The 61,316-nt window shown below is 33.7% G+C and overlaps 1 pseudogene; it reads left to right on the top strand.

The window, feature by feature from the left end:
- The first annotated feature begins 29,860 nt into the window (after nt 1–29,860).
- LOC111369051 lies at nt 29,861–59,986 on the top strand (annotated as a pseudogene).
- The last annotated feature ends 1,330 nt before the right edge of the window (nt 59,987–61,316 follow it).

The following is a 61,316-nucleotide window of genomic DNA, read 5'->3' on the forward strand; positions in this document are numbered from 1 at the left end:
ACTCCTTTGCTTTTCTTGATCTCAAACAATTACGATTTGCAATCCATAACTGTCCAATTGTCAAGCATTCAATGGAAATTCACACAATGAATAAGATTGGAAGAACTAAGGTTTTTATTGTGCTAACAAGAATATTAATTGTATTCTCTAATAATTTTTCCAACCCTAACAACATATTAATATAAGTTCAAGTGGACTTGACCCTTTTATTAACTTAATACAGTCTAATATTTAATTAATTCAATTAATTAAATTTGGTCCATGAATTAATTATTTAATAGACACCCAAAATAATTAATTGTCCAACACTTGTCAATTAATTAATTGATGACTCATGTTTTTCTAGTTTTCTTTTTATGTGTGATTTATTAGGTTCCCAATTACGATACTTAATAATATGAATTATTATTTTGATTAGATCAAAATGAATAAATTAAAAATACCCCCTTTTTCTTTATCATCAATTTACATTATCGTTCAAGATTGATATCTAGCAATGTATTAGGATAATGCATGTAACGAAACAATATCACGTAGTATGACAAAATCAAACTTGTTTGTTTACCATGAAATTATAATCCTTTCATCAATATGATCCGACCAATTATGAGATAATGGATATGTATCAATCTCAATTATCGATCATATTTTTCATTCTAATGTTAAGTCAATATAAGTCAAAAACTCATTTTTGACCTATGAGTACACCTTGGCTAAAGATTTCATTGTCTACTTAATTGAATGAAATGTAGATCATAATTCTTACTATCTAAGAGTGACTAATCCTCTATTGATCATTCACAACATTCTTATTCTTGACGTACCCGTATGATGACGTATTAGTGGCCCTTCGCAGAATAACATCCAACATCACCAAAGTATGTCTTTCCTCATATAAAACACTATGATGACCTCAAGTCAAATGATCAACTTCACTTCGAGCATTACAGATTAACCAATGATACTAAGATAGTTCTTCATGTAAAATCTCCTAGCGAGTCTCCAAAATTTTGTTCTATACCAAAACATTCACTTGTCCATTTAAGTATTACCACACTTTAACTCGTGAAATTAGCTTCTTACGTCACATGTAAGAAATGCCACAAGTAAATGTCTATTCGTAATAATGATATCCGTACCTCGTTATTACTTACGACCATGGATGATTTAAGATTCATTCATAAGTAATTTGTATCTCACAATCGCAACTCTTTATGATTAACAAATTACTAGGATTTAAATCTACAAACTCTATTATTTAATTTGATTGATTACTAAATAAAAAAATGGATTTGTCATAAAATTGCATTAATTAAATATTAAAAGTGTTTATGTCCAAAGTTGATTGGATCTAGGGCATAACACTTACAACTCCCACTTACACTACATCCAATCATTTGTGTATCTAATATTTTGAGAGTTTATATGGCAATCATGTTTATACTAGGACAACACATTCTCAATGGATCTGCAATATTTTAAACTATTGGAATTTAATCTTTCTTTAAGCCTTTTGTCATACCCTATTCACATAGGTAACCATATATAACCATACATTAACTTGTATGGGAATGAAATTGATTACTCGACCTAGACATAGAATTTCACATATACATTTTTTTTTGTTTCCCACTTGATAAAATGAAATAAGCATATTCACAAATGTGTCCCTGTTTCTTAACTCCAAATTACATGTGATGATCATACAATGTATCGAAATTAAAGATTATGAAACCATAATCCGACACATATATTCTAAAGTTATAAACATATCTACAGGACATTTCAAAAGGTATACAATGTAGATCCCAAAATATAATACAATAGACTACAAGCTCAAAACAATAGCCTACAAAATAACCCTACAGGTCATCATCCATATACATCAAACTCTGGAATCCCGTGAGAGCTCTACAACTAGCCATGATCTCTACATAGTTTCATACTCACCTGCAATGCAAGAACTACATAAGCTAATGCTTCGTAAGTGAAAATCATGCATGTCATGAGTATGAGTAATAATGATATATGATACCATGTCATTCATTTTAAACATTATGCTAAAGATGCATCATATTCCAATATTTATCAAAGTCAACTCGAAATCATTTCATTTGAAATCTTCATTTCATTGGGCTCTTGACCCACCTACTATGCATCGGATAAAACTTTGCATAATATCAATATCAATAATCAATAATCAAATGGCCAATATGAAATCAATGCTGACAAGTGGACCATCCTCTCGTTACCACTGGAGGCCCATCCCCCAACTACCTCTATGATCACCTAAGAATAATCCCACTCGGCAGCGCTAATAATCATAATATCACAAAGGCACAGTCAAGTGATCCATCCTTCAGTGATCACCCAAGGCCCAAAATCTGTCTACTTTTGTAATCACCCAGGATGTATCACCCATGATGCCAAAACATACCACATAAGCATGCGTCGGTGCCCTAATAGTGGTCGTTAAAACATTTATGAGGAAAACGCAATTTGAAATCATGTTTCGCATGTAAAATTTTCAACCATATGATCATATGTCATGCATACTGATGAAAATGCTCATGAATGGCATGCTTAATGAAAGTCGATGTTAATGGGTTTCGTAATCGCTTACTCAATAATCATAACTATCATATGATGTGCAACGAGCATCTTATCAAAGTTATGTAAATATTCCAGCATTACTATACCACAAATGCTAGGTTCTTGTATCATAGTTGCAAATAGATTTTTACTTACCCTTCGCCTTTATGTGTGTGCTATGGAGTGTATGTCAATTTTTGTTTTTGCTCAAAGTCGAAAAATCACATATATTACCATCTAATATTAAAGACAATCCTCCATTTTATTATCGTAACACACACAATCTCAAAATACATCCATTCATGCCAAAACAATTTAGATGAAATTATAATTTTAAGTTACCGAAGTCACTACAAACTAGCCACATAAATCTCACTATGTCTCGAGTCCAATTATGAACGTCAACGTTATCCAATTGTTGTCAACAACCTAGTACTCGTTAGAATCTATTTTCTAAGTCCAAGAGGTAATTAACAGACATTTAAAGGTTGAAACTACATCAAACACGTAAATGGACAGAATCTATTTTTATTTTTTTTAGGTTTCCATCATAGTCCAACTATTTTTCCAATTCTTTTTCACTCCCTTAACGACATCCAATGACTCCCAAATTTTTACCACACTTCTATAATATGTATGTGATGGTAATTATGTCATAAAGTTGTGATAAGTGAAGGGTTTTCAATCTCAAAAATAGTCCATTTTCCACAAAATCAAATTAGTCAGTTTTCATTGTGACAGTTTTTCGATTTTCTTTCAATGACCCTACCACCTAATCACAAGTCAGTTCAGACATTCAAGAGATTATAAACCCCTCAAAAATAATGGATAAGAACCTCGAAATAGTGAAGTAATTTAGCTGTCTAGAATTCCAGCTTCTTGTTTTTTCTATTTCTCTGTGCTTCCCTTGATCTCTCTTTCATTTGGGGTCACTTGAGAATAACTTTGGAGGGTTAAATGTCCTATTTAAGCGATATATATGCATTCTTTAAGACTGGGGTCATGAGTGATACTTAAGGGTGAAGAAAAATGTGGGCGAAGGACAAGTATCCTCAATCATGAGCTGTCCAAACAGGTTATAGCTTCTTTGTTGCAATAATTGACTTTTCTACCATTATATTTGGATCCATTTATAACTTATAAGATATATATCCTTCTCATATTAAATAGTTAGGAAGTAGGACACGAGATTGATCCCTTAATGTTAAAGAAATTGGGTGTTAAATCGACAAATATCCCAACCATGAGATGGTCACTTGTAGTAAAAAATCTAATTTTATATCTATCCTTGCGGGTACAAATCAAGTACCCTTGGCTTATTTTGATATGTTTACAATCCATTTCATGTACCCTAAGTTCCCAAAATATTTTATAGAGCTAGTTCCTCAACTGTTCATGTAATTACTTACCCGATTACACCAGAATCTATATCGAATTCAACAATTTGCACCTCAATATTTATAAAGTTATATGAGACATATATTATTATGTCATGATTATGTCACTTCATGCCTTATGTCCCAAGTATGTCAATTACCTATTTAGGGTTAAGGAGACCTTGATCAACCGAATGGAAAGCATGAACCTTTATCAATACTAAGTCCAACCTTTTCGATATTCCTATTACTTACCAAGGAAATCTCCAATATTTAGTTAACCTAATTTTCTATCATAGCTCAATGTAAAATTCACCACCTAGGTCGAAGAGTCAAAGACTATCACCATATAAGGATCTTAAAGCCTCAATAATTGAATGCACCATTTTAAGAGAAAGCAATTAGGAAATTGATGCAAATGACAAATGTAATTAGCATGACATACATGAATCATATTGGCCAAATGTGTAACGTGAAGTATGGGGTATTACAACAATGGAATATTGGGTCTCAATCTTTAGGTAAAAATCTAGAATATAACTTGCATGATTGAAAATTAATTTGTAAAAATATTTTGATCAGATTTTATTTCTTTTTTACTTCTTAATACATCCAATTCACTCATAGAAATCTTCAATTATCATTTTGTGGTCTGAATCAACTATTAGATATTTGTAATTTGATCATTGAACTTTGGACTTTGCCCTTTTCGTCATTTTTCGCTCATTTATTCTAATTTCATGTCCAGTCATCGTCTTTCTCCTAATAAATGAAATATACACAGGATTAGCCTATAATTTATCAAAATAACAGCAAAATGTCAATATTTTAAAAGCCCAAATAAATAATGCACATTGGCCTCGAGAAATAATTATTTCAAATAAGTTATATCCATATTATTGAGGTTGAAAGATTTGCCTAAATTTATAATTAGTTATGTTATTATTAATTTTAAAATCTTTCAATCCCACGTGAGCCTTTTTTTTTTTTGGAAAAAGAGAGATGTATTTCTTAATTGGTCATGATTTGATGGAGAGATAAAATAGCATTCCTTTTAGAATGAAATGGCTTATTATATACAAGCTAGGGGCAATTTTCTTGGCATAGTATAGGAGTAGGTTATGGTAGATAAGAGTTGTCAATAAATTTTAATATTTAATATTTGGCTTGGTATTTGAAATCTTGTCTACCATACTATATAACAGTAACATTGAATAGCATAAAGATATTTTAGTAGGACTAATTTAAGGATTTAAATAATTTAATGTTATATAAAATTTTGGTTATTATTAATTAGTTAAAATTATAGTAATTAGACGTCATTAGCCTAGAATAAAGATTTCCCATGTATGCACTTTGCAAATTGCGATTATTTAAATTGATTGCTTGCATTTATATAAGCATGATTATCTTAAATTTGAAAAAGGTTTAATCACATTCAAATAATTAGATTTTGATAAATACGGATGAAGTACATCGATATTGGATTCATTTTGAAGCTTGTAATTGATTAAAACTCTTCGACTCGAGAAAAAGTTAATTTGAATAAGTCAAGCCTATGATATTAACATTTAAAGAAATTTCTATTTAATAGTTTTTTTATTGGCTTTTCTTGCAATCGAGCCATCCACGTGTTTTCTTGATAAATACATCCATATTTTCCTTTTCTTTTATTGTTGAATAGACAAAGTTTCATCATTAGTTGTTGGATAGAGATAAATTCTAATCTTATTTTAAAAACTCTACTTCATTTCCAACTGTGTATTCCTTGGCAAGTGGAACTAAATGTATCCAGTGAAGAAAATGTTAATTGTTATCATATTTTATTTTGATAAGTTTAAATCCTATTTTGATTATAATAAATATTGATTGTTAGTTATAATCCTAAATTGATTAGGATAAATGCTAATGGTTAATGATAATCTGATATAGTTTTAACTCCTATTACAATTAGCTAATTAGAATCCTAGTCAATTCACCAACTTCTATGCTAGATGTACGAGAGGGAAGGAGTAAATATTGTGAACTTTTTTTCCAAGATTCTTTCTATCTCATCAATTGTATGCCATGTTTTGTCCTACTCCTTCCACCTCATTAATTGTTTGTACTCAGGACTCTTTTTCCAACTCATCAGGATTGAGATAAAAATTTATATGTATCATCCTATCCAACTCATTTGCTTGTGGGATACGATTTTCAATCCTAGGAATGCTAGAATTCTATATACTAATTTGTCCTATATATACCCCTATGAAGTCAAAGTTATTCGTCGCAGAAAACAAGAAAGAAAAAAAAAGAGGGGTAGAGAGAGAGAGAGAGATCATAAGCAGTTTCATATAAATATTACACACAAGACAAAGAGAGAGATACTTTTGGAGGAAGAAAGCAAGCTGGTTTTTCAGTCAAGAAATAATGGATTAATTATATGAATTCAAAATCTTAGTAATCATCTTAAATAATTTTATAAAAATCTATATAAATTTGCTCAAAGTAATAATTATTTAATTTGTTAATTTAGAAAAAATTCTTCAACAAAAATTTGCTATTTCATTAAGGTTGAAATTAATTGATTATTAATTAATTACATAGTCCTCTTGGGAATGATATTTTACTTATTACTTTATTTCTTGTTCACTATCCCGTACACTTGTGAAAATCAAACAATCAATTTATTTTTTCCTTGTTGACGAATATTGTATTTAATTAGTTTTAATTTATTTTAGATTTATTTGACCTTTTATTGATTTATTGGTTTAACCTTACATTGAAAAAAAAATTATAGTATTTCTTCTCTTTCTCTTTAAGGATTTTGTATGCGAAGTTCGAGGCACTACTATCTTGCTTAGTTTGATTCGAAATCGAACATTTAGGTTGAGACGAAAAGAACAGATGAAGCACAACAAAAAAGCAGGCAGATCTAATAGCAGAAAATATATAAAATCAAATTACTGTTGGGATGAATGAAATTGCATACATCCGATTGTAGGGGTAGGAGACGAATGAGAGTCTGATTTAGGAATACATTGTTTCACTAGTAGAAAGCAGATCTAGTATAGCTTACCATATATTTGGGTAAGCTAATTTTCACTGGAAGATAGACTTAATCAATATGTTCCATAAAGTATTGCAATTCTTTGAGAGATCTACTGAAAATCTAAGTGCTCATATCTCGAGGTTTCTAGACATTTATGCAACACTTGAAGATCCCAAAATTTTCATTGATGCAACATGGTTGAGACTCTTTCCTTACATTGAGAGGTTCAGCTGGAGAATGGTTGGACACATTCCCACTTCATAGTACATCCATTTGGAACAATTAGAGTCAGAAATCCTTAAGAAAATAGTTCTACCAAAAATGATTGCCAAGTTGAGGGACGAAATCACCACATCCTCTTAAGTGTATTTAAAATGCTATTTAGAGGCTTGGGAGCAACATGGTATGTAAAAATGACTTCAAGCTCAGAAGTTCTACATTGGGCTAAATCTGGCAAGCAGAGCTAACGTTAACTGTGCCTATATTACAAAAAGGACTAAGGACTAAGGACTAAGTTTATCAAATCATGAAGGACCTACTATTCACTAATGCACTTTTGCCAATAAAGAGATAAGATAGAAAGAAAGTTCCTAGAATACACGAAGTTGACATATTGATAGTTACTTCAGCACAGCTAGCAACACTTGTTAACAAGCTAGATAGTTGGAAACCAATCAAATAGTAAATGCAATTTAAGCAGCTGTGTCAACATGCAAACATTGCGATAGAAATCATGAAAGTTGGATTGCAATGTGGGAAGTACATTTGTTAAATCAAATGAAGAGGTAACTAATAATTATATTTTATACACCTATCCAGGTCATAAAATGAGACAGTAACAAATTTTGATGACTAATGACTTAATCAGATGTCAATTCTATTTGTCAGGTGAAACTCGAGATAAATTGTTGGAATTGGAAAAAAAGAATGAAACACGAGCGAAAATGAAAGAAATACAAAGTTCGAGGAACAAAGTGTAAAATCCAATAGTTGGATCGAAACATTAAAAAGATGATTGAAGATCACATATGATCCATTGGATGTAATTTGAAGTCAAATGAGTGAAATATAATCAAAGTATTCTCACAAATCAATTTATAGCCAAAAAGGTTATGCTCCGAATTTTAACCTCGAATTGAGATCCATATTTTGGATGGAAAATGTTTTGAATGGAAAAAATTGTACAAACAAAATCATAGCTCTTTGAGTTCTCTTTTCTGTGTACTCTGAATTACCTGAATTGGATAACAAGAGAGAAAGTTATAATCAAAATACCAAAGGTTATTTAGTGACAACCAAGGCAAATAGTGGCACGCATGTACTACATTATTTCCATGAACTGAGAGCCATTTGTCTCAACCGCTCACGTGCAGTAATTATGTTGGTGCATGTACACAAGCTATTTTCTGTATAAATTAGCAATTCTCTTTCGTGATTCAAATTCTTTTCAAATCCAAATTAGACATTATTTTGACCTATTTTCTGGCTCTTATAAATACAAAACAAAAGCTATACATTGAAAAACTCTCTATTGTCTTTTCTTACACAGTAATATCATAAAATTCATCAAGAACAAATGGCAATTGCTATATTTTTTGGAGACAAGATCAACCCTAACAAGGAATTGAAGCCAATTACATTAAGAAATTGAAGATTTCAACCTTGGATGAGATGAACCGATTGTGCGTCTTTTTTTTTTTTTTTTTTTTTTTATTCAAGACTAGTAGTTTAGATTAATTGTGTTACTTTTTGATTAATTTTATGTACTCATTGCATTGTTTAATTGATTGGCCATCAATTAGAGAATTAGTTGTTTGTTGTAGTGTTGAGAGACTTACAATAAGTTTAGAACACGAAAAAATTAACACATTTACAATAGATGCTAGGAATAATATTTATCACTTATGCGCATATAGATAATCTGAAATTTAATGCATGTTAACCATTAGAATTTAGGCTAGGAATAGATTCGGGCGGTGGTTAGAAAAGAAATAATTTCTCCTATACGTCAGGTTTATCGAATGTCGAGAATGCATAAATGGAACTAGATTACAAATGAAGAATTAAAATAGATAACAATAAGTGGATTCTAAATCTAATACAATCATCAATAATTTGATAAAAAAATACTTTTTACCACTTCTTTTGATAATTTAGTATAAAATCAAATCAAAATCTCTCTTTTGTATTACATATTTCGAATTCCGTACATAACTAAATTCCATATGCAACCAGCAAACTTGAATTTATATTTATTCTCTGTGGGACGATAACTCTTAACACACTTAATCTATTACTAATCAATGATCAGGTTTGCTTGCGAATTTTGCATGAACAAGTTTTCGGTACCGCTGTCCAGGAATAAGTTATTTAATTTAAATTTATTACTCTATATAGAATTTGGATTCTTTCATTTTGCTTTAGGCTATTAACTACACATAATCTCTCTCATTTGTCTTTTTTGGCAATTTATACTAGATTCTAGTGAAACTCGAGCTCTTACCATTTGATCTCAAATTCACAAGAACTCTCAGACTATAAAGAGGAGAATAGAAGAAGGAAGAAAAATGGTAGAAGATCAAATCAAAATCAAATTTAGTTACCACCAGATCAGCTAAAACAACAAGATTCATCAAGAGCAGTTGCCAAGAATGGAGACGCTTTTAGGCGCTTTTAGAGAAACTACAAGGAGCCTTGCTAAGTGACATTGAGATAAATCCCTAGCAATGAGTAATAACAGTGAGTGTTATGGAAAGAAATAATTGTAAATTCACTTGTGAAAACTCCGTTTTAGGCAATTACTAGGTGGAGCGGGGTTCAACCTCTAGAAACTACAGTTAAGAAACAAGTGGTAGCAAATGAAAAGATACCTTCCAAAGATGAGGGACAAGCGGATAATTCTGAGCAGTCAGCAAAAATAATTTTGGATTAGAAGTCGGATGATCCAAAGGTTAAGGTAGCCATTCCTATTAAGACTTATGTACCTCATGTCCCATTTCCTCAGAAATTGTAGAAAAGAAAGCTTGATGAGCAATTTGAGATGTTTTTGGACATGCTTAGAAAAGCTCCACATCAACATATGAAGTTAGCAAAGTTCCTAAAAGGCATTATTTCAAAGAAAAGAATGATTCTAGCTTTGAAGGAGTGGCATTAATTGAAGAGTGCAGTGCTAGGTTGCAAAATAAATTGCTTCACAGACTCAAGGATAGTGAGAGTTTCACTTTATCTATTTCACTAGGCAAAAAATATTTTTTAACGATTTATGGGATATAGGTGCAATTGTTAATTTAATGCCTTTATCTATCTAATATAAATTAGGGCTTGTAGAGGTAAAGGAAAACAATGGTGTCATTACAACTACCCAATAGAAACATCAAATATTCAAGAGGCAAAATTGAGGATGTACTCATTAAAGCTGGAAATTTAATATGCTTGACGGACTTCCTTGTTCTTGACGTAGAAGAAGATCAAAATATTCCAATAGTCTTGAGTTGACCCTTCCTAGCAAATGGTTTTACCTTGATTGACATCGAGAAAAGTGAGTTGATCTTTAAGGGTAGAGGATGAACAAGAAGTTTTTAAATTATACGATCCATGCAAGCAACCATCATACCTCAATAAATGTAAGTGTAATGATGAAGATGATTTACAAAACTCCCAGAAGAGAAAATCTAACGTTAATGGAATTTTTCGTCGAGATGAGAATAGGGAGTTTAAGGTGTAAAGAGCAAAAAGAGGATGCAAGTTGGAAACTACAAGGAATGCAATACTTAAACCACCATGATAATCTCCTTTTCAGAGTCTAGCTAATCAAGCACTTATGAGGAAAGTGTGCATTGCATGTAATTTATTAGGATGATTAGTTTTATGCTACTTTTGTTTATTTAAAAAGGTCATTGTGTCTATATTAAGCCTAGTAAAAAAAATTAAATATTTGAGTAAAAAAAACATCAAAAAATTTTGGGGATACCTTTTTCCTTTTTCGTTGCCCCTTTATGTGCTATATTAGACTTTAAGACATTGATTACAAATATCTAATTAAAGTTTGAGGGTGGAGAAACATAGAGTTTTTAGTTTGAGAATGATGATTATATTTGAAATTATTTACTAATATATAAAGTGTAGATAGGTTACATGCTTAGATTAATTGATTTTTATCCATGTAAAACTTGATATTATGTGTACATGAATTAAGTTTAACATTATAAACTAATGAGTCGATTCATATGTTTGATAGGTTGAAATAGTAGGAGTTAGATGCTAAACCCAAAAATTATTACATTATACATTCTTAGACCAAATTTAAAATACTTTGGGATGATTGAACTGCTGTAAGAAGATATTACTATGAACGGGGATTCCACACGTGTAAATTCTTATGTGGTTTATCTAAGGTTTATAAGATGAAAATTAGGCAAAAAATTTAAGTTAGAGGTCAATTTTTTAGAATGGATTTTTAATGAGGGGCATTGTACTAATAATGGCAAAAAAAAAAAAAAGAGTTGCCTCATTGTGAAACCTCTCTTTGTTACATTTATGACTCGAGTAATTAAGTCTTCGAGGATATCTAAATTTGGTACCCTATAGACATCTAATTTGGGAGTCATTGAACAAAAACTTGCTACAAGAATTATTTAAAAAGCTTAATAAAGAAAAGTCTGCACATAAGATAATAATGAAAAAAATTAAGATACTACACACTTTGGTTAATCTCCAGACACTTATTTGAGAGAATTAATTATTTGACAAGGGATTATTAACCTAGTTGAGTCTTGGAATACCCCCAAACTTAATCATTTTCTAGTCCTCAAGCAAAAAACACAATGAAAATGAAAATCACTAAATGAAAATGCGCACACAAACAATTTGTCGAATAATTTGCCTTTTGGCTCAGTATTGAGAATATTATATCACATTGGCTAGCTTCAAAATCACAACAAAAGAGCCCGACTTTCATTTATTCAATGCAAAGTGGCCGTGTGTGTGTGTGTGTGAAGGATCAAGTGTAACATCGTACATTCAAAATTTGGTTCACTTTCGAATCCTCAATGGTCAATTATATCATTTTTTTGTTCGTGAGATTTACGTACACCCAAACTCATTTTTTTTTCATCATGATGTAGTTCTAAAGTTTAGTTTCACTTATCAATTCCTTATACTACTCTAATTTGGTTGAGTTCAATCGAGAATGTCAACAATTTATTAATATGATGATTCTTCCAATTTATGAGTGTTTCAACAATCTAGTTTATGAATAATGATTCAAACCACTAGTTATCTAGGCTCCCAACAAGCAGATATGTGTGCACTTTTATCACATTTTTTTAAGTTCATGTTGACTTGTCCATCTTTTCCTCTTCTTAACCCTTGTAAGAAGCTTTGAGTCAATAACTCCCTGATTTTTGAATATCAAAGAATACCAGGTTTCAAGATACTCCTACTAACTTACTAACTCAATAAAAAAGGTGCAGGATTGAATAAGTACCATGCTTATTTTCTATAAAAGAAAAATACAATGTACAATGGTTAGATCCTTAACATTCGGTCATCAACAAGCTCATGCTAGAAAGTCACAAACACTCCACACAATCTTTTTTCGCATCACGGAATCACCACAATCTTAAATTGTTTCTTTCACAGGTTAGAACATCCTAAATTATAATGTATACGGTTAAAGAATGTTGTCAATCATGGGTTAAGGGATTAAGCACCTAAGTTATCTATTTAGCCTATGTATATGAACCTTCATGTTCCTATACGATGCTAAACTCAATAATTGTGCATAAATATTGTACCGTTTTAAATAGATAAGTAAAATATTCAACTAAAGTATATGATTCATTCACAGTCCACAACTAATACGTGCTCTCAAGTATATTAATCATAATCGACAAAACTATCTAACTCACATAAACATGAAATTTCTTTTCACTAAATATAATCAGAGCACAGAAGTACACAACCACAACAATACTAAATAGCTAAAATACCTGATAAACACAATTATAATTGATAATTCACCCCAATACTTAGAATACACATTGTCCCCAGCATGAAAATAAATACATAGAAGGGTTAGAAATTCTCTTAGTAAATCAGTTTGTGTCATTGCTATTGCCCTGGTGAGATTAATATGGGTTGGCTTTCTAATTACATTGTTGCCCACTCACTTGAGAATCTTCCTACAAACAACACAACGAGAATGTTACGATAATAAAATAAATAATCCTAAAACTAAACCTAAGTAATAAGAAAGGGACAGAGCTTGGGTTTCCTCCTAAGAAGCACTTTTTTAAAATCATTAGCTTGACTTTTTGCCATCATTGGTCATGGTGGCTTGAATCAAGTTATTCTATTCTTGAATTTTGTACATCTTTCATTAAGACACTCTTTCTTGGGTATGGAGCATATAACGAGCACTTTTTATTTGTAAATAAAAGAAAATAACAAATCAAATAACAATTAAAAATAAATTAAATCAGGACGAAAAGTAAATTGTCTTTTGCAATGGTGTTAAAAACTTGTTGCATTTTTTCTATCGTAAGTTTATGATATCGAACAAGTAATTTAATAGACGTTTGAGTCCGGATTATCATTCCCATGAGGACTATATTTTAATATCTAATTTAGTATTTCTAGCTACTATTTGACAAAGGTAAACAAAATCTGTGATTGTTATTTTGTTAGACTTGAAAATAGCAAAATTGCACACAAAGATCGGTTGAAAATTCAAATATGGGATGGATATTAGAATATAACAATTTCGTCTATTGATCAAGATTCATAATTTACCCCTCTCGAGTTCTCATTGAGCCTATTTAACTAATTCAATTTAATATCTCTATGCAAATCAAGCTTAGTCAAACAAAATATTAGTTCAAAGAATTAATCTAAGACAACAGTAATTAATATAGGATTCTCTGCCTGTTATACTAATTTATTGAATTTTAATTTGAGGTCTAAATCTAAAATTCACCTCTCAATTTGTAATATATTCACGAAGTCATTAAATAATTGATCAAAGAATTCAAAGCATTAAGTACATAATTAAAATCAACGATATGCATTTAAGGACCTTGAATCTTGAATAAAATAAATAAAGGGTCTTAAAAGATTACATTGTTTGCCCTAATATGAAATTTAGCTAAACATGATAATGGAAAAATAAAAAACTAAATATTTGCATTGAGTACATTACCGGGTTCGATATTAAGCTCCTGTTTGATGCCCATTACTTGAAAATGAAAATGGGGGGAATAGTATTTTTTAGAAAAATGAGTGGTTGAAAAAGAAGGAAAAATTTTCGATTTACTTGTAATATTATTTTATGAAAGATTGTGTGGTTGAAAATAGGAGAGAGAAAAATGAAATGTAATGTAATTTAATTTAATGGGGATCAAACAGGGGCTAAGATGGAGAAAAGATAATGAATCTAGCACCAAGTTCTTTGTCTTGCCTCCAATCTTGATTTCAAAACCTTGATCTTGAATTCCTACTTTTCTTCCTTTCGATGTTCTCTTCAAATCTCACGTTGTATATTTTGTCTCTCAATGTGTGAAATCCTCTTTTGAAGTCCTCCATTCTTATATTTATACTTCGCTTCACGTTTTTCCCAAATTTGGAGTCTTTCTACGCTTTTTTATGAGACAAAACGATGTAACCTTAAAATTGGAGGCGTTGGCCTAAGAGCTATAGTGTAGCATCTAAGCGTTGTGACATTAATCTGGGTATAGCATAGGCACTATGAGTGTAGCGCCTAGGCACTACCTCGCTATTCCAAATCTGCTTCTCTGGCGATTCGTAGCACTTAGGTGTTTGGTTTCTTGTGCCCAGACGCTGATTTACTGTTCCAGAACTCGTCCTTGATTTGTTTGTTCACTTTAGCACCATTTTTACATCACTTCTCCTAACTTTTAAAACAACACTAGCAATCACATCAAAAGCATTCTATACTCATAATATCTAGCAAATAACCAAGTTAAAATTGTATATAATTCATGAGTAAAAAAAAACACTCGTCGAAGGTTGAAACAATAAAAAAATTTGAAGAATATTTATTTGTTGATATATTGACTAGTAATTAGTGAAATCCATCTAAACTAGAGAGTGTGAGGAGTTAGTATAAAAAATCAAAATTAGATCATACATTGGAAAAAGAGCAAAAAGAATAAGTTTGGGTGTGTGAATCTCATGAGTGATGGTGATGAAAAAATAAATTTGATCATTGAGGGACGGGAAGTGAAATAACTTGTGATGTTATAATATCTTAATTAATTTTTTACATACACATACAACAGTCTTGAAATAGAGAAGTGGATATTTATTTTGGTATTGTGGCCTTGAAGCAGTTTATAAATTTAATACACTGATTCCAGTATTGAGACAAAAATGCAGCATATCGAACTAAAATTTTGTTGCTTGTTTGTTTGTTTACTAAATTAGCTTATAGTTTTTTGTTTTGAGGACAAATAAATGTTTAAGTCTGGAGGTGTTTAAGAAGTGCATTTTATACATTTGATCAAGCTTCAAAATATTGATATTTTGTTTTTCTTTTAATAAATTATGGTCTAATCTAGTGTATATTTCATTTATCAGAAAAAACTAGATGATTGGACATGAAATTAGAAGAAATGAGCAAAAAACGACGAAAAAGGCAAAGTCCAAAGTTTGAAGACCAAATTACAAACCAATAGTTGATTAGGACCACAGAACCATAATTGAAGATTGTTAGTAGTCAATTAAATTCTATTAGAAGTCAAAAATGAATGAAATATGATCAAAGCATTTTCCCAAATCAAACAATTTCTAATCATGCAAGTTATATTCCAGATTTTTAACTGAAGATTTAGACCCACCATTTTTGGCATAGTAAACGATCAAATTGAAAACTTCTATTTTAAGCAAAGTTGTATCCTATGAATTAGCTTTCCAATACACTTTAAATCTTCTTAATTGGATAACAGAAGAGAAAGTGATGCTACAAATATTGACGACTATGGAAAGATAAAAGCATGTGCACACGAAGGCAAATTTTCTTATTCGATTGAATCTCTTTTGCAAACCAATTTAGACGTAATTTCCAACCAATTTTTGACTCTTATAAATACTTAATAGCATAATACATTAGGAAAACTTTTCATACTTCAATATACACCATTTATTATCATTAATAGGAGGAAAATTTTATATTTTTGTGACATAATTGAAGGGGACTATAAGAATTCAATCAAGTGAAGGGCTGATCTTGATTTTTGGGCAAAAAAGAAAAGGCAGAAGCGGAGATACATGAAGAAATCATTGAAGAGATTCAAGATTTCAAAATTTATCGTCATCTTCTCAATTTATTAATAATCTGGATTATGTTTGTCCACTTAAACATGTTTTCTTTTAACGCTGCTATTCTAGAATAAGTTTTAATTTTTAAGATGTAGATGATTATTATGAACCTTTTAATATAACTTTAATATTTTGATGTCCAATATGTGTTATTTTTTTAATCTTGCTATTGTTTTTATTGTTTTTCAACCAATTGGCCACTAATTGGAATGATTTGTGAATTTTATTGATTTTGAGAAATAAAGATAAAATAGATAGCACTTATAACAACTATTGTAAAGCCTGGTAGGGGATAGAATTATAATGCTATACTTTACATGATTTCTATAGATGTTATAGTTTTAATGCACACTTTCATAGAGATATAAGAAGGTGACATAAGAGGATATATTTGATTGACATCGAGAGATGCTTTTGATTAATTTAGGAACATTGATCAATAAAAATGTACAAAAATTGTCATGATATTGATTTGTATTAAAATTGATTAATAAATGGCATTCGAAATCTTACATCCTACATAGTTTTATAAAAATCTTCATATATTTGTTCGGTAGAAGAGTTATTTAATTAGTTGGTTTAGTATAAATTCATCAACAAAAATTTGCTATACAATTAAGGTTGAAATTAATTGATCAAATTTATATGTGAAAAATTGTCCTTTGAAAAAGGAAATATTGAATGAATTGGGTCGTTCAAGCTTTTCTTGAGAATATGGTATAGGTTACTTCAACGCCATAGCACCTGGTGCTCAAACATCATTTTGGGGGGGGGGGGATTTTACATTGAGTACCAGAGTGGATTTCAATCCCGATTAAATACATAGTCCTTGTGGGAACAATATCTTACTTATCATTTTATTACTTATTCACGATCCCATACACTTGAAAACATTCAAATGACGTGTTCGGTAAATTTTTGCAAGCATATAAGATCATTAACAAATTATAATAGAGTGAGTAAAAGTATTGTTGCACGAGGGATAAATCTTAAATTGAATAGTATTAATCTATTATCAAATTCGAATGTAAATTTGACAAAAGAAATTTATGTGTTTATTTATACATTATCTAATATAGTTTTGAATTAAATATGAGATGTATGTTGAAGTTAAGAATCGACAGAACCAACCAAGAACACAAATTAAGTATACTACTTGGTCTTTAAATTAAAAAAATTATATAATAATATAATAAGATTTATCTTCATCCAACACAAAAAAGATCACGTTTCTAATGAAATTACACAAAAAGATTGGAAGATTTGGAATGTGTAACTACAAGGGGAAGATGTTGAATCTATTTTTTGTTCTTGTTCTTCAATTTCAAGATTTGATTCTTCTAGTTTTTGATAGTTGTTGCCTTCAAAACCATGCTAGACTTGTTTTTCCCTAGAAATTATGGTAGATTGGCCTCTCTTGATCATGACTCATATTTTATAATCGATGTGAGAGTGGTCTCTTGAATGTTTGCCACCATTGTACTAAAAACTGCCAGAGTAAGGTCAAGAAACGGGTCCAAATCTTTCCATAAAGAGTCTTAGTTGAAAAAGGAAATTGGGTAGATTACCATACAAGAGAGATCTCTTTTGTATGTTTGCCACCTTTTGTACTACAAAATGCTAGAGTAAGGTCAAGAAACGCATCCAATTCTTTCCGTAAAGAGTTTTAGTTGAAGAAGGAAACTGGCCCGATTACCATAGTTTCTACCGTGTGATAGTTTCTACCATGTGACCTCATGGTATATTCCCTTGCAATTACATGGTTAACCTGTTTTGCTCTTGACATCTTCAAGTTTGGAGTTGCGATCACAACTAGCATCTATGAACCAATTACAAGGTGTTTCCTAACCTTTTTTCTAGGGTTAGGATGAGTCATTTTCTTTGAAATTTTAGTAATTTATCTTCTAATTACATCCAATTAATATCTTTTGTTTTTCAATCAACATTCTTTGGTCTGAATTAACTTTTGGATATTTGCAATTTGGCCCTTGAACTTTGTAATTCTTCCTTTTTAGCCAATCTACGTTCATTATTTCAAATTCACTTCCAATCATCAAGTTTTACCTAACAATCAATTTATACAAGAGATTAAGCTATAATTAATAAAAAGCTATATATATATTTGTTCTCAAACAAGCAAGAATGAAACAAAATAGATCAAATAACTTGTCGTTTTTCTCAGGATTGAAATCATTGTGTCAAATCTATAAACAACTCAAAATCACAAACAAAAGTCAATTTCTACTTAACTAATGTAAAATTGATGTAGGTATGTGAAGAATTAAGTAAGACATCATGAATTCACAACTTACTTCAATTCTTAACCCTTAATTTTAAATTTATTATTTCTTCACTCATAACATACATATCCCAAAACTTGTTCATTTAACCCTGATTTTAATGGTGTGATCTAAGTCTAAATTTATATATTAATTCTCCCTCTCTAGTTCGGATAGATTTCACTAACTGTAAGTTAATATTTCAACAAATAAGGATTGTCTATATTTTGATTGCTTCAACTTTTAAAACTCAACTAGGCTAATTATCTCTTGCTAAAAGTCTAATCCTCTCAAATAAGTGTTTGAGGCATAATTATGTATATACTATGTTCTGTTTTATAAACCTACTTTTTCCATATCTGCTGTGGGTATTCTGTTTTATGCATTGGCTGTGTTTTCTTTTTTGAATTTTCTTTTAGGATCTTCAATAAATGTCCTCATTGGGATCTTTTATAGTAACTTTCATTATGAATCATGGTAACTTTCATCTACTTTGAACTTAGGATTCTGACATAATTTTCATTTTATTGGCCTAAAACAATCCACCCAAAAAATTTTACGCATGGAATACTCATTTATCTCAATATCTTCATTTCAATAACCTCCAAACTATATTCAAAATAGTCTATGCATGTATAATATAATGATTTTTGAATTTAGCATCTACGTTCTATTATTTGAACTTATTAAATCGTAAATCAACTCCCAACTTCATGATGCAAAACTTAATTCACGTGTTGTAAGAATATCAAATTCCACATCGATGAGCATAAATTAATCTAAGCAAGTAACTTATTATTTTTCATAAAATAGAACATAGTTCCAAATTTATTTATCATTGTCATTAAGGTCATCTAACCCATACATGCAAGTAAAACAAGATGAAAATCTTGTTGATTTTAAAACTTTTTCACAATTTTCTACTTTTTTCATATATAATAAAGCAGTAAAATTTCAAGATAAACCATAAACTCAATGTTTTTCTCTTCCCCAAACTTAAATTAAACATTACCTTCAATGTCTCAAAATATCATCAAGTAAGCAAAATAAAATGGCAAAAAAGGGAATTAGGACCTTACAAGATGTGTGTCTAAGAATGGAGGCTAGTTTGGAATTACCTACTTTGATTGTGACATATTTTTATAAAATTTTTGACAAGGTTTCCCCTGAAACATAGACTAAACCAATCTGAAAATCAATAAAACCTCATATAGACATTTAAACCAAAAATTTTGGGAACCACTAGTTCCACCAATACCACCACAACTAAAACAAAATACAACTAAACTCGACTCAGTATTTCTACTACAAAACATCATGTCTACATGCAAGCATTACATTAATTATAAACCCTTCTACGAAGTGCACATCAAACAAAATATTAGACAAAGTGTTTAATAAATATGAGTCCCCAACTATACATTACATCCTATAATACGATTAAGATCATGCACTAAATAACGGGTAACTAGGCTCTTAACTTCAGCAGGCTTTCCTTGGTATCTTAAATTCAGCGGTCTCCTGGTAGGAAAAACATGACAAAATATATGAGCTTGTAAATCAGTGAGTGGATAATTTGTAAATAAGTATACTTTTCCCATTTATGCATATTTTCTAAAAAATTTTGCTCTACTAAAACTTCTAGAAATTTTGAAATCTAGTAACACTTTTAAAACCAAACATGAATGCACCATAAAATTCTTTGTTCTTCATTCTAGATAAGCAACTGTAAGATATAATGAATATAAATAATCTGATAACAGTAAATATAAGTGAAAATATCATTTCACAGTACTATAAGCTGAAATCATTACTCTACAAACTGAATAAGCTAATTTCTGTAGTCTGAAATCTAATAAGTTGTATAATACCGAAAATCAAACCATAAAGTACCCAATGAATAACCTTACTCATGTACAGAGTAATCTCGATATATAAGGCGAAGTCATTCACATCTGATAATTTGGTCATACGTACGCAAAACTGCCTCAAAGGCTAATCACCATAGTACACGGCCAAAGCCTATGTGGATTGGGTCCCAAAGACCTTTGATAAACTGGTCATACACCATGAAAATACATTCACAGTAATATAGAGCTGGTAGAATAATCATAATTAGTCATATGCTGTGGAAACACATTCGCATCAATGCAGACTAGGGTAAAATCGCATGGGTACTTTCAGGTGATTTTTAGAAATAACTTTAGTTATGCTGAAACATGTAATATGAATGGAAAATGCTATTGAAATGATTTAATTGAACTGAATTTAAATTTAAAAACAAATTATTATAAATCCACTATATTATAAAAATCATGCTCTCAAATCAACTGTATGAAATAATAAATTTTCTAATCTAACATAAATTTAATAAATATTATTTTCTGAAAAATAAGTTTTATATTCACTCACAAAGTACGAGCTACAAGCTAGACTGCTTGATAAATGTTTCCAATCTCCTTGTCATCACTTGAAATACGATATTAATAACCAATTTAACCACTATCAAATCAAGAAATCTTTAATATCTAGCCCCTGTTTGTTTCCCATTATTTGACAATTAAAATGAAAAATATGACCATTATCTATTACATCAAACCACCATATTTGAATTTATCTCTTGTGTGGACCCATAACGACTATATTTTTCATTCTCACTTTTACATTAATGGGAAACAAACGGGGCCCTAATGTTATAATACATAAACTAAAATTCTCGATACTTGAATAAATTTCCAATTTTTTTCTTTAATTAATTGGAGTTGATTCCACTTTCTAGTCCTTTACTAATAACCAATTCCTCCAATTAATCTTCATCCAAGGCATAAAAATAATTTATCATGGCCCCCCAGGGCACATCCGAGTTGGTGGATCAATCACCTTTGGCGCGCTCGCAACCTCAGCGTGGAGAGTTTGATTCCTGGTGGGAACCTGTGATCCAATAAAGGAGCAATTTATTGGTGGATCAATCACTATGGAGGAAAGCTCTTTTGAGGCCAGGAGTTTAGACCAGGTAGGAACCTGTGATCCAACAAGGGCACAACCTGCGGTTTACCTCCGTTAGTCACTGAGGGGCCGGTGGCTAGGGGTCCAGGATTTAGTCTGACGAAACTGGGACACCTGGGTATCAAAAAAAAAAAAATTTATCCTTTCCAATCTCGTGAAAACTAGCAATCACACTCCAACCAATTAAATATATATCTAGCTCCATAAAATCCTTCTTTCAAGTGAATAATTCCATCACATGATCATTTCCACAATTAATCTTTACTCAATTATCCAATTTAAAAATCTAGGGTTTGCTAGAAGTTGGTATTTCTTACCTTGGCACAAAAAATCTTTCACAAATCAAAAGATTGGCTTGGAATCATGCTCCTTCCTTCAATCTGAAAATTAACCAATAATTCCTTAGAACCCTCTAAAAATTTACCATAATGATACCATAAAATCTTAACCTTTGCCTCTTGAAGAACTAAAGAAACAAGTTTGAAGGAGTTAGCATAAGATTTCTTCCTTCTTCTTCCCTTTCATTCTCTTTTTCCTTCCTTTCTTTCTCTTTTCTTGCCTTTTCCCTTGGTTTTTTCTCTTCTCTGCGTCTTCTCTCTCTCAGCCAGTTTCTAGTGTGTGTGTTGAGAGAAGAAAGGGGTCAAAGGCTGTACTATAAAGGCCCACTTCTCCATATTGCAAGGAAAGTCCCTCTTCTTAAATATAATATAAAATTAAATCCTAAATTTCCAAAAATATATAAGTAAATCCTAAAATTTTATTTTGTCCAACTTAAAACCTTCAAAATATTTTCCACAATAAATTTAGTTCCAAAATTAAAATATTTCATTTTAGTCCTTTTTAACTTTGACTTTGACAATTCAACATTTGATTTTTGACTAAGAAAAATTGAATTGTAGCAGGAAGTTTCATGCAGTAGTGGTGAATCAAAGTGATGACTTTAATTCATGCAATGTAGGTTGCCCCAAGATTACATTATAGTTGAAGGTAGATCAAGTACTGCAAATCAGCGACAATTGTTTGCTGACAATGGAGGTCTCCCAGTTCAACGATAAGGACGATGTGGCCTAGCACGTCAACTGGGTCACCATTAATCCCTATAGTAGCCTGCTGTAAGGCTGTAAGTATATTTTTGAGATAGCCATTTGCTCTAAACTTTTGGAATACAGTTGACCGAGCTCCATTATCCACTAGTGTTCGGTAGACGTCAGTTCCAACCTCAAGCATGGTGATGACTGGGGTATTGCTTTGATCTTGCATTACTCATTGGGAATCGTTTTTTTAATAATCTGAACCATTCAAAGTTTCGCCTTGGATCGATGTTGGTTCAGTATCGTCCTATTCCAAAGCTCTGAAATATTTGAGCTTTGCTAGATGCTTGCTCTTCCTTCGAGATCCCTCCACACATTGATTTCCATCTAATAAAATTATAATTTCTACTTTTGATTGGGTAGGCCTCGCCAAAGATAAGGAGTAGGCATGGGCGGATTTAGAGGTGGGCTGCACTTGGCTGCAGCCCACTGTTGACCAGGCCAGATAGTTAAAAAAAAAAATTGTGTGAATTGCAGTCCAATAGCCCATATGTAACCACATTAGCCCACCAATAATTTCATTCAATAGGCTAGTCCACCTAAATTTTTTTTTTTGTGTTTTAATCTTTAGCCCACTAATTTAACCCAAACCTACTTAAATGTATCAATTGATAAAATCCATTTATCTCATTTCTTTCCATTCCTTACCACGTGAACTTTATCTATTTAATCTATTTTCATTATAATGGTTGTCTAACAGGGCACAATATCCAAATCCAATATCATCCCTCTGGTCTAACCCATTCCCAAAACCAAACTTGAAACCATCTGCGACTTGGATTCTCTCTCTAGTCTCTGAGTCTCTCGCCTCGAGCTCTCGACGCCTTCTATCGGTGATTCAGCAGAAGAAGAAGGTGAAGAAGCTAGAAGGTCTCTCGTTTCTCGGCCTCTTTCTCAAGGTCTTTCGCCTTCACTGCCTTCAGTTACTTTTAAGGGCAAGTACGGAGTATTCTTTTCTTTTTATTTGTTATTTTGATTTGTTTAATGTTTGAATATTGTGATTTTGCTTTTAATCGAGTGCGTGCCAGATGCTTGTTATTATGTGTGTTTGAGTAATTTGAATGTATTATGTAATAATGCTGCTTTCTATTAACTTGTTAGGTGGCCAGACATTTGTATGCTGACTAAAGATAATGCTTGCATGGGAAGCACTTGAATTGTATCTCCAGGCTTGGCCACAAATTTTGATCTGACGTCACCTGATTAGGATTTTTACTTGTTCCTTGAGGTCTTGACATTTATCGGTGTTGTCGCCAGTCGACCTGTGATATCAACAATACTTAGATTGATTGGGGACAGTTAAATTCCTTGTTAAAGAGTGAGGTCTGCGACAGACCTCTCTGTCCCTTACTTATATAAAGACCCCCTCCAAGGTTGTATTCATGGGATTGTATTCCTGAAACCTTTCTAGATATGGGCAAGGTTGCTCGACTACTTTTATTTTCCTTTTATCTGGAATAGGTCTCTTGTCTGACCTTTTTCCCTTTGGCTGAGCTGTAAGGTTTGTACTCCTTTTTTTCTTCTTCATGGTTAGTGTTTGTGCGAAACCCACAAGTGTACGGATCATTGATAAGTAATAGATTTAGTGAGTCGATAGTATCGTCCCGCAGGGAATAAATTTCAATTCAAGTTTACTAGTTATATATGAAATTCGAATTATGTTAAATAAAAGAGAGATTTTGATTTTATTTTTTCTAAAATAATCTAAGAAAACAATAAAAGATTGATTTTTATCAAATTATGGACAATTGTATTGGATTTCGACTCTTCCTATTGTTATGTTATTTATTTCAATTCTTGATTCGTAATCTAGTTATGGTAATGCGTTCTTGATAATCGATAAAGCTATGATATATAATTTTTTTTCCAAAACAAATTAAATATATTCTAACCACGAATCGAATCTATTCCTATCCCGAATTCGAATGGTTAGAATACATTAAAGTTTAGATTATCTATATGATTGCACATATTATAAATGTTATTCCTAACATCTATTGCACATTTATTAATTTTGTCGCATTTTAAATTTATTATGAGTCTTCCAACACTACAACGAGTAACTAATTATCTAATTGGTTGCAATCAATTAAATAATGCAATGGGTATACAAAATTAATCAAGAAACACAAGAATTAAAGTAAAATATTAGTCTTGAATTTAAAATAGATAAACAATAGAGTTCATCTATCCAATACATGAACAAAATTAACCTAGCATGTTATTTAATAAATCACACAAAAAGATTTGGAAAAACATCATTTGGAATTGACAACAATGATTTAAAAGCAAAAATCAATTTTTTATTCATTAATTTTCAACCCTTATTCGTTTATTTTTGTGACTTCTCCTATGGTCTATCCTTTTGTACTTCGCAATGTCTGATGATTGTTTGAGTGGAACATTCACGGTGAAACATTGTTGTTTTTCTTCCACCATTAAAATTATTTCACCTTTTTCATAATCCATTAATGCTCGTATAGTTGCTAAGAATGGTCTCCCCAAAACTAGCAGCATATGTTGAGCAACTATACCAAGGATAATGAAATTAACATGAAAGAAATTATCTCCAACTTTGACAAGCATATCTTCCACCACTCCATAACGATGCTTGAGTGTCCTTTTAGCCAGCTATAGGATTATTGATGCTGTTTTTGAATAATTCAATCCCAATTTCATGTAGATAAATAGTGGTATCAGATTAATACTTGCTCCTGAATCAATTAACACATTTAAGTTATGTGAATTTCCTATAGAACAAGGTACAGTGAAACTCCTTGGATTTTTTTGTTTATGAGGGAGCATCTGCTTTATGATTATGCTACACTCTTTAGTTAATGCTACTGTTTCATCTTCTGGCAGATTTTTCTTCTTGGTCAACATTTCTTTCATAAACTTAGTGTAATTTGAAATTTGTAGAATGACGTCAATGAAAAGAATGTTGATGCAAAGTTGTCTGAGAGCATTCAAGAACTTGTGGAATTGTTTGTCCACTTTATTATTTTACAGCTTTTGAGGAAATGGGATTGGATATATGTATTTATTGATAGAAATGGTTACCTTAATCTGTGGATTGTCTCACCGTTCTTCTTAAGTAACATATGATGATTTTTTAGACTGGCCTAATTGTTTCTCACTTGTGTTTGGTACTTGATTCTCCTAGATCCCTTTCTTCTTCATCGTGATTTTCGACAGCTAAACTCCGATTCTCATTTTGATAGCCTGGACTTGTTCTTCTTTATGCTATCTTTGAAGCTTTTGAGGAAATGGAATATGAGGCACATAAGCTCGAATAAGGGTAGCAGGCTTGATTGATGGTCCCTCGATAATTACATAATTCAAAGCTTCAACCACTAATACATGTTCTCTTAGGTTCTTTTATGTGTCATTTGGCAGGATACCCTATGTCACATTGGCTAATGCAACTGCTATTTGTCCTACCTGAGTTTCCAAAATTTTAATTGTAGCGCTGATTTTGGATTGCAACCTCAATCTTGGTGATGTACTTAGCTAGTATGTCTTCCAAAGATGACTAGTTCTCTTATTGTGGCTGAAATTCTTGTGAGTTGTTCTGAATTTTATATCCTTATCCTTCATTATTAACCCATGAGAAGTTTGGATGCTCGCTCCAACTTGAATGGTAGGTGTTGGAGTAAGGATTGCTTTGTTGTCTCTAAAAGTTCTGTGCATAATAGACCTCTTTAGAGTGATAAACATGCATTGAGGCTAAAGGATAGCTTACAGTTATATGATCTGCCCCATGGCACCACAGACTGGTGCTGATTGGTACACCATGCTCACATTCTACGTTAGTTTGTCCAACATCTTTTTTAGTATTTCCAGCTGAGCTGCCAATATTGTCATTGCATCTATGTTGTAAATCCCCGCTATTTTCCTCGTCACTTCTCTATCCATAGGCTACATGGGCTGGTTTTCTACAATTCATTCGAAAATATCTAAGGCATTGTCCAATGGAATATCCAAGATTGATCCTCTTGCTTAAGCATCGGCTAGTTGAGAGATGCAATTCTCAAGCCTAAATAGAATATGTAGATCTTAGAGTCTTTACGAATGATCAAATTGGGGTACTTTCAAAAGTAATCTTTGAATCTTTCCCATGCTTTCTGGATAGCTCACGAGTCTCTTTATTTGAAAATATGAACTTCATTTCTGACCTAATGAACTCGAGAAGGTGAGAAGAATTTTAAAGTAAATTTCTGCACCATGTCATTTCAAGAAACGATACTCTCAAGATTTAGTGAATTTAACCATTCTCATGCACCTTCCTTTAAAGTGTGAGGGAATAGGCACAATCGAAAAGTATCAACAGACATGCCTTCGTGACTAGTCATCTTGCAAAGCATCAAGAAGGCTTGAAACATGTTCGCGAGCATTTTCAATACATCTTTCGAGGAACCTAATGTCCTGATAATTTTGAAACAAATTGATGACATCTAGGCAAATGTGGAAGTTGGTCTGTCCAAAAGGTGGATATACAATAGTTGGTTACATCGGAGTTTGGACTGAATTCACATAACCCCTAAGAGCGTCTCCATGGTGGGCAGCTGCTCTTGGCAGATCTTGTTGTTCTGACGGATTTCGTGACAATTGTTTTGATTTTGATTTTAATTTTGCTACATTTTTCTAGTTTCTCTCTGTTCTTTTCTTTGTTGTTTGGAAGTTCTTTTGATTTCAGGATCCAATGGTATGAATTCAATTTCTCTAGAATCTTCTATAAACTGCCCCCAAAAAAAGAGATTAGGTGCGCAATTAATAGCCTAAAATAAATTCTACAAAATCTAATAAAGTCAAATTTAATATTTTATTTCCTGGCAATGGTGTCAAATACTTGTTCATGTAAAACCCGCAAGTATATGAGATTGTTGACAAATAATAAATTTAGTGAGTTAAAAATATCGTCCCACAAGGAATAAATTTCAATTCAAATTTACTAGTTATGTATGGAATTTGAATTATGTGAAATAAAGAGAGATTATTATTATTATTATTATTATTATTATTATTATTATTATTATTATTATTATTATTATTATTATTATTATTATTATTTTGCTAAATTAATCTAAGAAAACAATAAAAGATTGATTTTTATCAAATTATGAATAATTGTATTGGATTTCGATTCCGCCTATTGTTTTGTTATTCTTTTCAATTCTTGATTCTTAATCTAGTTATGGTCAAGCATTCTTTACAATCGATAAAGTTATGATACATAATTTTCTTTTCTAAAACAAATTAATATATTCTAACCACGGATTGAATATATTCCTAGCACGAATTCGAATGGTTAGAATGCATTAATGTTTAGACTACCTATATGATTGCACATGTTATAAATGTTATTCCTAACATTTATTGCACATATGTTAACTTTGCCGCGTTCTAAACTTATTGTGACTCTATCAATACCACAACATGGAAATAATTACCTAATTGGTGACCAATCAATTAAATAATGCAATGGGTGTACAAAATTAATCAAGAAATACAAGAATTAAACTAAAATATTAGTCTTGAATTTAAAATAAATAAATAATAGAGTTCAACTCATTCATAAATGAAAAGAATTTGCCTAACATGTTATTTAATAAATAATAGAAAAATATTTGGAAAATCATCACCCAAAATTGACAACAATGATTGGAAAGCAAAAAATCAATTTCTTATTCATTAATTTTCAACCCAGGCTATGAATCTTCAATCTCTCATGTTAATCACCTTTTGAATATAGTGCTAGCCTCTTTCTTGTGGTGAAAATATGTCTAATAATGTGCTCGCTATTATAGCCATCCCTTGTAGGTTAAATATGGTTTCCATAAGAATTTTAGGTCAAAACAGAAGTTGACGACACGCGAGCTCCCTGAATAGCTTTTAATATTTTGATTGTGACTTTATCTTTCGATATCCAATTGAGGTGATTCAAAGTGCCTTAAAAGTTAACTCAAAGATCGATAGTTCTTCTAGAAAATACATATTTTTCCAATGTGAATGTTTACTATCCGAAAAATGGGTCTGAAGTTAAGGCTAAAAATTCGGAGCATAACTTCTTTAACTGAAAATTATTTGTGCAAATAACTATAGCAAAGATCAAAATTCAATGATTACTTTGGAAGAAACCGTTATTTGAACAGTAGAGAAATTTGGTGAGATCTTTCTTTGTTGTTTTTGCATAATATTTCAAGAATATTTTTTCTTGAGGTAATTGTTATTATTGCTTCTTACGGATTTCCTCTTGAAGAGATTGCAACTTTTAGGTGTCAAGAATTTTTCATTCTTGCTGGTTTGGTTAGTCTCTAATTTTATTTAGAGAAATTATAATGAAAGAATTAATCGAACTTCAACTAATGAATGTATGCAAGTTACCAAACTATGTTAAATTAAGAATTCATCGATTTTCAGACTGTTAAATTAAGAATTCGTCGAATCTCAGGTAGCGAACATACGCAAATTACCGAATATGTTAAATTGATTTTGTTAGAATTCATTGATTTTCCTTTTTCATTTGTATAAAAAAATAATAATAAAGAAAACAGTATCTCCATTGTGCATCATTTAGTCAAAAAGTAACCAATGCACGGTAAACACATCAAATTATTCTTGATGTACATTTAGGAGTTCTGTACTTACACCTGATGGGTTCCATGCATAAAAAATTACTCAAAAAATTCACCCTCGGTTGTGAATAATCAATAGGGATTCTGTACATGTACACACCAAGAATAATTCACAGATCAGCCGCCCCTAAACTGGAAAGAACCAATAATATCTCTTTGCAATGAATCCTCTTTGTCAGTTTTGTCTTTCCCTCTTTAGTTTATACTTTAAATCCACTCTCTCTCTCTCTCTCTCTCTCTCTCTCTCATATTATCTGGATCTCAGTAAAACAATGGCCAAAAGAATTGCCCGTCTTTTCTTTAGCTTTTAGTCCTGCTTTTCTCTCTTTGGGGTTTGTTCTCTTATTCATTCCCCTCTAAATGTGGAAAGATCTGCTTCTCTTTAAGAATATCTGTATTCCTCCGAACCTCGCTTTTGCTACAATCTAGAAAACCTCATTCTCTGCTACTACTAATACTATATAATGCTTTGTGAGGTGGGCTATTTGTGTTATTTTGGTGAAGCATTAAAATGGCGAGAGAGAAGATTCAGTTTTAAAAAATCGGCAAGACCTCGGCCCCGCAGGTTACCTTCTCCAAGAGAAGAAGAGAAATCTTCGAGAAAGCTAAAGAACTCTCAGTTCTTTGTGATGCTGATGTTGCTCTCATCATCTTCTCCTCCACAGGGAAGCTCTTCGATTTTGCCAGCTCCAGGTTTCTCTATCCTCTCTCTGCGTATGTATAGATAAATTTGTGGTGGAAGAGTATGAGCGAACAGTTTGCAGCTATGTAATTCAATAACATGCTTGCTTGATATTGTACCAAAAAATAATAATAATAGTAATAATAATGGTCGGTCTTGATGGAAAGGAGGAATCATTTAGAAAATATCTTCTGAGTTCTGTCGACTGAATAGAGAGTATTCATTCTTGAGTTTTTAACATTCTTATCAGTTCCCAGTTATTTGTGGTCTTAACTAGTTTTCATATTCATTTTCTTGTACTTTTGACAGTTTTAATTTATTTGATTAATTCCCACTGAATTTTTCCTTCTACATCGATACTTATTTCTTAGCAGAAGGAGAAATAACACTTACTCTAATTGATGAATAGGGTTCTGTCCTCAGCATATCAAAAACAGCATGGAGATGATCAAAATATGACGTCCGTGTCAAACTATAAATAAGGATGTCATCAAAGTAAATGTTCACGAAATTATTCTTTCAATTTAAAACACCGCAAGTGTATGGTTCATTAACAAGTAATATAATGGTTCAATTGAGTCTGCCACAGAAATTGAATAGTTCAATTTTATCTAACGTAGCCTTAACCGAAATCTATTTATGCGAGTTTTTCTACCTAAGAAAACCCTAATTTAGATCAAACCCCTAATTATAGAAAACTCTAGTTTTACAAACGTGATATTTGAATTAATTAAATATGCAAAATGATGTTCTTTATATGAATTAGAATGCAACGTGATAGTTGGAATGCAAATTGATTGTATTCAATGAAAATTAAATGCATGATCACAAATTCTCATGCACTAATTAGCCTAAACCCTAGTTTCACAATATGACAACACGATTGAATTATTGAATAATCAATGCTCCTAAATCTATCCAAACTCTCTCTCGAGTAGCGTTGAACCTAATCTCATATATCTCTATCATGGATGCATATATAAGAATGCGTGTGGTTTATGAGCACTTAAAGATTCACGCAAAGTATAGGGGTATATCTCTATCTCCTATCGGACCCTACGATGATTTATACCATGTCGAATTTATTTTCCTTTTCTCGAACACAAGAAATAAATTACCACACATCACATAATTTCGTGCACTTAATTATGGAAATCAATTAATGTATATAAATCATTCAAATAGTGAAATACATGTTTTAATGTCGAATTGCAAAACTAGAAATCCAAAGATCACATCACATGATTCATCGATCTCCTAGTACAAGAATATTTAGCCTAACATGAAGAAAATAACAAAATACATATTTTCTTGAAGATAAAACATCACATGATTATGAATCGCGTGAAATCTCCATGGTCTTCGTGAAATCCTTTGTTACTCGCTCAAAATCTTCAAATCTTTTCCCAGATATGTTTTCTCACCTCCCAATGCATTCTCCTCTTAAATCGAATGAGTCTCGATTTTTATATCGCCTCCCAATTGAGTTCCAAGAGAGTTTTAACGAAAACAGGAAAATACAGACTCGGCCCTCGAATTTACATTTGCGACTGCATAGGTATAACCTATGTGACAGCATAGAAGAAAATTTTTGGCTTGAAATCTTTCGGTCACCTTCCATGCAACCACATGGAAGTACTACTTTGCAGTCGCACGGTAGTAATTCTTTCAAAAATGTCCATTTTGGTCCTCAAACTTTATTTTCTTCCATTTTGGCCTCATTTCTTCATTTTTCTCATTCCATCAACCAATATTAGTCTCCAATTGGTACTTGGCTTAATCAAATCCATGATTACTCCCTTGGTTCATCTTTTGTATAATTGTATTTTAGTCCCTAGATTTCGTTTTTCTTCATTCTGGTCATTTTTCTTGTCTTTCTTTCTTTGATCATCCCGGATTTTCCCCGAGTTGATACTCTGCTCATTTGCATTCTCGATTCACCTTTTAGTTCAACGTTTGGGTATTTGCACTTTGGTCCCTGAACTTACTTCGTTCTAGCCTTTTTTTTTGAATCTTTTCTCGTAGATTCCAACATGTCCATCATCAATATAACCTAGATATGAAAAAAATGATATTAAGCCACAATTCAAATACTTTGCTCGCAGTTTAGTCATGCTTGTGAATTAAATACGTGCATAAAAACACAGTTATCAAACTCCCCAAACTTGAACTATTGTTTATTCTCAAACAAAATAGTGACTTAGCTCTAACAAACATGGCTTATTAACTTGTCGTGTCTTAGGATTGGACTTTAGTGTTTGTTTTTCGAAGAAGTTTCAATAGTGCATGAATGAAATCAACATTTACCTATTAACTGCATACTTGACGTGTGTATGTGAACTCATGCCAACATATCAAGTTCATGATGGAGTTAGTCCAAACCCAAAGTGGCCAACATATCAAGCTCAAGAGATACACAATCCCCCAAACTTATTCTTTTCACTCAATTATCCTGGGGTTGTATTTTAAAGTTAGGGTTCTAGTAACTGTAGTCCTTATTCTCTCTTAGTTTGGATAGATCTCACTATCACAAGTTCACATGTCAACAAGTGAAGACTCTCCTAGATTTGATTGCTTCAACACTTAAGATTAAACTAAGTTACTTGTCTTGCCTCAAAGGTGTAATTTTTTCAGCCGAATATCCAAGGGCTTCATCCATACTATCATGTCCTTTATTATTCATTTTAAAACGAAATTAAAATTTTTTTAATGCCATCTTCTCATTTGCTTTCTATATAACCCTTGTAACCAGCTTTTGGCCGTTCCCAGACCAATTGGCCTTAAGGAACCAGATTTTAAACCCTACAGGCTTATTCACTCGAGTTATAAAAGCTCGATCAAATGACTTTTTATTAACCTCTTCCCTTCTTACTTTCTATATGACCCCTATAGCGAGCTTTATGTTGGTGTCTTCCAAATCAATTTGTTTTAGGGCACCAAATTTTAAAATATCCTTACAGGCTTACTTGCTCAAGTCATACAGGCATGAAAAAAGGTGTCCTGTTTTTACAACTTAGATTTATGCCCTTTATTATTTTTCTAGACATTTGGTCTCCAAATTCAAAACCCAATTTAAGACTTTCACCTAATCTTCATCTCATCGATCTCGGCAATCCACACAACAAAATTCATTCATGGAGCTCCTACCTATCTCAATGTTCCTCTATAATTGCTCAACCATCTCCAAACTGTCATACAGTGGTTTACTGTTTAATTAGATAGAGGGTTATCATTCTTCTCCTATCTTGTGTTACAAACCCCAATAACCAACTCAACATATAGATCATGAGTGGCGTGCAAAAAGAGTGTCATGTACTACACCAACAAGTATCAATTAATACATTTAGCACCATATCCACAATTTCTAAATTATACCCGTCCAATGATCACATCATAGTCGACAAGGCTATGAAGCCCACACAAGCATGCAAGGAACGTAATACAGCATATTAAATAGAATCCAATAATCACTCATCAAGCACACAATATGCAACCATTAAACAAAGGTATTGATGGATTGTGAGAAATTCAAAATAGATTTCATGCCGACAGTTTAGTTCAAATTATGCCACCACCCCCAAACTTATACATTACATTGTCCTCAATGTGAAAAGTAGAAGTTTAAATGTCAAAATCTTAAGGAAGAGTACACATTAAAAGCAACAAAATGGGTTAAATAAGGCTCTCCTGATCAATGTGGTGGTGGTGACTGAAAACTAGGTCCTGCAGTGTCATTTCGTGGTGGTGAAGAGAGATGGGACAAGATCTGCCTCAATAGCTCTGACTGTTGGGTCTGCTCCACCTGCATATCTCTCATCATATTACTCTGCTTCCTAGCCTTTGCCTCCATGCTGCGTATTTGATCCCATGTCTCATTAACCCTTAGTTGTATACCATCCACTCGGCTCACATACATATTTAGTCGATTATTCATGATGTCGAGCTCTCTTCTTGCTGCTTGGGCTTCTCTTCTAGCATCTATCATGAAATTTCTGGAGGTAAAAATGTCACTTTGTATCCTCTTGGTGCGTGCTGTCGTAGGCACTCCGAATTAAAACCTATGTTTCTTAAAATTAATTTAGTAGTGGAAGTAAGGGTGGATCCCACGAAGAGTTTTTAGTCTATCTTTTATGCTAAATTAACTGGGGGTTTTGAATGTGTTGAAATCAATTCTAACTAAAAACAATGCAAATTAATAAATTGGATTAAATCAATAAAAAAATTAACCTTGGTCTGAGTCAATATCCACTGTCGGAATTTTACAACTGATCATAGATGTAAGTATGAATCAATTCATATTTTAAATATTCACCGTAGGAAAAATAATTACCATTCAAATTAATTGCCTATTCCTCCTTAAGTGTAACTAGTTAGGGCAACGGCCTTCTAACTAATCCTAATTATCAAACAACCATATACAAGCACTAAGATTTAATTCAATAATAGCTTTACGTATTAGAGAAATCGATGAACTAGATAACACAAGTCACGCGTTTGCATTTAACCTATTCAAACATTCTTCCTAAGATTTAACAATTTCCAAACCAGTAAATCACTAATCCTAGTTACTTCACAAGTTAAATCAATCAAACAATTACGGATTTGATGTTTAACTTAGTGGCAGATTGTAATGAATAACAAACTAGTATGCATCCTAACAATTAAACACAACAATCATTGAAAACAAGTGTAAAAGAATGTTCAATACCCAAAATCATGAATTAAACTAATAAAACAATTCGATCTCACAGTTGTATAGATTTTGGGGCTTCAATATCCTTGACCAAGTATGAGAAATTAGCTAGACATCTTCAACTTTAGAGCACAAAAGAGAGAAAAGTGATTTGGGGGCGTTCTCTCACGTTCTAGGGTGAATTAGGGTATTTTATGTGATGAAAAGATTTGTTTCCATACATGGTTGGACGGAAAAAGGAAATTAAAAATCACGTTAAAAGTTTCTACCATGCGACTGCATGGTTATATAGTGTGCTACCGCATGGTTATGTCAGAACAGGGTCCTGAGATCGCTGGAATGGCTTGTACGACCGCATGGTTCAAACGGTTTTTTCCGCCAGATAGCTTTTAGTATTTTGGTCATAACTTTCTCTCTCAATGTCCGATTGAGGTGATTCAAGTTTCTTTGGAAAGCTAACCTAAAGTCTACGACTTTGCATCAGAACTCATCTTCTAATTTGATTGTCTACCATGTCGAAATTGTGTCCCAATATGATGCTAAAAATCGGTGCATAACCCTTTCGATCGGAAATTGATGTGTGATTATACTTCGACCATATTTCACCTCTTTGACTTCTTTCTTCATCCAATTGACCTGTAAAACTCTTGAATCTTCATCCCATCGCTCGTCTCATCTAGGAATTGTAACGACCCGACCCCTAGTGGACCGGAACGCTACTTACTTTACTTAACTTAACCGGTGGTTTAGTAACAAGTGTATACGTTTTAGCGGAAGCTTACATCTTCGGATAATAATTTAAATAACAATACTTCAAATACTTTAAATAAAAATACTGAATCATTTTTCAAAATAACAAAATGTAATTTATTTGAAGAAAACATAACTTGTTCTCGCATTCTGCGTTATTCAAAACTTTAAAGAAATAACATTGAAAAACATTTCATAAAAATAAATCCAAATCACTTATTCACTGAATTTCCATGGGCTCATTGCATCACTCTCCATCTTCTCCTCTATCCATACCCGAGGTAGAATTTCTTCAATCTGTAGAGATGGAATTAAACCTGTGAGTTGAAAAACTCAATAGGTGTCATAGGTGCATCCGTGATCAAGCTATACATTTCAAAATATTAACTTTATAACTTTTCATACATGCCGTACCCGGAGGCACCATTTGACATGAAGGGGTATGCCGTACCCAAGGGCACCATTTGACATACGAACATTTCTTCAACATAGAGGGGTATGCCATACCGGAGTACCATTTGACATACAACGATTAACATAGAGGGATATGCCGTACCAGAGTACCATTTGACATACAAACATTAACATGAATCGAAACTTATAATTTAACACGATTAAACACATTACACCTCTACCTACCTTGATTGATGCTTTTGAAATTTGAAAACTTGGATTGAAAACTTCGATGAAACTTGGACGTTGAAAGAAATGCACTCCTTGGATGTTTGAAAACCGTTGAGAAATGATACTTGAAAACACTTCTTAAACTTTTAGGAAAAATAGTTTTCCTCCCTCTCTTTTTCTCTTTTGGAAACTCTTTTTTAGTATGTAAAAGCTCTTGCTTTTGGTGTGAGAAAAAATGAGTGAAATGAGATCTCTATTTATAGGTAAATATTTCATAACTTAAAGCAAATGAAGGGTCAAATTTCATTTAAGAGAGAAAACATGAGTGTCATTTAAGTTTGAAGTTAAATGCTTCACTTTAGTGGGATTTTTATTGCCAAAAATGTGGGTGACCCTTTGAGAAAATAATTGATGAAAATAAATATTTAAATTCTAGAGAAAAACTAGAATTTTCATTTCAGGCAGTTTTGGTCGACCGGTTGTAGTCCCGTTGACATTGTACAGCTTTCAGTGTTTCTATCATAACTTCTTCTCTCGATATCCAATTGAGTTAATTCAAAGTGCGTTGGAAAGCTAACTCAAAGAGCTACAACTTTTATTCAGGTATCATTTTCCAAATTGAATGTTTCTTATGTCGAAAATGGGTCTCAAATGAGACTAAAATCCTAAAGTATACTTTAGTCATCCAATATTCATGTCTTAGTGCCACTAAGGTGTCTAGAATTATTTGGGGTTCTACAGGAATTATTTGTGACTTGGTCCCTGAGCTTTCATCTTCTCTTTTCCTTGGCCTCTTTTTCTTATTTTTCTTTTTCCAATACTTTAAGTCTTCCATTAATTGACCTACAAATCTTTCGCTCCTTTGTTTCGCCTTCCGGTTAGACTTTTGGATATTTGGAATTTAGTCCTTGAAATTTTGATTTCTTTCACTTTGGTCCTTCTTCACTCATTTCCTCTAATTTATGCCATAATCATCCAATTGCGACCTAAATCAAAATATAAGGATACTCAGTACATTTAAGCGTCAATTAATCACAAAAATCACAAAAATGCAAGTATTAATACTTGAAAAAAATGAATTTTACGTCTTATCAAATTACCCCACACTTAGCTTTTGCTCATCCTCGAGTAAAATTCAAGTTCACTTTCACAAAAATATTAAAGTTGCAATGCTATCAACATAGAACAATCAAACTCGTTAAAACACATAACACATCATGAACAAATATTCTCACACAACTTATAACCAATTAGCAAGCGTTCTCAAATAAAGATGGAGTAAACCAAACATGTAAACCCTCGCGGAATATTAGCACTCAACTCTCATGTGTTTAAGGGGTAAGTGTTTCGCTCAAGTTCATTCCAATAGAGATGTTCTACCATATGCTTGCATATCTTTTCATTCTCTACCAATTAGATCACATGCATAACACAAATCATAAGGTATTTTCCATGGGTTGTAATGTGGCCTAGGATCCAGGTGGGAAGTATTTCGATAAGTGACTCAAAAGCCATTGAAACTAGTGGAGTAAGAAAAATGAATTGCCTCAAGCTCAAACATATATAAGACAAAATGAATTGCCTCAAGCTCAAACATATATAAGACATGTAAGATTACCACTCCATTTAACTGTTTCTCTTCTTTTATTTCACACAACCCAATCCCTTCTTGTAATATATTAGGAGGAATCTTGAACATAAAATAATTTTGTAACATTGAAAACTATTTCCTCCATCACTTCTTTCTTTTTCATCTCTTTCATCTTTTTTTTTTTTCAATTTTTTTCTCTTTTTTTTCCAATAATTTTTTTTTCATCCTTTTTTCTCAAAGTATGACACTAATAATGGAACTTATGCATTGTAATTGAAAACGTGTTCCATTCCACCAATTATACTCCTACCGTAATTTTAGGTACCCCACACTTATTTCTTTCGCACTCCCATATGTAACAAAATGATGAACAATTCCACTAGCTTTCTAGCTTGGGTAACATTATTGTTTTTTTTTTTTTAGATTTAAAGCTTGTAACATGGGCTCAAAAAGAAAAGGCTATAAGACTCAAAAGGGTTCAACAAAGGGACAATTAATTACAGGGTAGGCTATTGGGCCTAGGTGGCTAAATTATGCAACAAAGATGGCCTTAATATGATCTCGAAGAGAATCAATGCAAGTTCTAGAGAAACAAATCTAAGGAAGAAAATCACTCATGAAAGAAAATAGTGAGACTGATATGGATGTGTTAGTCTAAAGGCTCAAAATCTCACTGGCTTTTTGTCTACACATTTTGGTTACTACCATCTTCAAAGAAAATAACTCAACCGATTAAATCTAAGTTAGAAAGATCATTTATTCAATCATATTTGCACTCTTTAGAGTCTTAATTGAATCTTGCAAATAGCACACAACCAAAAATCATTTAAAATCACAAATTTTCTCCCAATTTTTCAAAATTTTTTTGTGAAGCAGAAATGTGAGCCGAATTAAAAATTTTAAAAAAAATGAAAACAACCTAAAACCTTTCCCCCACACTTAAAAATTACATTGTCCCCACTGTAAAGTGAAATGCAAAGAAGAGAACAAATTTAACCTAAAATATTAATGCAAAAAATGAAATAAAATGAAAAGGTAAAGGAACAAACTCTCCTTGGGTTGCCTCTCAATCAGCGCCTTTATTTATTGTCTTTGGCTAGACTTATTGCTTTCTTCCTTATCTTGTCCTTTCAAGCCCTAGAGAAATGCGAGGGAAAATGTTAATAGCCAAAAAATTTACGATATCTGCATACCAAGGTAGTGTCACATTTGCAGAGAACAATTGCTCATCAAGAAAGGTTTCGTACAATTGAAGTTCATCGTCCACATGACCCAGACGGCTCAAATGGTCTGCAACACTGTTCTCTGTTCCCTTTTTGTCCTTGATCTCCAAGTTGAATTCACGCAAGAGAAGTATCCACCGTATTAACCTTGGTTTTACCTCCTTCTTTGTTATCAAATAACGTAGAGCTGCATGATCAGAATAAATAATCACTTTAGTACCAAGTAAATATGGACGAAACTTTTCTAATGCAAAAACAACAGCTAGGAGTTCTTTTTCAGTTGTGGAGTAGTTTCTCTGGGTGTCATTTAGAGTCTTGGAAGCATAGTAGATGGCATGTGAAGCATTCCAATTTTTTGACCCAACACTGCTCCTACTGCGAAGTTGCTTTCATCGCACATTATTTCAAATGGGAAGTTCCAATCAAGAGGTTGAATAATTGGTGTAGACATCAGCAAATTCTTTAGTGTATCAAATGCCTTTTTGCACTCCTCATCAAACTCAAAAGCCATGTCCTTTTGTAGCACTTTGCACAGGGACAATGCTATTTTGGAGAAGTCCTTAATAAATATACGGTAAAAACTTGCATGACCAAGGAAAGAACGAATTTCCCGCACACTCGCAAGGTAAGGCAGAGATTGAATAATATCAATTTTGGCTTTATCTAACGCGATGCCCTTAGATGAAATTACATGCCCTAGAGCTATAACTTGGTCAACCATAAAATGACATTTTTCAGAATTCAGCACAAGATTAGTTTCCACGCATCTTTTAAGAACTAGTGCAAGGTTATTCAAGCAGCTATCAAACGAGTCTCCATGGACTGTAAAGTCATCCATAAAGACTTCTATAATATGTTCGATGTAATCAGAAAATATACTAACCATACACCGTTGAAAAGTAGTCGGAGCATTGCAAAGACCAAAGGACATGCGACAGTATGCGAAGGTTCCAAATGGGCACGTGAAGGTTGTCTTTTCTTGATCCTCAGGGAAAATTGCTATCTAAAAGTAACCTGAATAACCATCAAGGAAGTAATAGTAAGGATGACCAGCTAACCTTTCAAGCATTTGATCAATAAAAGGTAAGGGAAAGTGATCCTTGTAGGTTATAGCATTTAATTTTCTATAGTCTATACAAACCCGCCACCCATTTTGAACACGAGTGGTAACCAATTCATTATTCTGATTTTTCACCACAATTATCTCGGTCTTCTTAGGAACCACTTGAATAGGGCTAACCCAACTACTGTCAGAGATAGGATAGATCTCTCCAACGTCTAAAAGCTTGAAAATCTCCTGCTTGACTACGTCCATCATGGGTGGGTTCAATCTCCTTTGAGGTTGACGAGTAGATCTTGCTCCCTCTTCAAGCAAAATGCGATGCATACAAGTTGATGGACTAATCCCTTTGATGTCTGCAATTGTCCATCTAATAGCAGCGTTTCTTGAGAACCTGTATTAGTTTTTCTTCCTGTGTTGCATTCAATTCACTTGAGATGATTACAGGCAGTGTGTTTTCATCCCCAAGAAATACATATTTAAGGTGATTGGGAAGAGGCTTCAAATTTGGGGTAGGGGCCTGCAAAACAGAAGGTAGGGGCTTTTCATTAGAAACTAATAATGTTGCATACGAATTATTACTTGGTTGTTGTAACATTGGAACATTGTTCAATGCTACAGCAGTGTTTCGCAAATCAGGGCTCAAAATTATTTCCGCATCTTCTTTTTCAACATGATTACTAATAGCAACCTCCAATTCATTCTTTCCATTAAGTTCAAAAACGTCATGTGCTAGGCAATTAATCAAATCATTAGAGTAAAGAGTATTATCATCATTCGGAAATTTCATGGCATCATAGATGCTGACTTTAATTATTTCACCATCAAACTCCATGTTTAGTGTGCTATTGTGTACATTTATTTATTTTTTTTGGATGTTTTTAAAAATGGTCTTCCTAACAAGATGGGACTAGTTTGGTCACCATTTTCCATGTCAAGCACATAAAAATCAGCAGGAAAGACCAACTCATTAACCTTAACAAGGATATCCTCAATCACTCCCCTAGGATAGGTATTTGATCTATCAGCCAATTGAATAACAACACCAGTTTTCACCAAGGGTCCCAATTTCAAAGAAGCATATATGGAGTATGGCACGACATTTATGGAGGCACCTAAATCTAGCATGTCTTTTTCAAATTTAGTGTCACCTATTGTGCAAGGGATAGTGAACATACCTGGATCTTTGCATTTTGCAGGAAGTTTCTTTTGAATGACTGCTGATACATTTTCCCCAACTTTTACTTTCTCACATCCTTTGAGTTTATGCCTTCTTTAATCATGCACAACTCTTTCAAAAATTTAGCATATCTAGATACTTGTTTAATAGCATCTAACAATGGAATATTCACTTCACATTTACAAAAAGTTTCATAAAGTTCATTATTTGCATGATCTCTCCTAGATTCTACTAAAGCCTGAGGGAGAGGGGGAACTAGTTTATACTCAGAAAGGGGTGGAAACTTACGTTTGGGTGTATCATCATTGCTGGAAGTAGCTTTGTCTATGATGGTGTTTTCTTCCTCTTCTTGTTCTGATGATGTAGGGATTGTCTTCACCGGTGCTTCAATTTCTTTACCATTCCTTAACACAATTGCACTTGCATTTTCCTTTGGGTTCACAATTACCTTAGTGTTGGTTTTTCAGCTAGTTGATTGAAGTTGCCATTTGACCTATTTGATGCTCCAAACTTTGAATGTTTACCCTTGTCTCCTGTTGAAATTGTAGAGTGTTAGTGGCAAGGGCTTTAACAACATTTTCTAAAGACATACCAGAGTTAGAAGTTTGGCCCTGTTGTCTAGGAGGATATGGCTGCTTGTTTCGCTAGAAATTAGGGCGATTTTCTTGCACGGGCCAATTTTGTTGATTCCCATAGCTAAGGTTCGGGTGATTCCTCCATCCCGGGTTGTAAGAAGATCATAGCTCCTTTGTGGTTGTCTAGGAAAACCACCCACTGCATTAGCTTCTTCATTGGGATCTTCTTAAAGTGTTGGGCACGCATCGGTTGGATGCCCTGTTGTCGAGCAAATTCCACATGCTTTTACTGTTTTCATATTTCCTGTAGCCATTTGTCAAACAAGAGTAGTTAGACTTGAAATCTGTTGTTCAAGGGATGAGATACTTGCCTCATTGACAGGTTTAGATGGGCTATCAAGCCTGTGCCAAATTGTTGAGAATTAGCTGCCATGTTTGCAATCCTTGTACCCTCAGGAGTTTTATCCACCAAAGCTCCTCCACTTGCAGCGTCAATCATGCTCCTATCATTGGGTAGAAGACCTTCATAAAAATACTGGATGAGAAGTTGTTCACTGATTTGATGATGGGGGCATCTTGCACATAATTTCTTGAACTGTTCCCAATATTCATGCAAGGACTCTCTGTTGTCCTATCTTATACCACAGATTTCCTTTCGAATGTTAGCTACCCTTGAAGCTGGGAAATATTTTTCTAAGAACATCCTCTTCATCTCTTCCCACGTTGTGACACTTCCAGATGGTAGGTAGTACAACCAATCCTTAGCTGAGTCCTTCAAGGAGAATGGGAATGCTCGTAGTTTGATTTGCTCTTTTGTTACTCAGTGGGTTTCATGCTTGTGCAAACCACATGAAATTCTTTTAGATGTTTATGAGGATCTTCACCTGTAGAGCCATAAAAAATGGGCAAAAGATGTATTAGTCTCGATTTGAGTTCAAAAGTAGTAGCAGCATCTAATATAGAAAAGGTTATGCAGAGGGGTTGTTGATTCAAGTTTGGAGCTGCAAGCTCCTTCAGAGTTTGATTTCTAGCCATGGTTTCTTCAAAATTCCCCTGAATGTCACTCTTCAATTTGCGCAAAGTTCTTTCAATGTTTGGATTAAACAACAATCCACTTTGATTAGAGGATCTAGTTATGGGCATGCACAATTAAGGAAGCAAAATAAATAAATAAATAGCAATATATATATATATATATTGAAATTTTAATTTTTTTAAAAAAAAATTAAAATAAGCAAAAAGAAGCACAAAAGTAAACTAAATCACTCCCCGGCAACGGTGCCAAAATTTGGTGCTTGCTGTCGTAGGCACTCCAAATTAAAACCTATAATTCTTAAAATTAATGTAAGTGAAAGTAAGGGTTGATCCCACAAAGAGTGTTTAGTCTATCTTTTATGCTAAATTAACTAAAAGGGGGGTTTTGAATGTGTTGAAATCAATTCTAACTAAAAACAATGCAAATTAATAAATTGGATTAAATCAATAAAAAAAACTAACCTTGGTCTGAGTCAATATCCACCTTCAAAATTTTACAACTGATTATAGATGCAAGTATGAATCAATTCATATTTTGAATATTCACCGTTGAAAAAATAATTACCATTCAAATTAATTTCCTATTCCTCCTTAAGTGTAATTAGTTAGGGCAATGACCTTCTAACTAATCCTAATTATCAAACAACCATAGACAAGCGCTAAGATCTAATTAAATAATAGCTTTACGTATTAGAGAAATTAGATAAAACAAGCCACGCGTCTGCATTTAACCTATTCAAACATTTTTCCTAAGATTTAACAATTTCCAAACCAGCAAATCACTAATCTTAGTTGTTTCACATGTTAAATCAATCAAGCAATTATGAGTTTGATGTTTAGCTTAGCGGCAGATTGTAATGAATAACAAACTAGTATGCATCCTAGCAATTAAATACAACAATCATTGAAAATAAGTGCAAAAGAATGTTCAATACCCAAAAACATGATTTAAACTAATAAAATAATTCGATCTCACAGTTGTATAGATTCCGGGGCTTCAATATCCTCGACCAATTAGTTAGACATCTTCAATTTTAGAGCACAAAAGAGAGAAAAGTGATCTGGGGGCGTTCTCTCACGTTCTAGGGTGAATTAGGGTATTTATGTGGTGAAAAGATTTGTTTCCATACATGGTTGGACGGAAAAATGAAATTAAAAATCACGTCAAAAGTTTCTACCATGCGACCGCATGGTTATATAGTGTGCTACCGCATGATTATGTCAAAAAAGGGTCCTGATATCGATGGAATGGCTTGTGCGACCGCATGGTTCAAACGGTTTTTTTCGCCGAACAACTTTTAATATTTTGGTTATAACTTTCTCTCTCGATGTCTGATTGAGGTGATTCAAGTTTCTTTGGAAAGCCCAAAGGTCTACAACTTTGCTTCAGAACTCATCTTCAAATTCGATCATCTACCATGGCGAAATTGGGTCCCAATATGATGCTAAAAGTCGGTTCATAACCCTTTCAATCGGAAATTGATGTGTGATCGACCATATTTCACCTCTTTGACTTCTTTCTTCATCTAATTGACCTCTAAAACTCTTGACATCCCATCCTTCGTCTCATCTAGGAATTATTTGTAACTTGGTCCCTGAGCTTTCATTTTCTCTTTTCCTTGGCCTCTTTTTCTTATTTTCCTTCTTCCAATACTTTAAGTCTTCCATCAATTGACCTTCAAATCTTTCACTCCTTTGTTTCGCTTTCCGGTTAAACTTTTGGATATTTGGAATTTAGTCCTTGAAATTTTGATTTCTTTCACTTTGGTCCTTTTTTCACTCATTTCCTCTAATTTATGTCATAATAATCTAATTGCGACCTAAATCAAAATATAAGGATACTCAGTACATTTAGGCGTCAATTAATCACAAAAATGCAAGTATTAATGGATGAAAAACATGACATTTTATGTCTTATCACCTCTGTATATCAGTGGTCATGGCCCCAAACGTGTGCTGAACGCTCTAGATATCTCTGCTGGAGCCTGTCATGGTGGCAAAGATCTATCTCAACAGCTATATATCCATGTCAACCGGTGGTGAAGGGGCTTGTGCAATCTCTATATCTTCAGCTGCTTGTCCTATTGCGGCCTGTTGCGCTCATTTTCTGCTTTCTTCCAGTGCTTTATCCTAGCTCTGTCCTGAGCCTCTAATGTAGTGCGCTTAATAAAATGGTTAGGCCTCTCAGGTGCTTCCCCTAATGGAATGGTGACACCTGTGGCCCTACAAATCACGCTAATTAGGCTTGAGAATATTTTTGAGCTATGTTTATCTCCTCATATTTCGATTGTGTGTACTTGATTATAGATGTAGATGGCTAGATCAATCTTGTTTTTCCTAATTAGATGATATATGAACCCTACCTTCGGGTTCATGAAAGTTGTCCTATGTGAAATAGGTTCAATATTGTGACACATGAACAGCCATAGGATGGCTATAGATGATGTGAATTTAATCTGATACCAATCTATTGTCGAGAGGGGCCATGTATTTTCTTATCCCAAGAGTAACTTGACTACCTCATTCCAATTGAAATTACCTGGAATGGGGGCCACACTGTTCCAACTTAGCTGATAATAGTCATGGATGACCTCTGGCGAGAACATAATCCATTTATCCCTAACCCACATATGATGCAAATGTTCCATCCTAGGAGTATCGATCTTGGTATTGAAGTTTGCATATAATTCCTTGACTAAGTTTTCATAGATTGGGTGAGGTTATTCCACCACCTTTTACCATCCACAAATTTGGACTAAGTTAACTATCTCGAAATCGGGAAAATCATCGAGCTTGACAAGCCTTTCTAGAATTGTTGCCTAGTGGCTAATTTTGTTTGCCTAACGAGCTACAGTCTCGAGAATGAGATATCTTCTTACACCCTTCGATTTCTCTAGTACGTATGGTGCCTGAGGAAGACCCCACTTTTTCCTCACCCTTCAATGTTCTTTTAGGTGGCATCCTGCAAAGTTCTTAATAGCGTATTATAACACCAAATGTAATTGGATAGTAACAAGGAACGACCAAACGAATATACAAGTATAACCCTCCAAACTTGCTTCAATGTGCTCATATACAAAGTTAGTGTGCAAAGTGTAGCAAATATGTCTCGAAATTGATTTTGTATCATGAGAATGTCAAACACCAACAAAACTTAGCTTAATTATGAACTTTGTTCAATTTGGACCCATGATTGACTTAGGATTTTCACCTCGGGCACCGTCGAGAAACATTGAAATTTTTCCGGGCGATCTCCAGGTATATAAAAGAATTCAACTTACTCTAGCACATATTCGAATTTCGGGTCATTTGCACATCGTTTAGGGTGCAAAATATGAGGCCAAGTAGGTAACGTGAGGTGCCGTGACTTGGTCATGTCATGCCTATGTGCGTGCATTCCAAGTTTGATGTTGTTCATATCAGTTGCTAGGAAATCTTGTCACCAAATGCTATCCAAATCAATTATTGTGTGTGACAATTGCAAGATGTACAAAAAGTGCATAAAACGCATCACTTAGGCATTTCATCGAACATGTTGTGTGTATGGTGTTTTCTTTCTATGTTGATAATACATATGTATAGCCTCAATCCCATTAAACTCACTATACTCAAATACCAACACTCCACAACACACAACATTTGTAATTTATCAACCACCAAAGGAAATTCAAAAATTCCCAAATTTTGAAATTGGTAAAATAGGGCTAATTACCACTTACCTCGAAACTTTGTATAGATTTGGGACAAATAGGCACCTTTACCCACTTGATTGAACGATAATGCAATATTTGTGTAGTGAGAATTGTTGTGTGTGTTGAGTTATGTGGTCAGTGTGAGAGGCCGTGAGTTTGAGAGAGTTGTGAGAAAGAGAGAGAACTGTGTATGGGATGGGAGGTGTGTCTTTGTGTGTGATTTTTGGGTTTTCACGTGTGTTTGTCATTTTTAAAACTGATTTTTTTTAATATACTCTATGCGACCACATAGAGTAAATTTGTGTGGTTGCATAGAGTAATTAGTTAGGGCCATTGCGGTTGTATAGAGTAATTGGTCAGGGCCAAAATTGGCCCTAACTTAATACATGCAACTATATAGAAACAAGGCTATGTTGTCGCATAGATCACGTGGCTACACCATTTTTTTTTTAAATTGCAAATGGTTTTAACTAATGATTATGCATATGAAAATTTAAGAACACAATTGATTTCCCAAAAACACGACTTAGCTCAAATTTTTCCCAAAATTTTGGTTTTCGATTAGTGAATTTGTCCGGCCTTTCCATGCTCCCATACTTTTTCAAAAACACATTTTTAGACCATATGGATGACGTGTAGGCCATAGACTTAGTGCCAAAACAAATTTTTTTTTTATATTTTAAATCACACAATAACCTTGGAAATTTTTTGAAAAATAACTTTGTGCCTCGAAATGCGTGAATTTCACACCCAATCACCAAAAATAACTCAAATCAATCCCAACTCATGCTCGATGCATAGGGTTTCGTGTAGGTAGTGCTTATACTATTTTAATATATATGGATGATCGATGACCTAACTAAGGAAAATGTGAACGTAAAATTGAAAAATTCCTTAACTAATGTAAAAAACAAAATAAATCAAAATGATACAGTAGGTTGCCTCCCACCCAGCGCTAGTTTATAGTCAACAGCTCGACTTTCCCTCTTCTGCTTCTTTTTTGTGCATTTTTTTGTAAAGCTTTGAGTTTTCGTATGCTTCCATCTTGAATTCATCTAACTCATTGAGTTGAAGTAAAAACTTTTCATCGGCTGTTTTATAGCCCAGTATGCATGGTGTTCTATCTCTAGTGGTAGGTGACTAGACGGTACGAAGACATACCTATCGATGTCTTGAATGTTGTTATATATGCCCACAATGCGTCGTCCATCCTTTTAGACTAGTCCTTTCGGGATGAACTCATTGTAACCTCAAATATTCTCTTCAACTGCAGATTAGAAACTTCAACTTGCCTGCTGGTCTGTGGATGATATGAGGTAGTTACACGGTGTTTAACGCCATATTAACTCAACAACTACTCAAACTGGTGATTACAGAAGTATTTGCCTCCATCATTGATTATCGCCCGCTGTGTGCCATATCTGATGAAGATGTATTTTTTTCTAAAACCAATTACCACCTTCACGTCGTTGGTTGGAAATGCAACTGCTTCCACCCACTTGGACACATAATCAATAGCCACTAGGATATACTAATTTGAAAACGATGGGGAAAATGTCCAATAAAGTCGATTCCCCAGATGTCAAATATCTCAACTTCCAATATATTGTTAAGTGACATTTCATTTCTCCTTGAGATATTCCTAGTGGTTGACATCTTTCACATCTCTTAACAAACTCAAAGGAGTCGCTGAACAATGTAGGTGAATAAAACCTTGACTATAAAATTTTTGCAGCAGTCTTTGAAGTTTCAAAGTGTCCCGCATAAGCATATAAATGGAAATGCTCAAGAATCTCGAGAACTTCTTCTTCAGGTGTATACCTTCTTACAATCTGATCGGCCCCTCGCCTATAGAGAATAGGATCTTCCCAAAAATAGTACTTCAGTTCAGCAAAGAACTTTTTCCTCTGGTGACTTGAGTAATCTGGTTGTGAGATGGACTTAGCCAAATAGTTGACGATATCTACATACCACAGTGCTTCTTCAACACTGAACATCTATTCATTTGGAAAAATCTCATTGATATCCACTGATTCTTCTAGTTCTTCAAGTTTCAATCGCGATAGGTGATCAGCTACCACATTTTCACTGCCCTTTTTATCTTGAATTTCGATATCAAATTCTTGCAGCAATAATACCCAACGGATCAATCTCGGCTTAGCATCCTTCTTCATCATAAGATATTTCGTGTGACATGATCTATGTAGACTATGACCTTAGACCCTAGGAGATATGACTTGAATTTGTCAAAGGCATAAACCATAGCTAACAGCTCATTCTCTATGGTTGCATAGTTGATCTGTGCGTCATTCAGGATTTTACTTGCATAATAGATCACGTGGAAGATTTTGTTTTTCCTCTGTCTTAGTACAGCCCCCACAGCATGATCACTGGCATCACACATTAGTTCAAAAGGCAGTTCCCTGTCTGGTGCCACAATTACTAGTGCTAAGGTGAGTTTCTCCTTCAAAGTGGTGAAAGCAGTCAAGCACTCTTCAATAAACTTAAACGGCACATCCTTCATCAAGATGTTGCATAGTAGCTTGGTGATTTTTGAGAAGTCCTTGATGAATCTTTTGTAAAATCCAGCATGTCCCAAAAAAATGCGAACACGTTTAACTGATATAGGTGGCGATGGCTTCTCAATAACTTGAATCTTTGCTTTGTCTACTTCAATTTCCTTTGCTGATACTCGATGTCCTAGTACAATCCCCTCCTGTACCATGAAATGACACTTCTTCTAATTCAATACCAAATTAGTTTCCCTGTATTTTTATAAGACCAAATTCAAATGTTCCGAACACTCGTCAAACGAAGACCCAAAGATCAAAAAATCATCCATGAATATCTCGATAAACTTCTCTACCATGTTTGAGAAAATTACCATCATGTATCTTTGAAATGTAGTAGAGACGTTGCAAATGTCAAAGGGCATCCTATGGTATGTGAAGGTACCATAGGGGCAAGTGAAAGATGTCTTCTCTTTGTCATATGATGCCACTAGTATCTGTTTATAACCTAAGTATCCATCGAGGAAACAGTAATGCAAGTGGCCTACCAGTCTCTCCAGCATCTAATCAATAAATGGAAGGAAAAAATGATCTTTCCTTATAGATACTTTGAGTTTACGGTAATCGATGCAAAACGTCCATCCCGTCATTGTTTTGGTAGGTATTGGTTCATTATTCTCATTCGGCACTATTTTTCCTTTCTTTAGCACTATGTAAAATAGGCAGATCTATGCACTGTCTGATTTCAGATATATGATTCCCACATCTAGAAGGTTGAGTACTTCTGCTCTGACCGCTTCCTTCATATTTGGGTTCAACCTCCTTCGACTCTCTGTGGTTGGCTTGAAATTCTCCTCCATGAGAATCTTATGATACATAGCGAAGGGCTGATCACTTTGATATCCGTTATCATCCATCCAATTGTTGTTTTATTCTTTCTGAGTACCCTAAGCAGTTTTTTCTCTTCCACTTCGCTGACTATGTTTGAGATAATGATCAAAAGTGTACAAGACTCTCCAAGTGTGTATATCTGAGATGTGAGGACAACTGCTTGAGTTCTAATTTCGGTGGTTGACGAATGGATGGTAGTCGCTTTGTGGGCCCTGTCCAAGCTCCTCAAAATGGCTTTTGCATGTATAAGGTAGGCTGGTATCCAAAAATATTGCACATGTTTCCATCTTTATTAAATCGAAATGCATTGACTGAGAAAGTGCAATGCAGGCTTCATAAGCATTTGATGGATTATGTAGCAAAAATGAATCTTGAACCACCTTGTCGATCACGTCGATTTAGAAGCAGCTATCTGACTCTATAGGTAGTTTCATTACCTTGAAGATATTAAATGAAATCTGCTCTTCTACCAGTCTCAAAATCAACTGCCCAATCTGAATATCGATTAAAGCTCTCCCTATAGCCAAGAATGGTCTGCTAAGTATCGATACGATGTCTTTGTCTTTTTCCATATCCAGAATAAGGAAATCCACAGGGATTATAAATTTATCTACTTTGATGAGCACGTCCTCTATTATTCCTCTTGGATGTGTCAATGATCTGTCAGCCAATTATAGTGTCTCTATTGTAGCTTTTGCCTCGTCCAATCCAAGTTTTCTAAAAATAAATAGAGGCATCAAATTAATACTTGCACCAAGATCACATAAGGCTTTATCAAAATAAACTTCACTAATAGTGCAAGGAATAGTAAAACTCCCTAAATCTTTCAATTTCGATGGGAGCATCTTCTGAATTCTAGCACTGTATTCCTCAATTAGCATGATCGTCTCATGTTCCACCAACTTGCATTTATTTGATAGGATGTCCTTTAGGAATTTTACGTAGCTAGGCATCTGGACTAATGCTTTGACGAATGGGATGTTTATGCAGAGCTTCTAGAAAACTTCAAGAAACTTTTTGTATTACTGCTCCAACTTCTATTTCTTTAGGTTCTTGTAGAAAAGGTATGGGAGGCTCATGGGGGTTGACGATTACTGTTGCTTTATCCTGTGATTTGCCTGGCCCTTCAGTTGTGGGAGGTTCCTTTATCTGGTCGTTATGCTCCATAGTCTCTTCTACCACATAAGATGTTTCTCAATTTACGCTCAACCTTTTTACATGTATCTCAAGTAGCTACTTTCCACTTCAAGTTGTAATTGCTTTAGCATGTTCTTTTGGGTTTATTTTCGTGTTACTTGGTAAACTGTCTGGTGCTCTGCCAGTTAAAGCAATTGTCATCTGTCCCATTTGAGTCTCTAGATTTTTGATAGCTACATTTTGGTCTTGAAGAGTGGCCTCAATTTTTCTCATGAATTGATTATTAGTCTACATGTATTGATTTGTCTTGTCCATGAATTTACCGAATATCTCTTCAAGTTGAGGCTTTTTCTCTTGTTGCTGATACTGACCCTATGACCTATTATGATTTTGGTTGTTCCAAGAGAAATTAGGGTACTTTTTCCAATTTGGATTGTATGTTTCCACAAATGAATTGTTCTGCTGACACTGTCCACACTTAGCAAAATCTGCATGCTCTATTCCTTGTACCAAGATTGGACACTCTGCTATAACATATTCGGCTCACATTCCTCACAACTAGCCTTCTTCGGCTGTGCTACGTTAGTTGACTGTGACATATTTTCCACCTTGTAAATTAAGAGTCAATTTTGGTAGACAAGGTAGAATAAACGTCCACTTTATAAACTCCCGGTGTCATCTTCTAAACTGCTCGTTCCAATGTCCACGTAGCTGATGTAACAACTATAGTCTCGAATAGTTTTAGTGTTTCATCAATTGTCTTTGTGGACAGTGATCCGTTAGATGACGATTCAACCATGCTCTTAAAGGCTAGAAGTAATCCCGCATAAAAGTATTGGACCTGGAGTCCCTTGCTAATTACATGATGTGAACACTTTCACGGCATATTTTTAAACCTATTCCAATCTTTATCAAAGTTTTGTGAGTTGCCTTGATGAAAAACAAATATGTCATGCTTGAGCTTTGCAATCTTAGTAGGCAGGAAGAACTTGGTACATAATTTTTGAGCTAGATCATTCCATGTAGTGATGCTAGCGATTGGTTGTAAATCTAGCCACTCAATTGCCTTGTCGCGTAGTGTATGTGGAAACAACCTTAATATGATTGTATCGTCTGAGATTCCTTAATATCCGAAGTGTTAGCACATCTCCAAAAAGCGAGAAGCGTACGTATGTGGATCCTTTTCAGTTCTTTCATAGAATTGATGTCCGTTTTGAAATAGTTGTATCACGTTGGTCTTCCATTGAAAGTTAGGCTGCACAAATGGTGGATACACGATGATTAGCTGGCTCTGAATTATCTAAAGTGTCATGAAATCTCCTACAAGCATATTGCCTTCATCTGTTACTCCTCCTTCATTGGCTTGAAAAATGGGATTGTTCTGTATATTAGCCATTTGTTGCTATGCTTCTCTATTTTCTCGCTGCATTCGATGTAGAGTTTGTTCTATTTCTGGATCGACTAGGATTAAGTCTCCTTCAATAGACCTTAACATGCAAATTTACGAGATAAATCAATAGGAGTGCTTAGATACTATAATGAAGCAAATAACAAAACAAAGCAAAATAAAAATAAAATGAACTGAAATAATATTAAAAAAAACTACAAATATTAATCTTGAAATTAGTGCCAATGCAAATAAAATTAAACGAATACTTAATCCCCGACAACGAAGTCAAAAACTTGTTCACGAAATTATTCTTTCAATTTAAAACACTGCAAGTTTACGGTTCGTTAACAAGTAATAAAGTGGTTCAATTGAGTCCGAATGTCATCCGACAGAGATTGAGTAGTTCAATTTTACCTAATGTAGCCTTAACCGAAACCAATTTATCCAAAATGAATTTTTCAACCTAAGAAAACCTTAATTTAAATAAAAACCTAATTACAGAGAACCCTAGTTTTACAAACGTGATATTTAAATGAATTAAATAGGCAAGACGTTGTTCTTTATATAAATTAGACTGCAATGTGATGGTTGGAACGCAAATTAATTGTATTCAATGAAAATTAAAAGTATTAGGATCACGAATCCCCATGCACTGATCACCTTAAACCATAGTTTCACAATATAATAACACAATTGAATTATTGAAGATTCAATGCTCCTAAATCTATCCAAACTCTCTCTCGAGCAGTGTTGAACCCATTTTCATATACCACCAACCTATATCTTTACGACGGATGCATTTATAAGAATGCATGTGGTTTTATGAGCATTTAAAGATTCACGTAAAGTATAGAGGTATATCTCTAACCTCTATCGGACTCTATGATAATTTATATCTTGTCGAATTTATTTTCCTTCTCTCGAAAGTAATAAATAAATCACCACACATCACATAGTTATGTACACTTAATTATGGAAATCAATTAATGTATATAAATCATTCAAATAGTCAAATACGTATTTTAATATCAAATTGCAAAACTAGAAATCCAAAGATCACATCACATGGTTCATCGATCTCCTAGTACTAGAATATTTAGCCTAAAAAGGAAAAAAATAATAGAATACATATTTTCTTGAAGATAAAATATCACCAGGTTATGAATTCGCGTGAAATCTCGATGATCTTCGTGAAGTCCTTCGTTACTCTTGCTCAAAATCATTTCCAAGATATATTTTCTCGCCTCCCAATGCATTCTCCTCTTAAATCTAACGAGTCTAGATTTTCATATCGCATCCCAATCGAGGTCCAAAAGAGTTTTAACGAAAACATGAAATTGCAGACTCGGCCCCCAAATTTACACTATGTGACCGCATAGGTATAACCTATGCTAATGCATAGAAGAAAATTTGTGGCTCGAAAAATTTCGGTCACCTTCCATTCGACCTCATGGAAGTACCGCTATGCGGTCGCATTGTAGTAGTTCTTTCAAAAATGTCCATTTTGGTCCTCAAACATTATTTTCTTCCATTTTGACCACATTTTAAAAAAAATTCTCATTCCATCAACAAATATTAGTCTCCAATTGGTACTTGGCTCAATCAAATCCGTGATTACTCCCTCGGTTCATCTTTTGGATAATTGCATTTTAGTCCCTAGACTTTCATTTTTCTTCGTTTTGGTCCATGTAATTGTCTTTCTTCCTTTGATCATCCCGCATTATCCCCGAGTTGATACTCAGCTCATTTTTAATCTCGGTTCGCCTTTTAGTTCAAAGTTTGGGTATTTATGTTTTGGTCCCTGAACTTTTACTTTACTTCAGTCCCTGAACTTTCACTTTGCTTCGTTCTAGCCCTTTTTCAATTTTTTTCTCATGGATTCCAACATGTCCATCAATATAACCTACGATATACAAATTATATGAAACTAAGCCACAATTCAAATATTTTACTCGTAATTTAGTCATGTTTGTGAATTAAATAAGTACATAAAAAGTACTTATCAATAGACTACCATGAACTTCTCCATGAAAGATCGTAAAACCTGTTGCATTAACCTTATAAAAGTGTTGGGCGTGATGGATAGTCGAAAAGGCATGACTATCTACTCATACAAACCATGTTGCATCTTAAACGTCATCTTCCACTCATATCCAAACCTTATTCTGATTTGGTGATATCCGCTTTTAAAGTCAATTTTTGAGAAGGCCGTGGAACTGGATAATTGATCTAACATATCATCCAGGTGGAGAATTAGAAACCTGTACTATACTGTAACCCTGTTGATTGCTCTGCTATCAACACACATATACCAAGAGCCATCATTCTTCAATACTAGTAGAGTAGGAACTGCATATGGACTCATACTCTTATAGATTAGCCCATTCTCCAATAATTCTACGACTTGTTGCTGTAACTCTTTGGCTTTCCTACGACTGAAGCGATACGCTGGTGGGTTAGGCAAACTCGACCTCGAATTAAGGTCAATCTAATGTTGAATATCCCTCATAGGCTGTAAACCCGGAGAGAGATCCGTTCACATTAGGTCAGAAACTCTGTTAGCAGCTGCTGGACCTCAGCTGGTAAGTTTAGACAGTTGCCTACTGTACTATGCTCACGAGGCAGTAGAGCATAGATATATCTTCATGCCTAATCTCGACCAAAAACCTAGACATAGAAAGCAGAATGGTATTATTAACTACTGGGTAAGCTTGGTTTCTTCCAGCAAGGTGCCAACATAATCTTTTTCTATTTGATGCAAAGGGAATATGTATTTTTCCCCCATGATGAACAACACTGCGATCATACTATCAAGGTCAACCCAAAAATGTATGACAAGCATCCATAGACACAACATCACACCAAGCATTATCAAAATATTTCCTGCAAATTGAAAAAGACACTAGACATCGTTTTTCTACTGTTAATTCACTACCTTTATTCAGCCACGATAATTTATAGGTTCTCCAACTTCTTCGAATTTCCCTACCACGTCTTCCTCAATCAAGAAATTTTTACTCTTCTGACCAATCGACTTCTTGAAATTATTCGCTATATACCCCAGTTCATCACATCTGAAACACTTAAGATTTGAGTTAGAATTGTCCGACGGTAGCTGATGGATAGGATGGGATTCTTGAAGGTAAACTAGCTTACTACTTTCACCCTTGAGCACTGGCCTCCCGTTCTGTTACTTTTCCACAGCAAGAGTATGCCGGTATGCTTCAGAAACAGTCTAAAGCGATTGAAGGCTCAGAACATCCTACAGGGGCTATCGTAATCCCAAATATTGTACCATCATCTACTCTTCTGTCTCAAATAAATTATTTTGGGCTACAAATTGATAGAATTCTTCCGTATAATCATCAACCGATCTTATGCTTTACCTTAGTGAATGGAGCTACTGAAACAAAGTTTGAGTGTAGTCGAAAGGAAGGAAATGTCCTTTCATCTTCTCCTAATCAGTGATCTTGGCATTGTCCTGTCGCTTTCGTGAACGCCTAAACTATTTCCATCATGCAGATGCTCTATCCTTGAGTTTGATGGTGACCAGTTTCACCTTAACATGATCTGGGACCTCTTTATACTCAAAAATGCGCTTTACTTCATTCAACCAATTAACAAGTCCTTCGACCTATAACGTACCAAAAAAATGGGCAGATTCACTCTGAAATCAAGGTCTCCATAGTGATCCTCCTATCTCCAGTGATCCCAGACTTGAGCATGATTATGATACGGGTTTTTGAAATTTGTATCGAAATCACGACCCTCCAATTCATGATTGCCGAAATCCTGTTTCGCTAGACATTGGGTTATTTCTTAACCTGCCGCTGTAAATCCTTAATTGTGACATCCTGAACATTACAATCACAGTATGGAACTTCCTTAATCGAAACCTGCCTATGATGACCATGACCATGACCACGACCACATCCGCCAACAGAGAGATTTCTCTGAAATTCAACTGACATGGGGCAGGATAGTGATTATCTTACAAGCTAATTACCACAGATGATTCACAGAAGTAATATGAATGAAATGCCCAAACAACAAAGAGATTCCTCTGAAATTCAACTCAATATTATTCAAAATGCAGAATGAAGAAAAACAGCCTACAAGCCAGGCAATATAGCTAAATAAGAGCAATATTATTGGAATTTTACCAAAAATAGCAAAATCCCAATAATCATACCAAAATGAACTAAGTAATAAAAGAAATAACTTGCAAAAAAATCTGGCTCAAATTGGGTTCATAATCATCTAAAACAATAACAAACAAAATATTACCAAAAATGAAAAAAAAATAACTAAAAATGGGAATTCGAAAGGGAAAACAGCAAATTTTGTCCTTGAAAATGATGCCCACTATGTGTAGCTGTGTGACCATGACGTGCATGTCGAAAAGAGCTTTTCAAATTGGGATCATGATTACGATTTTGATAACCATAGCCAAAGTTATGATCAAATTACTAAAACGTTTCAAAAATGTCCCCAGTTAGGAAAAGATTACAATCACTTTTCATCTTTGCGCTGATCTGCCAACTCATGGTATCTTAGTGCCATTAACATGCTATCTGACCACTCAACATCACTTAACTCGGAACCTGCTACATCAATCGCCCCGAGTTGAAAAGACTCGTCCTCGAGTTCACATTAGCTTCTTCGGAATCCACAAAACAAGGACTTAATTGTTTCAGATTAAAGACATCAGAAGTCTTTAAATGGCTTGGCAGGCACAGCCTATAGGCATTATCATTGATCTTCTTCAGGACCTCACAGGTCCAATCTTTCCCTCCTTAAGCTTATTATACTCCCCAACAGGAAAGCGATCACGGGTTAATACTGCCCAAAGGAAATCACCAATATTAAAAAGTACCTGACAACAGTAGTTATGTACCTGAACCTTGTACTTTGCATTACTCTTCTGAATGGCTAGTTCACCAATTCATGGATGCCTCGAAAATGTTTTGCCATCTCATCGACCTTGTGATTAAAACATTCCACACATGAGATAGGGGTTAAGTTAAGTACTCGGGATGGATTCCAACCACAAGCAATCTCAAATGGCCTCATTCCTGTGGTTCTATTCTTCGACCTGTTATAGGCAAATTTTGCTTAAGGTAATGCCTAATCCCACTGCTTCGGTTTACTCCCTGCCAAGCTTCTCAAAAGTTTTCACACATCACTCTTGCTTTTGATACTCATCAAATATTAGAACATTATCTAGTTGAGATAAAAATTAAAAAAATCTATGACTCAATTGAAAGTGCTACACAAAATCGTTGTAGTTATCATAAGTTCTAAAACATGAAATCCTACTATTATAACATGAGAAACATATATTAATGATTATGATAAAAAAGAAAATAATAAATTTCTTGTTTACTATGACTTTTACCATTTACTGTTGGAAGCACCAAAGTTTTGTTGAAGTCACAAGTTTTCAACAATCTGTTGTAATCCATTTGGAACAATACATGGAAGAAAAATGCAGAATAAAAAGATTTGTAATATATTTGGATAGAAATAACTCAAATATTGTTTGAGCCCAACTTTTTGGGTAATGAGTTTTGTAATAGTAATTTTTGAAGAATGTGTTGTGGAGAGGTAAGAAAAACTTTAATTTATGCGTAAAATTATTTTATTAGAAGAATGAGTGATTGAAAATGAGTTTAAGAAAAAATAAGTTTTTTGAGAATGGAGCTCCAACAGTGGCTAAACTTAGAGACAATAAAAGTCAAGATTGCATACTAAAAAATCTAATATGGAGATTTTAACAATTGTATATTGAGAATATAAAGTTCTATGGAAAAAAAAATGAAATGAGGAAGGTGTTTATATAGAAAATGTGACCCCTTTTTTAAATAGCATTGAAAAATGAGCCAAACAGTCATTTATTTACAGTTTGGTGACCAAATGTTCACATGAAGCTGGCCACGAGCCAACTTGTGGGTCAGGCTCATGGACCTAGCCCATGAGTTCAAGAAGAGCTGCCGCATGAGAAAGATTGAGCTCCACTTTGCAACCCATTACTTGAGTGGTTAGAAAAATGATCACATGTATTTATTTAAATGTTGTCTTAAAAAAAATCCATTAGCGCTCTAGGCTGTGGATGAATATCAACTATTCATGCATTTGGTTACAAAATTGACTATGTTCTTACTGGATTAGTAGAATGAATAATCACCTAACAACTCTCCTTTTTTGGGTCCTCTAAAGCATGAAGAAAATACTTGAAAAGCATGATTTGCACAAACGGAACCTTGAAAAGTTGGAACAACCGTCTCTTGACCTTCAGGGAAGGTAACTATTTTTTTTATTTTATCTTTTTACATTCTTAAATAAATATTGAATCTCAATAGTTAAAAGAGATACTTTCCCACGTACAATATCACTGGATAACCAATGCACCTATGCATATTTGGTGAGTGGATTAATCAACTTTCGACATTATTATAAGGAAAATACTATAAACTTATGTCTATTCACGGTTCCCTATAATTTAATGGAGCAGAAAACATGCACTAACATAGTTATGTTATGCTCTCTGGATATACATTATAATCTACAGTTCTTAATGTTGTCCGATGTTGTCAAGTATACCTTATCAACTACAGTATTATTGTAGAATGTCATCTTACAAATACATGCTTGCTTAAAGTAGAAACTGTATTTTCCTTTTTTATAAAGAATGAGAGAATGGTTATGCAGCTAGATGAGGACAGAAACTGCTCAAAATTAAGCACAGAAGTGGCTGAGAGGAGCCATCAACTGAGGTTTGTGCTTCCATAGCTCATTTTCTAATACGGTTGGTAAAAAATTTCAGCTTGATTTTTGCTAATAACAGATACAAGAGAGGAGAGGAACTCCAAGAATTGAGTATAGAAGAGTTGCAGAAGTTAGAGAGATCGCTTCAAATCGAGTTGAGCCATGTGAGAAAGATAAAGGTCAGTGCTTAAAATTGTGTACCATGTTGTAATGATGCCTCAATTATGGACTTTTAACTAGGAATTCTTATATTTGGCCTTGATAGAGTATTGTTGTTTTTACAGGATGAGAAAATTATGAAACAGATCAATCAACTTAAACAGAAGGTTCGTATGCAAACTTGTTAATACGATCATAAGAGAAGAAATATTACTACAGTATATGGTACAAATGACATGGTTCAAAATCGAATGTAAACCAGTTGAATCATCAGATTTTCATGTGGATATAGTCTTAAAATTATGAAATGTGCAGGGAATGCAACTTATGGAAGAGAATGAACATCTAAAACTGCGGGTATGAACTGAAACTGAAAAGAATCTCTTGTGGGTGCGTGCACACATATGTGCACTATTGCATAATTTAAGGGAAAACTTAAATTTTCTCTCTCTCTCTTTTTTTTTTTTTTCTTCCAAGGTGGAGATGTCGAAAGACCACAAAGCCACTGTAGCTTCTGATTCAGAGAACATAGTCGAGGACGAGGAGGAAGGTCAATCATCAAAGTCTGTTACTAATGCCCTTAACTCAAAAGATTCTGATCACTCATATACGTCTCTCAAGCTTGGATGAGTGTGTTATAGTTTCTTTTTCATTTTCTTATGCTATTACCAAGTAAAAACAAAATTCAACTAGGTAACAATAAATAAGCTTGGTAATGTGATAGCTGTTGGATGAAAGATGAGTTTACTAACTTGGATTGACTAAGGCTTTTAAGAGGACAACACTAATAGGAAGAAGGAAGTGAAAAAAGAGGAAACTTGTATTTCTCAAATTCAAGACTTTACACACTTTTTGGCTTGTTACAAAATGGAGGGCACTACCCCTTTATATAGTGTTTACAAGAAGATTCTAGTCCACACATTTTCTAGAGATACCTAGACCACATATCAAGATATTTTCCTAGAATTCTCTAGATATTCTTTATAAAACTACATATCTTACTTAAATATTTATATAGATTTTTCTAGTAGATATTTATATAGATTTTTCTAGATAATGCTTTTAGAAATGCTATGCATGTTGGGCCTTTTAATTGATTTGGGCCTATAAGCAAAATCCTTAAGCCCATATTATTTAGTCCAAAAATCAAGTTTACTACTCAACATCCCCCCTTAAACTTGATTTTGCTACTCCAAGTAGAGTTCTTAATTTGCGGAACACATGCTTAGTGAGAATGTCGGCGATCTACTCCTGGGAGGTTACATATTTCATCTGCACTTCTTTCTTTGCAATGCTTTCTCTTATGAAGTGATATCTTGTATCAATGTGCTTGCTTCTATCATGGAATACTGGGTTCTTTGCCAATGCCAATGCCGATTTGTTATCAACATGGATTTCGATTGGCTCTTCTTGTGATACTCCAAGCGTCTTCAACAAGTTTCTAAGCCAAATCGCATGGCAGACACTTGATGTAGCTGCAACATATTCAGCTTCACATGTAGATAGTGCTACGATCGATTGCTTCTTTGAGCTCCAAGTGAAGGCTGTGTCGCCCAAGTAAAACACGTACCCAGTCGTACTCTTTCTATCATCACTATCTCCGCCCCAATCGCTGTCACTATATCCAACAAGTTTGAACTCATTAGATGATGAATAGACTAAGCCATAATCAAGCGTACATTTGATGTAGCGAAGAATTCTCTTTGCAGTTTTCATATGGGTCATAGTAGGTGTCTCCATATAGTGACTGATGAGCCCAACTCTAAAAAGGATATCGGGTCTTGTGCACGTCAAATATCTTAGACTTCCAACAAGACTCTTAAAAAGTGTTGGATTTACTTTTTCACCTTCATCATTCTTCGACAACTTGATTTCGCATTCGACGGGGGTGCATACGGGCTTACAGTCCTCCATATTGAATTTCTTTAGAATTTCTTTTGCATATCCTTCTTGTGAGATGAAAATGCAGTCCTCCATTTGCTTTACCTTTATCCCAAGATAGTAGGC

This window comes from Olea europaea, chromosome 20 (genome assembly GCF_002742605.1).
Source record: "Olea europaea var. sylvestris chromosome 20, O_europaea_v1, whole genome shotgun sequence".
NCBI lineage: Eukaryota > Viridiplantae > Streptophyta > Magnoliopsida > Lamiales > Oleaceae > Olea > Olea europaea.